This window comes from Coregonus lavaretus, assembly GCF_964263955.1.
Source record: "Coregonus lavaretus genome assembly, chromosome: 11".
Lineage (NCBI taxonomy): Eukaryota > Metazoa > Chordata > Actinopteri > Salmoniformes > Salmonidae > Coregonus > Coregonus lavaretus.
This window is the reverse complement of record NC_139998.1, coordinates 46,446,832-46,518,920: the sequence shown is the minus strand read 5'-3', so window position 1 is coordinate 46,518,920 and position 72,089 is coordinate 46,446,832. Positions and strand designations below refer to the sequence as shown.

The 72,089-nt window shown below is 43.6% G+C and overlaps 3 protein-coding genes across 3 annotated transcripts; 1 reads left to right on the top strand and 2 right to left on the bottom strand.

Moving 5' to 3' along the window:
• Positions 1-7,677: 7,677 nt before the first annotated feature.
• LOC311137562 (stabilizer of axonemal microtubules 5-like) lies at positions 7,678-11,413 on the bottom strand (the record flags this gene model as incomplete). The annotated part of the gene is made up of 8 exons (XM_084172079.1): positions 7,678-7,818; positions 8,483-8,571; positions 8,676-8,865; positions 9,350-9,468; positions 9,805-9,905; positions 10,087-10,181; positions 10,476-10,582; positions 10,921-11,413. 8 exons carry the CDS (start codon positions 11,411-11,413, stop codon positions 7,678-7,680), a joined length of 1,335 nt encoding a protein of 444 aa, XP_084028205.1.
• Positions 11,414-12,664: 1,251 nt separating this feature from the next.
• LOC311137702 (ubiquitin-ribosomal protein eL40 fusion protein) lies at positions 12,665-14,188 on the top strand. Its single transcript, XM_084172251.1, has 5 exons — positions 12,665-12,698; positions 13,164-13,275; positions 13,418-13,504; positions 13,628-13,730; positions 14,031-14,188. The coding sequence occupies exons 2-5, from the start codon at positions 13,173-13,175 to the stop codon at positions 14,122-14,124; spliced, it is 387 nt and encodes a 128-aa protein (XP_084028377.1). The 5' UTR covers positions 12,665-12,698; positions 13,164-13,172; the 3' UTR covers positions 14,125-14,188.
• Positions 14,189-24,875: 10,687 nt separating this feature from the next.
• Positions 24,876-67,610, bottom strand: LOC311137775 (homer protein homolog 3-like; the record flags this gene model as incomplete). Its single annotated transcript, XM_084172360.1, has 7 exons — positions 24,876-25,330; positions 25,544-25,624; positions 28,827-28,940; positions 41,145-41,301; positions 53,003-53,139; positions 67,308-67,415; positions 67,509-67,610. The coding sequence occupies 7 exons, from the start codon at positions 67,608-67,610 to the stop codon at positions 25,145-25,147; spliced, it is 885 nt and encodes a 294-aa protein (XP_084028486.1). The 3' UTR covers positions 24,876-25,144.
• Between the last annotated feature and the right edge of the window lie 4,479 nt (positions 67,611-72,089).

Here is a 72,089-nt window from a genome sequence, read left to right as displayed (position 1 = left end):
ATTCCTCCATGCAGATCTCCTCTAGAGCAGTGATGTTTTGGGGCTGTCGCTGGGCAACACAGACTTTCAACTCCCTCCAAAGATTTTCTATGGGGTTGAGATCTGGAGACTGGCTAGGCCACTCCAGGACCTTGAAATGCTTCTTACGAAGCCACTCCTTCGTTGCCCGGGCGGTGTGTTTGGGATCATTGTCATGCTGAAAGACCCAGCCACGTTTCATCTTCAATGCCCTTGCTGATGGAAGGAGGTTTTCACTCAAAATCTCACGATACATGGCCCCATTCATTCTTTCCCTTACACGGATCAGTCGTCCTGGTCCCTTTGCAGAAAAACAGCCCCAAAACATGATGTTTCCACCTCCATGCTTCACAGTAGGAATGGTGTTCTTTGGATGCAACTCAGCATTCTTTGTCCTCCAAACACGACGAGTTGAGTTTTTACCAAAAAGTTCTATTTTGGTTTCATCTGACCATATGACATTCTCCCAATCCTCTTCTGGATCATCCAAATGCACTCTAGCAAACTTCAGACGTGCCTGGACATGTACTGGCTTAAGCAGGGGGACACGTCTGGCACTGCAGGATTTGAGTCCCTGGCGGCGTAGTGTGTTACTGATGGTAGGCTTTGTTACTTTGGTCCCAGCTCTCTGCAGGTCATTCACTAGGTCCCCTCGTGTGGTTCTGGGATTTTTGCTCACCGTTCTTGTGATCATTTTGACCCCACGGGGTGAGATCTTGCGTGGAGCCCCAGATCGAGGGAGATTATCAGTGGTCTTGTATGTCTTCCATTTCCTAATAATTGCTCCCACAGTTGATTTCTTCAAACCAAGCTGCTTTCCTATTGCAGATTCAGTCTCCCCAGCCTGGTGCAGGTCTACAATTTTGTTTCTGGTGTCCTTTGACAGCTCTTTGGTCTTGGCCATAGTGGAGTTTGGAGTGTGACTGTTTGAGGTTGTGGACAGGTGTCTTTTATACTGATAACAAGTTCAAACAGGTGCCATTAATACAGGTAACGAGTGGAGGACAGAGGAGCCTCTTAAAGAAGAAGTTACAGGTCTGTGAGAGCCAGAAATCTTGCTTGTTTGTAGGTGACCAAATACTTATTTTCCACCATAATTTGCAAATAAATTCTTAAAAAATCCTACAATGTGATTTTCTGGATTTTTTTTCCTCAATTTGTCTGTCATAGTTGACGTGTACCTACATGCCTCGCTCATCTTTTTAAGTGGGAGAACTTGCACAATTGGTGACTGACTAAATACTTTTTTTCCCCACTGTAAATCTCTCTCGGACAACGTGACTTATCAATATATTCGTCTGTATTTTCTCTCAGATTTGAACATACTCATTAGCATAAAAGTAGACATCATGCAAAACTACACATCCCTGCAAGCTCCTGCACATCATCTCTAGCTGACACCTTTGCTAACAGGTAGTGTCAATTTAAAACTTGCACAAGACAGTTCACAGAATTGTCAATTTAAAGAAATGTTGCCAATTTATTCATTACTACATTTAGTTAACATTAGATAGTTAATCCAGAGATTCTTACCTTTGCCTCGATTTGGCAGTCTCGTCCAGATCATCATGGCATTTGTAGTTCTTTATGATAGCCACATTAGCAGCTAATTAGCATTACATTCTTTCATGGGTAAATACAGGCAAATATATTGATAAAAGTCACCTTGTCCTAGAGAGATTTACACGGTTATCAAAACGTGTCACGGATCCCCCCGGTACTGCTGCTCATTCTGTTCACCAGCTCCGGAGGTCTACATCACCGGCTTTCTAGGCGTCACTGACCTGGATCATTACCACCAACCCCGGACTGTCTTGTCTCATTACGCACCCCTGGTTCCCATTTCCCCTGATTAGGATGTGTATATACAGCTGCGGAAAAATTAAGAGACCACTGCAAAATTATCAGTTTCTCTGGTTTTACTATTTATAGGTATGTGTTTGGGTAAAGATTACATTTTTGTTTTATTCTATAAACTACTGACAACATTTCTCCCAAATTCCAAATAAAAAATATTGTTATTTAGAGCATTTATTTGCAGAAAATGACAACTGGTCAAAATAACAAAAAAGATGCAGTGTTGTCAGACCTCGAATAATGCAAAGAATGCCCTGATTTTCAATCACAGCTTTCATGTGTCTTGGCATGCTCTCCACCAGTCTTTCACATTGATGTTGGGTGACTTCATGCCACTCCTGGCGCAGAAACTCAAGCAGCTCAGCTTTGTTTGATGGCTTGTGACCATCCATCTTCCTCTTGATCACATTCCAGAAGTTTCAATGGGGTTCAGGTCTGGAGATTGGGCTGGCCATGACAGGGTCTTGATCTGGTGGTCCTCCATCCACACCTTTATTGACCTGGCTGTGTGGCATGGCGCATTGTCCTGCTGGAAAAACCAATCCTCAGAGTTGGGGAAAAATGTCAGAGCAAAAGGAAACAAGTTTTCTTCCAGGACAACCTTGTACGTGGCTTGATTCATGCATCCTTCACAAAGACAAATCTGCCCGATTCCAGCCTTGCTAAAGCACCCCCAGATCATCACCGATCCTCCACCAAATTTCACAGTGGGTGCGAGACACTGTGGCTTGTAGGCCTCTCTAGGTCTCCGTCTAACCATTAGACGACCAGGTGTTGGGCAAAGCTGAAAATTGGACTCATCAGAGAAGATGACCTTACTCCAGTCCTCTACGGTCCAATCCTTATGGTATTTTGCAAACCTCAGCCTGGCTCTTCTTTGCTTCTCATTGATGAAGGGCTTTTTTCTAGCTTTGCACAACTTCAGCCCTGCCCCTAGGAGCCTGTTTCGAACCGTCCTCGCCGTGCATTTCACCCCAGCTGCCGTTTGCCATTCTTTTTGTAGGTCACTTGATGTCATCCTACGGTTGTTGAGTGACATTCGAATGAGTTGGCGGTCATCCCGGTCAGTAGAGAGTCGTTTTCGCCCTCTGCCGGTCTGTAGCTTTGTTGTCCCCAATGTCTGCTGCTTGACCTTGTTCTTATGAACCGCCGTCTTTGAAATTTTAAGGATGGAAGCAACCTGACGCTCACGGTATCCTTCTGCCAGTAAAGCCAGAATTGAACCCTTCTTTTCCTCACTCAAAACTTTCCTTTTCAACTCTTTTGCCATGGTCAATAGTTATTTTTTGATTCATATTACTTTTGAGGTACTATTAGCACTGTTTTTGCCATCCAGCTGGTCCTATTGCAAGAGGATAGTGATGACCACAGCAGTGTTTTTTATACTTTTCCTCGTTAAATAAGATTTGGTTCATGTGATCACCTAATCAGTACCTAATTCAGTAGAATGAGGTGTGCCTGTGTTGGAATTCAACAGACACTGGAATGGAATGGCTGTCATACATGTAGAGATGCTGATTTAAGAAAAATTTGCAGTGGTCTCTTAATTTTTTCCACAGTTGTATGTGCCCTCTGTTCCCCATTGTCCTTGTTGATTATTGTCCCATGTCCGTTGGTCTCGTGAGTACAGTGGATTGTGCTCTTGTTATTACGGGTCTCGTCCCGTGTATTGTTTAAAGGTTTTACACCTCGCTCTTTTGTTTGGGTTACATCCCTGTGTTATATATACATATATGTTTGTTTTGGGCTTGGTCCTCGTCGTTTTTCATGACGTACCTTGTGTTGGGTGGGGTAATAAAAAACCTAATGCGTATTCCTGCGCCTGTCTTCTAGTCATTATACTACGTGACAGAATAATCGACCCAGCAAAATGGAGACAGCGGGAAAGGCTGAGCTGGCGACCATCGTAGAGACAGTCCAGCATCAGGAGGACTGTCTCTCCAGACTCGGCAGCGCCATGGACAGCGTGCTGGCAACCATCCTGCCTTTGGAGAGGAATGTGCTTCGATGGAGCGGCAGCGAGATGCAAGGGATTCCTTCTGCAATGCGACTTGTACCTCGCTCGCTACTCTGAGGCTGTCTCCGGGAGAGACAGGGTTGCCACAGTCATCTCGGCACTGACCGGAAGGGCACTGGACTGGGGTGCCGCGGTCTGGGAAACAGGTGGACCCGAGGTTGATTCCTACGAGCGCTTCACCCTCCTCTTCCGCTTGGTGTTTGATCATCCTGTGAAGGGCCGAGAGGGGGTGAGCGTCTACTCCGACTACGCCAGGGATCTAGGACCGCCTCGGAGTTCGCAGGTGGGCTCTGCACGTTTGCCCGAGGCAGAGAGTAGGAGAAGGAGGAATCTGGGCCTCCCCAACCTGCCCTCTATCCACTAATAGGCGAGGAGGAGACAAGCCAGGGAATTCCCCTGCTCCAACCCAAGTAGGATGCAAGATCTTCTCTCCTTTTCTGTCAACTCAACCAGTGTGTTTTTCCATTAAATTCCATGAATACCCTAGCCCCTCACTCTCGTTAGCTCTGATTGATTCCGGAGCTGCCGGGAATCTTTTAGATAGCGCACTGGCCACTGCATTACACATTCCTTTGGTTCCCCTACAGTCACCCATTCCTGTTCGAGTCCTGGATAATCGTCCAATAGTCGGTTAGGACATCTACTCTGTTTACAGACAGATTATTTCACTTATAATTCCCTGTATCACAATTCCAGTGGGTCAGAAGTTTACATAGACTAAGTTGACTGTGCCTTTAAACAGCTTGGAGAATTCCAGAAAATGATGTCATGGCTTTAGAAGCTTCTGATAGGCTAATTGACATCATTTGAATCAATTGGAGGTGTACCTGTGGATGTATTTCAAGGCCTACCTTCAAACTCAGTGCGTCTTTGCTTGACATCATGGGAAAATCAAAATAAATCAGCCAAGACCTCAGAAAAAAAATTGTAGACCTCCACAAGTCTGGTTCATCCTTGGGAGCAATTTCCAAACGCCTGAAGGTACCATGTTCATCTGTACAAACAATAGTACGCAAGTATAAACACCATGGGACCACGCAGCCGTCATACCGCTCAGGAAGGAGATGCATTCTGTCTCCTAGAGATGAACGTACTTTGGTGCGAAAAGTGCAAATCAATCCCAGAACAACAGCAAATGACATTGTGAAGATGCTGGAGGAAACAGGTCAAAAGTATCTACAGTGGGGAAAAAAAGTATTTAGTCAGCCACCAATTGTGCAAGTTCTCCCACTTAAAAAGATGAGAGAGGCCTGTAATTTTCATCATAGGTACATGTCAACTATGACAGACAAAATGAGAAAAAAAAATCCAGAAAATCACATTGTAGGACTTTTTATGAATTTATTTGCAAATTATGGTGGAAAATAAGTATTTGGTCAATAACAAAAGTTTCTCAATACTTTGTTATATACCCCTTGTTGGTAATGACACAGGTCAAACGTTTTCTGTAAGTCTTCACAAGGTTTTCACACACTGTTGCTGGTATTTTGGCCCATTCCGCCATGCAGATCTCCTCTAGAGCAGTGATGTTTTGGGGCTGTCGCTGGGCAACACGGACTTTCAACTCCCTCCAAAGATTTTCTATGGGGTTGAGATCTGGAGACTGGCTAGGCCACTCCAGGACCTTGAAATGCTTCTTACGAAGCCACTCCTTCGTTGCCCGGGCAGTGTGTTTGGGATCACTGTCATGCTAAAAGACCCAGCCACGTTTCATCTTCAATGCCCTTGCTGATGGAAGGAGGTTTTCACTCAAAATCTCACGATACATGGCCCAATTCATTCTTTCCTTTACACGGATCAGTCGTCCTGGTCCCTTTGCAGAAAAACAGCCCCAAAGCATGAAGTTTCCACCCCATGCTTCACAGTAGGTATGGTGTTCTTTGGATGCAACTCAGCATTCTTTGTCCTCCAAACACAATGAGTTGAGTTTTTACCAAAAAGTTATATTTTGGTTTCATCTGACCATATGACATTCTCCCAATCCTCTTCTGGATCATCCAAATGCACTCTAGCAAACTTCAGACGGGCTTGGACATGTACTGGCTTAAGCAGGGGGACACGTCTGGCAATGCAGGATTTGAGTCCCTGGCGGAGTAGTGTGTTACTGATGGTAGGCTTTGTTACTTTGGTCCCAGCTCTCTGCAGGTCATTCACTAGGTCCCCCCGTGTGGTTCTGGGATTTTTGCTCACCGTTCTTGTGATCATTTTGACCCCACGGGGTGAGATCTTGCGTGGAGCCCCAGATCGAGGGAGATTATCAGTGGTCTTGTATGTCTTCCATTTCATAATAATTGCTCCCACAGTTGATTTCTTCAAACCAAGCTGCTTACCTATTGCAGATTCAGTCTTCCCAGCCTGGTGCAGGTCTACAATTTTGTTTCTGGTGTCCTTTGACAGCTCTTTGGTCTTGACCATAGTGGAGTTTGGAGTGTGACTGTTTGAGGTTGTGGACAGGTGTCTTTTATACTGATAACAAGTTCAAACAGGTGCCATTAATACAGGTAACGAGTGGAGGACAGAGGAGCCTCTTAAAGAAGAAGTTACAGGTCTGTGAGAGCCAGAAATCTTGCTTGTTTGTAGGTGACCAAATACTTATTTTCCACCATAATTTGCAAATAAATTCATTAAAAATCCTACAATGTGATTTTCTGGATTTTTTTTCCTCAATTTGTCTATCATAGTTGACGTGTACCTATGATGAAAATGACAGGCTTCTCTCATCTTTTTAAGTGGGAGAACTTGCACAATTGGTGGCTGACTAAATACATTTTTTCCCCACTGTATATCCACAGTAAAACGAGTCCTATATCGACATAACCTGAAAGGCCGCTCAGCAAGGAAGAAGCCACTGCTCCAAAACCGCCATAAAAAAGCCAGACTACGGTTTGCAACTGCACATGGGGACAAAGATTGTACTCTTTCGAGAAATGTCCTCTGGTCTGATGAAACAAAAATAGAACTGTTTGGCCATAATGACCATCGTTATGTTTGGAGGAAAAAGGGGGATGCTTGCAAACCGAAGAACACCATCCCAACCGTGAAGCACGGGGTGGCAGCATCATGCTGTGGGGGTGCTTTGTTTCAGGAGGGACTGGTGCACTTCACAAAATAGATGGCATCATGAGGAAGGAAAATTATATATTGAAGCAACATCTCAAGACATCAGTCAGGAAGTTAAAGCTTGGTCGCAAATGAGTCTTCCAAATGGACAATGACCCCAAGCATACTTCCAAAGTTGTGGCAAAATGGCTTAAGGACAACAAAGTCAAGGTATTGGAGTGGCCATCACAAAGCCCTGACCTCAATCCTATAGAAAATGTGTGGGCAGAACTGAAAAAACGTGTGCGAGCAAGGAGGCCTACAAACCTGACTCAGTTACACCAGCTCTGTCAGGAGGAATGGGCCAAAATTCACCCAACATATTGTGGGAAGCTTGTGGAAGGCTACCCGAAACTTTGAACCAAGTTAAACAATTTAAAGGCAATGCTACCAAATACTAATTGAGTGTATGTAAACTTCTGACCCACTGGGAATGTGATGAAATAAATAAAAGCTGAAACAAATCACTCTCTACTATTATTCTGACATTTCACATTCTTAAAATAAAGTGGTGATCCTAACTGACCTAAAACAGGGAATTTTTACCAGGATTAAATGTCAGGAATTGTGAAAAACTGTGTTTAAATGTATTTGGCTAAGGTGTATGTAAACTTCCGACTTCAACTGTATAGAGTAAATGCTTTATTTGTGAAAGTGAGGTATGATAAGGCAGCTCTGTGGTCTCTTTAGAAAGGCATGTGGCTAATGTGTTGTCTAGGTGGATTGTCCAGGCAGGTCCTGGAGAGATGCTTGGGCCCAAAAGCCTCCTTATGGGTCGTGCTGAAGTGTTGCTCATTGTATGGAGCGGTGATGTGGCTGAATTTAATCTAGAGAGAGAGAGAGAGCGAGAGAGAGGGAGAGAGAGAGAGAGAGAGAGAGAGAGAGAGAGAAAGAGACTTGCTGATGGGTGCACACAAAAGGGGCAAAGAGCTTGTGTGTGTACATGAACCAGTTTCTTGGGAACAACCGGTTCTCTGAGGACGTATTAGTTATTCTGAGATGTTTGTATTGTTTGAGCACTGATAGCGGCAACAAATCTCCAGGCAGAATTTGAAAAAGATTACACATTACGCTGTGTGTGTCTAGGGAACATAAAGTGAAATGTGTACATAATAAGCCTGAAGAAAGGTCAGTTTGACCCTCAAATGCTTGTTGGAAAATGCATAATTGACAATACTGGCCTCTAGTGTTCATTTATACAACCATAATTGACTAGAAACTTTGCTCATCTCTCAGCAGTATTGGTTTTAAATTCCAATGGCACAGGAACTTCTGCACCAGTGAATTATAATGCTGACTGTTACTTAAGTTACTTAACTATATACGTAGGGTTGCAAAATTCCGGGAACTTTCAATAAATTCCAGAAATCCTGGTTGGAGGATTTCGGATTTCCTGCTTATTCCCTCCTGATTCCGGGAATCTTCCAACTGTGATTTTGGGAAAACCAGGGAATTTATTGAACGTTCCCAGAATCTTGCAACTCTATATACCTGACGAAGTTGTCTTGGGCTAAGTTCCTGTCTCCTGGAGTTTAGTGGGAGGAAGTCCCTTTGAACAGTAGTCAAGGCTGGTCCAGGCTCTGAGGAGTATACCATAAATCTCATTGACAAAAAAAATCCATTAATATGGAATGGAACTCAACTGACTGGGATATCTGAGGATGTTTTGGTTTCTCTCTCTCACCTTGGCCGGCTAGCACGTGGCCAGAGGGATGGGTGTGCGACCTAGCTCGATTTATGTCCCTCTTGGGGTAGTCTTCCTGGGCTGCGGTGCTGTAGAACAGGCCTCCCAGACTGGGTCTGCCCAACTCCACATTGCTCCTGGTCCTCACGTTGGCTCCACTGAAATGCACCGGCTGCTCTCTGTGGTTCTGCTGCGGAGGGGAGGGAAATCCAACCAGGCCGGTTAGGAAGTAGCCAGAAATGCAAGTCAAAATAAAGGTGAAGTTGGAACAATGGGGCTGCCCAAGGTTGCAGGCCACTCCCATGCAAATTAAAATTATTAATGTGGGAACACCCATAAAATATGAATGTTGGTTCAGCCTACTATATATTTTGCCCAAGAGTACATTTTACATACTAGGTAGGAAGTGAGAGAACGCAAGGCATGGAAAAGACATGGGAAATGCATAAAAGTACTGCAGGACAACAAGGCCTACATGTAATTACACTATTATCACACCTACCATCAACTTATGTTTTAATTCCCATAAAACCTGTGCTCTTTTGCATCATAACATTCCTGCATGGCAAGGTACTATACGGATGTCCTCGATCCATTTAAAGGCCAGGAAGCCAGTGATACACTTTGCTCAAATCTGGCCTGTAGATGGGTAAATAGGAGGATTTGGGTTTCACCTCAGAGAAGAAAAAGCCATTGGTTGTGGCCATCATCCTCAGTCGGTTGCGCCCAGGATCAGTGTCCCCTCTGGGGATTGAGCTGAGAGTCTTGTTCCTTTGCATCAGTAGAACAGGGGCTGGGAAACAGGCCCAATACAGGGAGTTAGCCAAGCAGGAGAATGAGAACACTGTAGCACATTCATGAGCGAAGCAATACATCGTTATGTCTGTGGGCTGTTTCAGTAGCATTTGCTAAAAATTGCAATCGAAAAGAAAATATCCAATCCCGCAATTTGTTTTGCAATAGAATATATGAATACATTATATCAACAAGAGCTAGCTGTTTTGACACAATTCAGTCAGTGAGATAGAAGTCAAAATAGATAATAATCAATCAAATCCATAGGGTTAACAGTGCAGTATGTTATATCATTGACCAACAGAGTATTAATGAATAACCTTGGCTTACACACCTGACTTGGCCTCACGAAACGCATCAGCCATAGTAGATGTCCATTTGTTTTCAGACAAATCCCCAAGATTGACCTTCAAACGTTCCTTCACATTGACTGGACTGGGTCAATGAAAGGTTGATACATTAGACATATCAAAACATGTTTAAAAACATTGCTTATTATGATTTGGACAGGCATTTGCTATTATAACAGGAAAACATGGCACGTTTTCTAAATACAAGATGATGGAGCATTTAAGAGGTGATGTGAATTTTGGCATGCTTACAGTAAGTCACATACCTAGGGTTGCCGGGGTGGCTAAAGGACACATCCTGGGTGGTTTCAGTTTCCAGAATCTTCTGTGGGTCTCCCATTGTCACTGAGGAGTGGAATTGCTGAACCGGAGAAGGAAAAGTACAGTACACCCTCAGCAAAATTTCATTAACATCTTATCAAAGGCCTTAGCAAAGACATGGTGTGGCTTTGTTGTGGCTTTGTACTCCACAGGGAGCAATGAATATTAAGTAAGATAATTATCAAAGGCCAGTTTAGCGCTCATAGCTAGTCTATTTAATGACCATTCATAGAAAATATTCACATGATTCCATTATTCACATACAGCTACTGTACAGAAAACAGAGAATTTCCCAGTAGCCTAACTATTCCAGGATATCAATGGCTATTGATACCTTCTCCACAGGTTGAGGTGGGCTGTGCCATTGTCCCTGGAATGCATTTTTGTAGTGGGAGTCAAAGTGGTGGGCATCCCTGTCCCATTTAAAGGTGGGTTCTCGCTCTGAATCACACAGGCATTGACAATGTCACAATCTGACTCAAGGTTACACTTTTTTTTTAAACAGAGCTACTCTTTTAAACGTACAGTCAGTGTAATGGTATACTGAAGCACCACACCCGGCATAAAGGTTCATCCAAAACAAGTGTGTGCCCCCGTTCTTAAAAGCTATATGCCAGGCTTCCATATGCCAGGCAGTGAATGACAAACATTGTAGATAGACTACATAGGCATGCATAGGCCTAACCTATTTCACTAATCCAAAAAGAGAATGACATCACAGATATAGTATACATGCATCTACTTTTAGACAATAACCTAGATTTGATAGAGCCACTGACCTAGGTGTTTGACCTTGGCTTTGACAATGGGCGACACGTTGTATTCTGTGAACAAGGCTTTATGAGTGGTCACAGGAAGCTTCTCCTCCAGCTGTTTCTTCTTGATGGCCATGACTGGCCGGATGGGTTTGGTGTGGGATGAGGCCAGGTGCTGGAAGCCCTCTGCCTGGGTGGTGAGGAAGTTGAGCTGCCTGGGGTCTTTATGCATCTGGAAGTTGGTGCACAGCTTAGTCCAAGCAGGGGTGCGGCTGAGGGGGATCCGTGGGTGGTGGGGATATGACTTGACCGCTTCCGTCAGATACTCCTTGATCCAATGCAGGTCTTTGTGCTCGACCTGGGCAGGGGTGGGGCGAGAGATGGCGAATCTCTTGGGAAGGGTGGCGAAGGAGTTGAAGTCCGTCTGGAAGGTGGTCTTAAATGCCTCGTCAAGGCCATTGCCACTGTCGCCGCCCCAAAACGGAATGTGTGAGGACTGAAGGAAGTCCTTTCCCATCAAGGGGGCTTGAATCAATGTGCTTACAGCCATAGCACTTCTTGGACTGTTATTACTTCTTTCTGTGTTGTCTTTTTCTTACATCAATGTTCCTTTCCTGTTATGGTTCTCTTTCTTTTTTTTAGAAGTGTGGAAAGAGAATGCAGTGGTCTCACCGTGGAAACCAAGATAACACAAATAATGAAGATGTCACAATACTATGAGAACTGAGAGCAAAATTCCCCATTCTTTTCTTTATCATTCTATAAACTTTTTTTGTGTGGATAATACGAATCTCTGTCCTATGTAGCCAATCACATACATAACATGACATTACTTATTCACCTATCACTGTACATGCATTATGACAGCCCCGAGTGATGAAGTTGACATTTTCTGTTAATTAGGAATGGAATGAAGATGTGAATGAACAGAAATGACCATGAACAGGAATGAGAATATTCATTATCTGCTACTATGTGTTTATTTGTTTATAGCAAAGTGACGCTTATAGGACGCAATGAAAGTGACTTACCCATTCCAAAGTGAAGAGTATCAGCTGAATAGTGGTAGCTACACGTTTCCCTGCATCAAGTGTCTTTTATGCATAATTTAGCATTTCCGTGGATAACCTTACAATATCAATTTGCCTTGTCTCACATTCACGTATAAACACAGTTTGCATGGCAATGCATGCAATTAGTAAGATGTTGTTTTTAAACTTATCACCATGGTGCCAAAATAACAAGCAAATAGTTACTGTGGGAGCAGCTTTAATGGTGTTAATGTTTCACTGTGGCATATTTTCAGCCATTACAGTGAACCTGTCCTCCCCATTTCTCCCTATACTGATACATTCATACATACATTTATCCATAGGCTATCAATAGCAGTATTTCTAGCAGAAAATATACAAAACAGCCATTGACAATAGATTGTTCTTATAAACACATCCTAAAATAATGCACACCTGAGACAGGTATGGTTATAGAAATGACCTCTTCAGAACAGTTCACTCAGTCACACCAGCAGGTGGCAGTAAAATTCAATTATCTAAACACCTGGTCCAAATTAGTGATTGATTGTGTTCGTTTGAGAATACAATTGAGTAATAAGAGTAGTATATTGCAACTTTGTATAATCATAAATATAATTTTGCCCACATTTTGGAGCTGTTAGTAGAGTTAGGATTAATTAAACAGATTTGTGCCAAAAACAACAACTGGTGCGATACAGAAGAGGATATGATGTAAAATAACTTCCGCCTTGTACAGCCTCTTTTCGTTGAGGTTCAGCTAGCGGCCGGGTGGGTGCATGGTTTTGTCCATAACAATTTTAATGAAATTTACTAGAAGACGCATGTATTATGTCGTAGAAATACACCATTGTTCCTCCGCTACCATATAAGTCTCTAAATAGCCTTTTGGTTATCACATGTGAGACGTGTAAAGTGTAAATATGAGTATTGAAATATAACGAGTTCCAGCATGTGGTAAAGAGGCCTTGCTGGAAGCACCGGCTTGGCCGTAGCTGTTGGCTAGTTAATTAGCTTGCCACTAGCAAGATTGTTGGCCGCTCATTCTAAATGGCAATGTGACTAGCTGTCTCAGCTAATCTTCAAAGACGTAATACTTTTTAATGACTGAGTATATATATTTCTTTTACATGCGCCAGGGATTGGCTGACTTGGCTAGCTAGTATGCTAAGCACATAAAAATAAAATAATTAGCTAGCTACTGCCACTAACTCGCACCATATTTTCTCCCAACAGCCTGCCAAGATGCAGATTTTCGTGAAGACGTTGACGGGGAAAACCATCACCCTTGAGGTTGAGCCCAGCGATACTATTGAAAATGTCAAGGCCAAGATCCAGGATAAGGAAGGTATAGTATGGTGTTCTAAGTTTCATTTTGGCATACTATATTATGGATGTTTTAAATACTTAGGGTAGGTGGCTTTGATACTAGCTGTGTGCTGTGGTGATTTCATTATAGTGGATCATATCAATATGCCGTTTATTCTCAGGTATTCCTCCTGATCAGCAGCGTCTGATCTTCGCTGGCAAACAACTTGAGGATGGTCGCACCTTGTCAGACTACAACATCCAGAAAGGTAAGAGATTAGGAGTTGACAGTGGGCGCATGTAATGTTGCTCATAGTTAAGAATCAACCCTATGCGAAAACATACCTGTGAACTTTGCATTAACTATCTACTATGATGGTGTTACCCTCCAGAGTCCACCCTGCATCTTGTGCTGCGTCTTCGCGGAGGCATTATCGAGCCATCTCTGAGACAGCTGGCCCAGAAGTACAACTGTGACAAAATGATCTGCCGCAAGTAAGTAGAGCTGAGTACAGTTGCATTAATGGTGGTAATGAATGGTTTTTACAATTTAGGTTGGAGCCTTTCTTTGCACTGTTTTTAGTTTCCTTTTACAGTAAGAAACATTAATCCACATTTGAGATTGAGGTGACAAACGCAACATGCTTCAGAGCAACTGCAGGAATGTTGCTGTGTACATAGTAAAACTTAAGTAGACTGTATAGTGAGGAAGAAAGAGTGCTAGGGTAGTGGCTATGACCGCTGGACCAGTCTTGGCCACACATTTTGCACAGTTCTGATCGTGTGTTGTTGCAGGTGCTATGCTCGCCTCCATCCTCGTGCTGTCAACTGCCGCAAGAAGAAGTGCGGACACACCAACAATCTGCGCCCCAAGAAGAAGCTGAAGTAAACAGTTGGCTTGGTGCTTTCTGTGGAACATATGCACAACTGTTAAATAAACATCCAAAAATGTACTTTGGCTGGCCTTATTTGTCTTGATGTTAATCAATTTTTTTTTAAAGATAAATAATTTAAAGATTAGTGCCTGGCTTCAATCAGATCAAGTGTTGGCCGACATCCGCATTGCAGATGTTTTGGAGGTGTAACTAAGCTGCCATATCGGTGAGCGGCTGCTCTTGTCACAAACCACTCCCTTATTATCCCTACTGCGTAAGAAGTTAAACAGCGCCAGAAAGTGTAGGCTCTATCGATATAAGACATGAATGTCAGAACACTGATAGGCATAAATCCCTTGATCAAAATTAACAAACATGCATCTGTCTAATTTGAGTGTTTGAACTTATAATGCGGCTGCATGCGATTTGTTGTATTATAGTCAGGTCTCGTTGCATCCAATGGCAGTGTGCAATAACCGAACACAACGAGCTGCTTGTGGATTTGAGCGGTCTAAAAGCCAATTTATGCTTGATCTGGACATGTAGTCCGAGAGCTCCGTATGGAGGGTGTGACGTGCTTGTGGAGGCCAAATCGAGCTCCATTCTGCATTGCCGTGCGCCTCCCCAATTTTGTAACAATGCGGAGGACTCCGTATAGCTCCGCATTGACCTATTGGTTGACGGTAGGTGAGGGCGGTACATCACTTCCTTGACAACAAACATGGAGAACTTTGACAAAAGGCTATCAGAACAAGTTCATAAATAACATCTTTTATGATGCTTCCTGTAGGGATTTAAAATGCACCAAAATGAGTTTGAACTCCTGAGAATGCAAATAGTCTGGGTAGAAATTTGATTAGATGTTCAGGAGTCTTATGACTTGGGGGTAGAAGCTGTTTAGAAGCCTCTTGGACCTAGTCTCGTCGTTGTCGGTGATCAAGCCTACCTCTGTTGTGTCATCGGCAAACTTAATGATGGTGTTGGGAGTAATGCCTGGCCATGCAGTCATGAGTGAACAGGGAGGACAGGAGGGGACAGCAGGCACTGCTGAGGGGCCCCAGTGTTGAGGATCAGCGTGGCAGATGTGTTGTTACCTACCCCTACCACCTGGGGGCGGCCCGTCAGGAAGTCCAGGATCCAGTTGCAGAGGGAGGTGTTTAGTCCCAGGGTCCTTAGCTTAGTGATGAGCTTTGAGGGCACTATGGTGTTGAACGCTGAGCTGTAGTCAATGAATAGCATTCTCACATAGGTGTTCCTTTTGTCCAGGTGGGAAAGGGCAGTGTGGAGCACAATAGAGATTGCATCATCTGTAGATCTGTTGGGGCGGTATGCAAATTGGAGTGGGTCTAGGGTTTCTGGGATAATGGTGTTGATGTGAGCCATGGCCAGCCTTTCAAAGCACTTCATGGCTACAGATGTGAGTGCTACGGGTCGGTAGTAATTTAGGCAGGTTACCTTAGTGTTATTGGGCACAGGGACTATGGTGGTCTGCTTGAAACATGTTGGTATTACAGACTCCGACAGGGAGAGGTTGAAAATGTCAGTGAAGACACTTGCCAGTTGGTCAGCGCATGCTCAGAGTACACGTCCTGGTAATCCGTCTGGACCTGCGGCCTTGTGAATGTTGACCTGTTGAAAGATCTTTCTCACATAAGGCTACGGAGAACGTGATCACACAGTCGTCCGGAACAGCTGATGCTCTCATGCATGTTTCAGTGTTACTTGCCTCGAAGCGAGCATTGATCCAGAGCATGCCAACATGCTCAACCAGTGACATGTCTGGTGAGAATGCAGGCCATGGAAGAACTGACATTTTCAGCTTCCAGGAATTATGTACAGATCCTTGAGACATGGGGCCATGCATTATCATGCTGAAACATGAGGTGGTGGCGGCGGATGAATGGCACGACAATGGGCCTCAGGATCAAGTCACGGTATCTCTGTGCATTTAAATTGCCATCAATAAAATGCAATTGTGTTCATTGTCTGTAGCTTATGGCTGCCCATCCCAGAACCACACCGCCACCATGGGTCACTCTGTTCACAACGTTGACATCAGCAGTCAGGTCAAGACCCTGGTGAGGACGACGAGCACGCAGATTAGCTTCCCCGAGACGGTATCTGACAGTTTGTGCAGACCCACAGTTTTATCAGCTGTCTGGGTTGCTGGTCTCAGATGATCCCGCAGGTGAACAAACCTGGTGTGGAGGTCCTGGGCTGGCGAGGTTACACGTGGTCTGCAGTTGAGGCCAGTTGGACGTACTGCCAAATTCTCTAAAATGACATTGGAGGCGGCTTATGGTAGAGAAATTAACATGAAATACTCTGGCAACAGCTCTGGTGGACATGCCTGCAGTCAGCATGACAATTGCACACTCCCCTCAAAACATCTGTGGCATTGTGTTGTGTGACAACTGCACATTTTAGAGTGGCCTTTTATTGTCCCCAGCATACCTGTGTAATGATCATGCTGTTTAATCAGCGTCTTGATATGCCACACCTGTCAGGTGGATGGATTATCTTGGCAAAGGATAAATGCTCACTAACAGGGATGTAAACAAATTTGTGCACAAAATTTGAGAGAAATATGCTTTTTGTGTGTATGGAAAATTTCTGGGATCTTTTATTTCAGCTCATGAAACCAACACTTTACATGTTGCGTTTATATTTTTGTTCAGTGTAGTTTAACTAATGCGGTTGATTGACTATGATATGAACATGTATTGGGGTTGACATCCGTACAAGCATTATACTCCGATTTTTACCTCAACATAGTGTGAAATACACATATAAACAATAGCCTAAATGTAGGGTAATTTTGCTGTGGGAATTAGAGAGAACCGGGATGGAAATACAGTTGGGAAAATGGTGCAATCTTGGCTGAGCCATGTCAAGTACCGGGAAACGGACTCCAATATCTCAAAAGAGGTAAGGTATTTTCGTTTAGCCAGTTACTTGTAATTAGCTGGATGGCTATCGAGATTAGCCCTGAATCACTAAAAGGCTGTACATGGTCAATCCATTTACTGCGCTGTGGCCTCCGCAGAATTCAGAGCATTCATACTTTTTGCACTTCAGGGAGCTGTCATATGCATCCAATAAATTAGTCTGCACCGCACCACTGGTAGTGAGTCATGGCTAATCACTATAGCCATCCAGCTAATTACAAGCAACTGGCTAAACGAAAAGACCTTACCTCTTCTGATATGTTGGAGTCCGTTTCCCGGTGCTTGACATAGCTCAGCCAAGATAACGTGAAGTAGAAAGAGTACACCGTTTTCCCACCTGCATCTCCATCCCGAATCTCTCTATTGCCCCCAGCAAAATTAGCCTAGACTTAGGCTATTGTTTGTGTATTTCACACTATGTTGAGGTAAAAATCTGAGTATAATGCTTGTATGGATGTCAACACCAATACATGTTCATTTCATCGTCATCAATCCGGTGGCTTTACAGTATTTAATGCAATGCGCCTCTGCAGAAGTCAGAGCATTACATTAACATTTACGTCATTTAGCAGACGCTCTTATCCAGAGCGACTTACAAAATTGGTGCATTCACCTTATAGCCAGTGGGATAACCACTTTACAATGTGTTTTTTTTTGGGGGGGGGGGGGCTATCCCAGGTATTCCTTAAAGAGGTGGGGTTTCAAATGTCTCCGGAAGGTGGTGAGTGACTCCGCTGTCCTGGCGTCGTGAGGGATCTTGTTCCACCATTGGGGTGCCAGAGCAGCGAACAGTTTTGACTGGCCTGAGCGGGAGCTGTGCTTCCGCAGAGGTAGGGGAGCCAGCAGGCCAGAGGTGGATGAACGCAATGCCCTCGTTTGGGTGTAGGGATTGATCAGAGCCTGAAGGTACGGAGGTGCCGTTCCCCTCACAGCTCCGTAGGCAAGCACCATGGTCTTGTAGCAGATGCGAGCTTCAACTGGAAGCCAGTGGAGTGTGCGGAGGAGCGGGGTGACGTGAGAGAACTTGGGAAGGTTGAACACCAGACGGGCTGCGGCATTCTGGATGAGTTGTAGGGGTTTAATGGCACAGGCAGGGAGCCCAGCCAACAGCGAGTTGCAGTAATCCAGACGGGAGATGACAAGTGCCTGGATTAGGACCTGTGCCGCTTCCTGTGTAAGGCAGGGTCGTACTCTCCGAATGTTGTAGAGCATGAACCTACAGGATCGGGTCACCGCCTTGATGTTAGCGGAGAACGACAGGGTGTTGTCCAGGGTCACGCCAAGGCTCTTCGCACTCTGGGAGGAGGACACAACGGAGTTGTCAACCGTGATGGCGAGATCATGGAACGGGCAGTCCTTCCCCGGGAGGAAGAGCAGCTCCGTCTTGCCAAGGTTCAGCTTGAGGTGGTGATCCGTCATCCATACTGATATGTCTGCCAGACATGCAGAGATGCGATTCGCCACCTGGTTATCAGAAGGGGGAAAGGAGAAGATTAGTTGTGTGTCGTCTGCATAGCAATGATAGGAGAGGCCATGTGAGGATATGACAGAGCCAAGTGACTTGGTGTATAGCGAGAATAGGAGAGGGCCTAGAACTGAGTCATGGGGGACACCAGTGGTGAGAGCACGTGGTGCGGAGACAGCTTCTCGCCACGCCACTTGGTAGGAGCGACCAGTCAGGTAGGACGCAATCCAAGAGTGAGCCGCGCCGGAGATGCCCAGCTCGGAGAGGGTGGAGAGGAGGATCTGATGGTTCACAGTATCAAAGGCAGCAGACAGGTCTAGAAGGACAAGAGCAGAGGAGAGAGAGTTAGCTTTAGCAGTGCGGAAAGCCTCCGTGACACAGAGAAGAGCAGTCTCAGTTGAATGACCAGTCTTGAAACCTGACTGGTTTGGATCAAGAAGGTCATTCTGAGAGAGATAGCAAGAGAGTTGGCTAAAGACGGCACGCTCAATAGTTTTGGAGAGAAAAGAAAGAAGGGATACTGGTCTGTAGTTGTTGACATCAGAGGGATCGAGTGTTGGTTTTTTGAGAAGGGGTGCAACTCTCGCTCTCTTGAAGACGGAAGGGACATAGCCAGCGGTCAAGGATGAGTTGATCAGCGAGGTGAGGTAAGGGAGAAGGTCACCGGAGATGGTCTGGAGAAGAGAGGAGGGGATAGGGTCAAGCGGGCAGGTTGTTGGGCGGCCGGCCGTCACAAGTCGCAAGATTTTATCTGGTGAGAGAGGGGAGAAAGAAGTCAAAGCATAGGGTAGGGCAGTGTGAGCAGGACCAGCAGTGTCATTTGACTTAACAAACGAGGATCGGATGTCGTCAACCTTCTCTTCAAAATGCTTGACGAAGTCATCCACAGAGAGGGAGGAGGGGGGGAGGGGGAGGAGGATTCAGCAGGGAGGAGAAGGTGGCAAAGAGCTTCCTAGGGTTAGAGGCAGATGCTTGGAATTTAGAGTGGTAGAAAGTAGCCTTAGCAGCAGAAACAGATGAAGAAAATGTAGAGAGGAGGGAGTGAAAAGATGCCAGGTCCGCAGGGAGTCTAGTTTTCCTCCATTTCCGCTCGGCTGCCCGGAGCCCTGTTCTGTGAGCTCGCAATGATTCATCAAGCCACGGAGCAGGAGGGGAGGACCGAGCCGGCCGGGAGGATAGGGGACATAGAGAGTCAAAGGATGCAGAAAGGGAGGAGAGGAGGGTTGAGGAGGCAGAATCAGGAGATTGGAGGGAGAAGGATTGAGCAGAGGGAAGAGATGATAGGATGGAAGAGGAGAGAGTAGCGGGAGAGAGAGAGCGAAGGTTGCGACAGCGCATTACCATCTGAGTAGGGGCAGAGTGAGTAGTGTTGGAGGAGAGCGAGAGAGAAAAGGATACAAAGTAGTGGTCGGAGATATGGAGGGGAGATGCTGTTATAGTAGAATAACAGCATGTAGTAAAGATGAGGTCAAGCGTATTGCCTGCCTTGTGAGTAGGGGGGGACGGTGAGAGGGTGAGGTCAAAAGAGGAGAGGAGTGGAAAGGAGGCAGAGAGAAATGAGTCAAAGGTAGACGTAGGGGGGTTGAAGTCCCCCAGAACTGTGAGGGGTGAGCCATCCTCAGGAAAGGAACTTATCAAGGCGTCAAGCTCATTGATGAACTCTCCAAGGGAACCTGGAGGGCGATAAATGACAAGGATGTTAAGCTTAAATGGGCTAGTGACTGTGACAGCATGGAATTCAAATGAGGAGATAGACAGATGGGTCAGGGGAAAAATAGAGAATGTCCACTTGGGAGAGATGAAGATTCCTGTGCCACCACCCCGCTGACCAGATGCTCTCGGGGTATGCGAGAACACATGGTCAGACGAGGAGAGAGCAGTAGGAGTAGCAGTGTTTTCAGTGGTAATCCATGTTTCCGTCAGCACCAAGAAGTCGAGGGACTGGAGGGTAGCATAGGCTTCTTGTGCTTCTCAGAGTTGTTGTCAAGGAAGTTAATTTGTGTTTATACAGGACCTCCCGACCCCACCTACCGTCAACCAATCATGTCAATCGTGTAATTTTTACAATATTTGTAAGGCGCACGGCTATGTGGTATGGAGCTCGATTTGGCCTGCGCAAGCCTCCACATTTGCGTCAAACCACCGTAGCGAGCATAAATTGGCAGTCGAAACAGTTTGCAGGTATATTATGATGAAATTAACATTTTGGACTTTGGCAGGGGTTTTCGGCTGTTCGTGCACACCATTTCTTTTTTCTTGAGGCAAGTCTTAAATTGGGTAGCCGAAGTATACGCCCCTTCGTCAGTGATTGGTCAACAGTACTACTCCTAGTAGGAGTGGGAACATAAAGTCACAGATATAACAATTAGAACATATTTGATTAAGTGTTGCCATTCAACTAGTGTATGCAAATTTTTTCACCTTTACTGCACCAAACTGCTTAGCCAGATGCGGACAATTTTGAGGAAGTGTTTCTGGCTATGTTGCTATGGTGGCTCAAAAGGGAGAACAGTAATATTGCAATTTTTTCTTGTTTTTCAAGCTCAGGTCTTTAGGGAGTATGCGAGCACAGACGTTCGCTTCATCTAGCCGAGTTCTGCTAGGAGAAAACCAAACCTACATATGCGGACGCCTTACAGTTCCACCTCAGATACAGCCAAAACAAAGCCACAGATAAAACATTGCGACAAATATTTCACTGGATGTTTTAATGTGAAGCATCCACTTGGCGTTTCCACTCACTACCAAATACTAAAATGTAAATATGGTAGTGAGAGGAAGCCCACTGGTGGGCAGTGGGAGAAGATTGAGAGAGGTGGATTTTGGCCGACATTCTGCACATTTTATCATCAATGAAACATTTGATCTCAATACAGTTCTTATGTCCCAAAACTAGCATCTATTATGAACAGAGTCGACTACGGTTTGTAGACTTTATCCTTTGCAAAAGTTTTTTTTAAATCGCGTTGTTTAGGAGTGCAAAGACGGATTGAGTTATTGCACGTGTGCACTTCAGAGTAGGCGTTCCCCTAACGGAAATATGCAGATGATGCTAGAATGCGCCAATAGGATCTCGCTAGCTCGTGCTTGGCTCGGCTCTGCCCCCCTCCTTGCTTGTTCTGCCCACTATGGCTCATTTGTTCCCATTAGACCGTAGCCTCTCGTTTCCATCTTGGTTTAGTTATAAAAAATATTTGACAAATCTATGCGAATGACAATCTGATTAAATCTAGCCGGAAATGTTCTTGGGACAGCCTGTTGAATTTATGTTGACTCGACCAGAGAAACTTTTTGTTTATTCAAGTCAGGCCTTCATCAGGGCATGGACAGCTATGAAAACATTGATTAACAGACCAATCAAACAGCTAGACAATTCAAGGTGACTCGCATACTTGCATGAAACAATTCATTGAACCAGCCCCAAAGGAAACCAACAAGCTGACAAAGGCACAATGCTTTTGTGCTTGATGATCTTGGGTGCAGTAGACAGGATTTTTATGAGTTAAGAGATTGAAAAACAGGGCTTATGTTCAAAACTAAATGGAACATCTCTCCCAAATGAAAGACAAATTACTGGCAAGTCAAATATTTAGACCCCTAAGCTAAGGGAAATTCATAAAAAACAATCTGTTAAATGACTAAATGTGCCTCCATGGCAGTCAGTGCTTGACTTGGACTGAAATAGGTTTGGGTACTCATTGTCAGTGCCGGTACTGTTTATATTTAGGTGCAGGAGCTCCACAATACTTCTGAGCTAATATTCTATAAGAGGTGCAGGAGCTTGTAGTGTCGAGAACAATGCTGTGATGACAAGAAATTCGCTGACACTGTTCTTGATTATAATGGTTTATTACATCTTTACTTTCAGCGTCAATTTACAGATTTCTGCAGAAAATCCGGAGAACAACTGACCCAATCTCTAATATGTTGTTTTCTCCCCGTCCTTTGTCCCAACCATAGTATATATATCCTATGTAACCTGATATGGGTGGTTTTCCCTACAGACCAATCCCTGGCCTCCACATAACAGACTTCCTCTAACACACCATTTGCAAACATCAGCAAAGTCATAAATTGTTTAGACACTACAAGCTCTAGCAGAAGAAAATGTAGGTGCTGGTACTCAGCTCCGGTGAGCTCCTGCCCAAGTCAAGCAAAGCACTGGTGTCAGTCCATTTTTAAAAAGAAGATATCTGTAGTTCATTGTTAGTTGGCTACTACAATTAATCAAATACATAGCATTGAAAAATAGAACCACATTTCTGATAAGTTTAATGTTGAACTTTATACAAATATTTTAGTTCCACAATATTGTCAGGTGAATATTATAAACATGGGTTCCTCCTATGCTTAAAGTAAAGTAAAATCAGGCAAGTGTGATTCGTAAGGCCCTGTTTTAATACTGAAAAAATTAATTGTTGATTACTTTCTTTCCTCGTGAAATTATAGGAAAATACAACAAATATACACCACTTTTCACCTATCCAATTATGTGACAGTGATTACTTCAAGGGGAAAAAAAGTGATAATTTGTACAGTACTTGAACATGCTCAAACACTGGATGAATTGAGAAATCAGGTTGCTGAGGTATTAGTGGTGGTCAATAAAGCCCCGTTTCCAATGGCACTTAAAATTAGGGCTACCGTAGCCCAGTGTCACAACTGGTGCCAACTCGATTAGAATTCAGGCTGGTGACGCCGCTACTATGCAACCACCAGCTGATCACTGCTGGATGCTGACACCACGTTTAGCTAGCTTGTCTGGGCTTGTTGCTGTTAGCTAGCACATGGAAAAGCAGTACTACAGTAGTCAGACATGACACGTATTACCACCATAGCTGGATCCTTCATTCATTTTTTGCACTACACAATAAACTTTAATGAGAACAGTCAGCCCTCAAATGCTAGCGACCTAACTTTACCTAGCAAATCAGAATTGAAACAAGCTAGCTAGTAGCTAGCAGGTTTGCTTGGTTAGCTAGCTAGCTAATAGCCAATGCCATTGTAAGCAAGGTAGGAATTAAGCTAGCTAGCCTGTTATGCTAGCGACGACGCTAACCATTTAGCTAGCTAGCGTTAGCAAGCTAAATACATGGCTGAGTCTGGCTGGCACTGGCAGGAGTATGGGGTAACGCTAGTTACAGCATGGTGAGCGTGAATAAAATTATTCAACATCTTGCTAGCTAGCTAGCAACATTAGCGAAGCCAGCTGCACAGTCACATATTGGCTACCTAGCAACATGGCATCATTTCTAATTTCTGGAGGCAGAGGAAACGCAATTCGAGCTAGCCCCGTTGCCAATGGAAAACGGGGTTTAAGTACCTCGTGTATATTAAGAAGAGGATAAGAACACCACTTCAGATCCTACGCTCAATTTTAATGACAGAATAATTACACAGGCAATTCAAGACAAAGTTATTATAATTTTTTCATTATCTAAAATGTATTGTGCGGTCCAGTCCAGGTAGTACAGAACGCGTGTGCTTCGTCCAGCTACGTGGGTAAGAAAAGTTAGTGCATCTTTGGTACTGCATGTTGTATTGTTACTCCAGTTGGATGAAAACATTGTATGGCCACTGTTTTCTCCAGAAGGTTAGAGATGGGCTAGTAAAAATGTAAAACGAACATGTTCCAAGTACACAGAGCAGGTGAAACTTTCCGATTATCCTCACACATCAATTGTTGGATTAAAATTGATAGTCAGTCACACTTCTAGGTAGTCAATGTGCATTTGAAGCAAAATGAGAAATCACATTGTTCAACAGAATACAATTGCAGTTTGTATAAATGAACAAGAATATGCTTTGGTGATGCTACATTACCTACAGAGTACTTGTCAAAAAATAGTATTGCTAATTCAACACTGATTTAACCTTATTTGTACTTAATACCAAGAAAAAATGCCTCAAAGTCTAGGTCAGAAGAAAATCTCTTGGTGTGTATCAGTGAAAGTTCAGATACCAAGTTAGCTATATGTATTGAATCAAGTACAGGACATATTTACTAATAACACTACTTGTGCTTTTAAATCTATTTGTAAACGATTGCACTTTGGGTAATGCGCATAACTCACATTACTGTACTTGGCATGGTTCTTTGCTGAGCTCATGCAGTTTTGGTGATAAGTCCTCTGCAGCTGAGCATTCTGCAGTAACGTCTCTGTAGGATCACCAAATCATTATTATGGCAACTGTTGATGTGATACAATAGAAGTAAACCTATTCATTAATTCATAATACTGACAAACGTAAACAATAATTAGGCACCTACATTTTTAAGTGCAAGCCCAGATTCAATTAAACTATATTTGAAGTTTAAGAACCTCTATAAGAGCAGGTTGACAGAATCATAACCTAATGAAATTTACATGAAAATGGTGTAAAGGTCAACAGAACAATTCTCTTCAGCAACGTTTAAATAGAAAACCTGACCCTGTGGGTTATGCTCCCAGCCTCCCACCTAACAATAGAACTGGTTCTTATGTACGGCTGCAACAGGTGGAGCCAAGATTCTACTCTCATTCACTGCAGTTATGTGATTGAGCAAACATTGTTCTGAAAGAGCTAGCTTAATTTTCCTTCCTTGTCCATCACCCTAAAAAATTATGTCATTGTGGTGTGCTATTTGTTGATGAGCTTGGCCAAGCTCTGTCGCAGGTCGTTCAGGTCGTAGATCTTGACGTCGAGAACGTCGACGACCCGCTGAACCTCACTCTCCGCCCGTTCCCGCTCCTCCAGAGAGGAAGCTAGAGTCTGCTCAGCGCTCTCCACCCGTTGCTCCAGTTCTGTGTTCCGTGTCTCCAGATCCTAGAAGGTCCACAAATGACAGAGGACTACAGATCAATTTATGTTAAAATGGTCAGTGTCATACCAATTTGTTTTTCCCCCAACCCTGCTTTTTTGCATACCCTTTGTAAACTCTCACCGAGCCCCTTAAGCGGTTGAGAATCACTGGTGTTCAGGATTCACTAGTGTGGAGAAGCCAAAAATGCATGTTCTACCCCAATTAACCAAACTCACCTGAAGTCTCTGAACAGCCTCTTCCCTCTCTTTTTCCAACTCATGGATATCTGATTTCTTGCTCTGTAGATTGTGGATTTCCTAAAAAAGACAACAAATACAGTAATCCTTTGGTATTTTATCAGGATACCCATTAGCTGTTCAGAAAGCAGCAGCTACTCTTCCTGGGGTCCACAAGGGACTCTTTATTACTAGGCGGCAGGTAGCCTAGCGTTTAGAGCGTTGGGCCAGTAACCGAAAGATAGCTGTCAAATAATCTTGTGTAGCCTGGCTTGTTTTGACAAACTTTGGGACATTTTACTGTTACTGAAATTTCCGTCATGGACTCCAGTACAAAGTGACCTTGTATGAGTTATCCTTGCTGAAGTTTTGCTTGTTTAGACTGTAAGAGAATGTGGAGGTTTGAGATAGCACTACAACGCCACAAGGAAACTGAACCATTTAGATGCAGTGCCTTCAGAAAGTATTCAACCCCCTTCACGAGTGTCACGAATCTACACACAATATCCCATAATGTCGAGGTGGAATTTAGTTGTAGATAAAAAAAAACTAATTAATAGAAAATGAAAAGCTGATAAAAAAATGTAAAAAGTCAAGTATTAAACCCCTTTGTTATGGCAAGCCTAAATAAGTTCAGGATTAAACATTTGCTTAACAAATCATGTAATAATCTGCATGTACTCTGTGTGCAATAATAGTGGTTAACATGATTTTTGCACTACATGGCCGAAAGTATGTGGACACCTGCTCGTCGAACATCTCATTCCAAAATCATGGGCATTAATATGGAGTTGGTCCCCACTTTGCCTACACTCTTCTGGGAAGGCTTTCCACTAGATGTTGGAACGGGGACTGTTCCAACATCTGCAGGGACCTCACTTAGCCATGAGCATTAGTGAGGTCGGGCACTGATGTTGGGCGATCAGGCCTGGCTTGCAGTCTGCATTCCAATTCATCCCAAAGGTGTTCGATGGAGTTGAGGTCAGGGCGCTATGCAGGCCAGTCAAGTTCTTCCACACCGATCTCGACAAACCATTTGTGCTGACGTTGTTTCCAGAGGCAGTTTGGAACTCGGTAGTGAGTGTTGCAACCGAGGACAGACGATTTTTATGCACTACGCACTTCAGCGTTCTGTGAGCTTGTGTGGCCTACCACTTCCCAGACGTTTCCACTTCGCCTAGACGTTTCCACTTCACAATAACAGCACTTACAGTTGACCGGGGCAGCTCTAGCATTTCAGAAAACTATGACGGTGCCACGTTGAAAGTCACTGAGCTCTTTAGTAAGGCCATTCTAATGCCAATTACATTTTACATTTACATTTTAGTCATTTAGCAGACGCTCTTATCCAGAGTGAGTGCATACATTATTTTTTTTATTTTGCAAACACCATGCTCTACCAACTGAGCTACATCCCTGCCGGCCATTCCCTCCCCTACCCTACCCTGGACGACGCTGAGGCAATTGTGCGCCGCCCCATGGGTCGCCCGGTCGCGGCCGGCATACGACAGAGCCTGAATTCGAACCAGGATCTCTAGTGGCACAGCTAGCACTGCAATGCAGTTCCTTAGACCACTGCGCCACTCGGGAGGCCAATGTATGCCTATGGAGATTACATGGCTGTGTGCCCAATTGTATACACCTGTCAGCAACGCGTGTGGCTGAACTATCCGACTCCACTAATTTGAAGGGGTTTCCACATACTTTTGGCCATGTAGTGTATGTTGAATAGACCAGGGAGGTTTTCCAATGCCTCGCAAAGAAGGGCACCTATTGGTTGATGGGTAAAAATAAATAAAAGCAGACACTAAATATCAATTTGAGCATGGTAAAATTATTAATTAGGCTTCGGATGGTGTATCAATACACCCAGTCAATACAAAGATACAGGCATCCTTCCTAACTCAGTTGCCGGAGAGGACGGAAACCACTCAGGGATTTCACCATGAGGCCCATAGTACTTTTTAAACAGTTACAGAGTTTAATGGCTGTGATAAGAGAAACTTGAGAATGGATCAACAGCATGGTAGTTACTCCACAATACTAACCTAAATGAGAGAGTGAAAAGAAGGAAGCCTGTACAGAATACAAATATTCCAAAACATGCATCCTGTTTGCAACAAGGCACTAAAGTAATATTGCAAAGAATGTGGCAAAGAGATAAACTTTTTTTTCCTGGATAAAAGGCATTATGTTTGGGGCAAATCCAACACATTACTGAGTACCATTCTTCATATTTTCAAGCTTGTGGTGGCTACATCATATTATGAGTATGCTTGTCATCAGCAAGGACTAGGGAGTTTTTTTTAGGATACAAATAAATGGAATAGAGCTGAGCACAGGCAAAATCCTAGAGGATAACCTGGTTCAGTCTGCTTTCCAACAGACACTGGCAGACAAATTCACCTTTCAGCAGGACAATAATTTAAAACAAACAGCCAAATCTACACTGTTCTTGAGTGGCCTAGTTACAGTTCTGACTTAAATTGGCTTGAAAATCTATGGCAAGACTTGAAAATGGCTGCAATGATCAACAACCAACTTGACAGAGCTTGAAGAATAAAAAAAAGGGGCAAATATGTACAATCCAGGTATGCAAAGCTCTTAGACTTACCCAAAAAGACTCACAGCTGTAATTGCTGCCAAAGCTGTTTCTAACATGTTTAAATCAAGATAGTGTTTTATTTTTCAATATTATTTTACAATAAAATTCTTCTTCCACTTTGACAAGTATATATAGATCGTTGACAATAAAACAATTTAAATCCCACTTTGTAATGCAACAAAATGTGGAAAAGTCAAGGGGGTTGAATACTTTCCGAAGGCACTGTAAATGTGATGCCCTATTTTCAGAATGTTTTGGGCATTGTCATTATTCATAGCATTCTTGAGCAGTAGACCAAGTTTGCAGCTGCTCCGAAATAATACTGTACTTTCTCAAAACCGAATAAACCTGATTGTTTGGATGACTGACAGTTTTCCCATAATGCAGCCGGGATTCATTTAATCCATCCAATATAGATACACGTAAAGCAATTTCCTTTGAACAAGAGGTGGGATTTAGAGTATGCAAAATACCTCTACCAAGGCTTTCTGCTTCCAGATGGGAAGTGTTTTAAAAAAAACTCAAGAACAACTGGTTTCTTGAGATTCTCAAGCAAAAACCTTAGTTTATACCTCACTAGTTTCTTTCAACGGCACTTTCTAGAGAGCATAGAAGGCTGGCACCTCAAGGCTAGCAGTACCTGGTTGCCTAGAAGAGCGTCTGAGCCCCGGGCCTTACCTCGACTTTTGCTTTGAGCAAGGCTTCCAGCTCCTCCAAGGACTGGGTCAGCTCATCCCTCGTCTCAGACCCACTGGGACCAGGCTGTCCGCTCTGAGCCTCCAGCTCTGCCACCTGCAAACACACAACAACAGAGAGACAGAGGGATAGTAAGAGGGAGAGAATAACACTAAATAAGGAGTTTTTCAATCCTAGATTACATGCAATGACAGTGGATGGTTGAACATCATTTCCTTTCGGCTGTCAGCTATGACGTGTTAAAGGACCACAATAACACAGAATACATCACTATGGAGACATTTTATTAATTGCCAGAAGAGTTTTAAATTAAGGTTTGCGGATGTAGACATTAATTTGACCTACTTGTATGTGTTTAGCATAGAAATTGACTCAAAGGTCTGAATTCCACATATGCTCATGTAGTGAGTTGTGATTAAAAGAGAGGACAAATCGTTTACCCCTTGATGTCATAACTCCACAACCATAAAAAAACTAAAAACATTTGCCCCAATTATCTTCAATTGAACACCAGACAGGAACATGGTTAGAATCTGACTTGTTTATTGAAAACGGACTAGAATGTTCATGGGTTTGTGCTCAGCTTTCGCAATAACATCTCTTCCTTTGCATCTCCTCTGCATATTCAAAATGGCCCTTTAAGATTCCATATCATGCCATCCATCGTAGCTCGAGAAAGCTGCTGTAGGAGTATGTGTCTCCTGAGTGGCGCAGTGGTCTAAGGCACTGCATAGCAGTGCTAGCTGTGCCACTAGAGATCCTGGTTCGAATCCAGGCTCTGTCGCAGCCGGCCGCGACCGGGAGACTCATGGGCGGCGCACAATTGGCCTAGCGTTGTCCAGGGTAGGGGAGGGAATGGCCGGCAGGGATGTAGCTCAGTTGATAGAGCATGGCGTTTGCAACGCCAGGGTTGTGGGTTCGATTCCCACGGGGGACCAGTATGAAAAAATGAAATATATGTATTCACTAACTGTAAGTCGCTCTGGATAAGAGCGTCTGCTAAATGACTAAAATGTAAATGAGTATCTCACATTCCTATAGGACCCAACTCCAGCCTATCAAATCCATGTGACAGCAACTCCCAGAGGGAATGATGTTACTGCTTGTACACAACTGCCCTCATACCACCGCTGACAACATACAAAACAGACCTACTGATAAGATCTCTAAAACAGCTATCAAATTTCCTTGCAGGAAAATGAATAGGAGCCCTCACCCACCTAGATAAGAGGAATACCTATGTGAGAATGCTGTTAATCGACTACAGCTCAGCGTTCAACACCATTGTGCCCTCCAAGCTCGTCACCAATCTTAGGACTCTGGGTCTGAACACCTCCCTCTGCAACTGGATCCTGGACTTCCTGACGGGCCGACCCCAGGTGGTGAAGGTAGGCAACATCACCTCCCCACGCTGACCCTCAACACAGAGGTGTGTGCTTAGTCCCCTTCTGTACTCCCTGTTCACCCACGACTGCATGGCCACACACGACTCCAACAAGTTTGCTGATGACACAACGGTGGTAGGCCTGATCACTGGCAACGATGAGTCAGCCTACAGGGAGGAGGTCAGAGACCTGGCAGTGTGATGCCAGAATAATAACCTCTCCCTTAACGTCAGTAAGACCAAGGAGCTGATTGTGGAATACAGGAGGGGGGAGCACGCCCCCATCCACATCGACGGGGCTGCAGTGGAGCAGGTCAATAGCTTCCAGTTCCTCTGTCTCCAAATCACTAAAGACTTAAAATGGTCCAAACACACGCGCACAGTCGTAAAGAAGGCACTACAGTGCCTCTTCCCCCTCAGGAGGTTGAAAAGGTTTGGCATGGGTAGGGCTGTTGCGGTGACCGTATTACTGCCACACCGGCGGTCACGAGTCATGAATTCCCACATGTACATATTACCTCAACTACCTCAACTAGCCGATGTCCCCGCACATTGACTCTGCACCGGTACCCCCCTATATATAGCCTCCCTACTGTTATTTTATTTTACTTCTGCTCTTTTTTTCTCGACACTTTTTTTTGTTTGTTGTTTTATTTTACTTTTTTATTAAAAAATAAATGCATTGTTGGTTAAGGGCTGTAAGTAATCATTTCACGGTAATGTCTACACCTGTTGTATTCGGCGCATGTGGCCAATAACATTTAATGTGATTTGATGAAGGCAGTCAAATTCCACGTGACCATTTAGGCTTCTCCAAGCTCTGATGCTGCTGATGGTCATTAGTAGCCTACCAAACTTGCTAACTGCCTGGTACTCAGCACTCTATTGTCCCTCTAATCACTCTGACATCAATGCAAATGTCAGACTGAGTAGGCCTAGCTTTCTATAGGCTAGGCCTACTATATTTATTTTTCAACTTTCCTAATATTAAGCACATTGCTTATTTACAACAGGTGTATAGCCTACCTGGCTGGCATGAAAATAAACCACAGGGAAAAGCGTCCTCCATTTGCTATTTAAGGGCATAGATTACATGTATTTTTTCCCGCTGCCCCTGTTTCGAGACAGGTGCATGGTAATGATCCATTCTAAATCAAAACAAATTTCACACATATATTATTTAGTATATGTAAAGACAAGATTAAATCAAGAATAGTCTGATGGGTGACAATATTAGCCTAGCACTTGTGAATGATGCCCAGCATAAGAAACAATGCCTTTTTGTTTCTTTTTCTAATCATAGTCGCACACCTCATGTAGCCTAGCCCATAGGCCTATATGTTTTTAAAAAGGTTTGTATCACAACTAAAGTGGGCAAATAACTTCTTCAAATTAAGCACATTCATCCGCTTTACAAGGGGTGTAGAGCCTAACTGGCATACATAAGCAGCGCATGAGTTTCAAGTTTGGAGAAGATAATTTTCACCATAAAAAAGCACCTTTAAAATAAAAGCATTACATGCATAATTGCATTTGCAGTCACTTTTGATGATGGTGTTTTCCACTAATGGACATTCACGCTTATAGCCTACTACCATGTGCGCCTTATAATGTGAAGAAATAGCCTAATAGTTTATCAACATTTTAAGCTAAACGTTCTGATCTGTTGCGTCAGCCACATTGCGTAAAAACTAGGGCTGTCAAATGATTAAAATTTTTAATCAAATTAATCAGAATTTTCAGTGGATTAATCATGATTAATCACTATTTGCAATTACACCTGAATCCTAACCATTTTTTTTCTGAAATGCATACCAAAAGATAAATAACAGGACACAGATACATAATTTTCATATTATGTCTGTTTATTAACACAGCCAAATAATGGTGTTTTAAATCAAGCTGAAACATACTACACACCATAATATTTGTCTTTGGCTGTGGCTCTTGACGGTGGCTTATAGAATGAGTCTTGAGACGCCACTTGCAAAACATCAAGGAAACCTGAGTCTTCTACAATGCTAATGGGTCTACAATCCTTTGCAATCCATTTTGCTATTGTGTTGGTCAAATTATCTGAGGTTGATTTTGTTAATTGCCTGCAAACATTCAGCGTGGTCTGGCGCAAACCACTTGCTGAATCTGACGGCCCAGCAAACGCATGTTTGGCGTTGACATGGTACTTCAAGCTTGAACAGCTCCGGTGAAATTGAAACTCCTTCTTACAAATCTTGCAAATAACCTTGTACTTGTTAACTGTACCATCATCATTCTTTTTATATTTGAATCCGTCAATAGGCCCACTTTGCTCACCTTGCTCCATCTCGCCTCTAGCTCCCAACCACTTTCCTGACCTGAATAATTTGTCACACTGCGCATGCGTGAAATGCGTTAAAAAAATTGACGTAATTAACAGCAAACAACTAATTAACGTCGTTAACGCGCTATTTTTGACAGCCCTAGTAAAAACGTTTTTGGGATGCTAGTGGTTGTATTCATTTGGGATCTATCGCATTCCACAACTGTCCCAGACTATGTTTGGAATATTTATTTCTCGCACAGAATAGAATAGGTCAACCTTTGTACTATGGGGGATAGTAGATTGACATAGGCTAGTGCTTTTGCTGTTCGTTAGGCCTACTCATCTTGTTGGCTGACGAAAAGTTAATGTAGACAATTCTTCCAATATCTTCAATATGCACCTCAGAATTGGATAAGGACGCGCGCAGTTGCGTCCCCGATGTGTCTGTCTTTACTTGTAGCCTGTGAGAAAGACCCGATCACGTGATGGAGCGCGCAGCACTCAGGGAGAAGGGCACAACGACCACTGGCCGCAAAAGGCATGGATTTCTTTAGGATGCATTACGGCCACACAAAGGGGATGCCGCCGTGAAATTCTAGGTATTATCAAGTGCTTGTCAAATTGTGAATGAGTGACTGATGTAGTGTGTACAGCCTGCGCAAAAAACAAAGCAGAGCTCATGCCTTTCAAGCAACTTTTTTCAAATCATCATTGGAGTCGCATCATGCAGCCTTACAATGTATTAAAAATCTAAACACATTGCCCAACGTTTGTAGAACAACTAAAGTTACATAACTCTAAATTAAGCATATAGGAATACCTATTTCTTTGTTAACCGCTCAACACAGAATAGCCACATGTTCGCACTCCCTCAAATCGTTTGGAGAAAATATCCTTTCTATTTTATTCAGCTTTGTTCAATTGTATTCTCCATACTATAAAATAATGCCAAGCAAATCTTGTCTGCTAAATAAACTAGTGTAGCCCACAGCCATTTGGCATAGCCAGATCAGGACCAAACATAAGGACAACTCAGAGTATGGTATTCTGTTATTCTGAAATAGACTACATTTTCTTCATATCTTGCTTCTTTAGACCTTTCTAAAGTAAATAATGGATGTATTGTGAAGGTGTAGACTACATTACATGGATTTATTAGACTTTTTTAAATGTAGATGTTCCAAAAGGTCAGTATCAGTGGCTTGTAGGCTGTGTGTGGAAGCCAGGAGATGGTAAATGTGTTTGTTACTTAACGGTCAATTACAGTGAGACCGACAGTTATTTGCTTGACAATCACTGGCTGACGAAATTTCGTGACCGCCACAGCCCTAGGCATCAAATCCTCAAAAAGTTCTACAGCTGTACTATTGAGGGCATTTTTACTGGCTGCATCACTGCCTGTTATGGCAATAGCACCACCCTCGATCGCATGGCGCTACAGAGGGTTGTGCGTACAGCCCAGTACATCACTTGGGCCAAGCTCCCTGCCATCCAGGACATCTACAGTGGGGAGAACAAGTATTTGATACACTGCCGATTTTGCAGGTTGTCCTACTTACAAAGCATGTAGAGGTCTGTAATTTTGATCATAGGTACACTTCAACTGTGCGAGACAGAAAAAATCCAGAAAATCACATTGTATGATTTTTAAGTAATTAATTTGCATTTTATTGCATGACATAAGTATTTGATCACCTACCAACCAGTAAGAATTCTGGCTCTCACAGACCTGTTAGTTTTTCTTTAAGAAGCCCTCCTGTTCTCCACTCATTACCTGTATTAACTGCACCTGTTTGAACTCGTTACCTGTATAAAAGACACCTGTCCACACACTCAATCAAACAGACTCCAACCTCTCTACAATGGCCAAGACCAGAGAGCTGTGTAATCATCAGGGATACAATTGTAGACCTGCACAAGGCTGTGATGGGCTACAGGACAATAGGCAAGCAGCTTGGTGAGAAGGAAACAACTGTTGGCGCAATTATTAGAAAATGGAAGTTCAAGATGACGGTCAATCACCCTCGGTCTGCGGCTCCATGCAAGATCTCACCTCGTGGGGCATCAATGATCATGAGGAAGGTAAGGGAAAAGCCCAGAACTACACGGCAGGACCTGGTCAATGACCTGAAGAGAGCTGGGACCACAGTCTCAAAGAAAACCATTAGTAACACACTACGCCGTCATGGATTAAAATCCTGCAACGCACACAAGGTCCCCCTGCTCAAGCCAGCGTATGTCCAGGCCCGTCTGAAGTTTGCCAATGACCATCTGGATGATCCAGAGGAGGAATGGGAGAAGGTCATGTGGTCTGATGAGACAAAAATATAGCTTTTTGGTCTAAACTCCACTCGCCGTGTTTGGAGGAAGAAGAAGGATGAGTACAACCCCAAGAACACCATCCCAACCGTGAAGCATGGAGGTGGAAACACAATTCTTTGGGGATGCTTTTCTGCAAAGGGGACAGGACAACTGCACCGTATTGAGGGGAGGATGGATGGGGCCATGTATCGCGAGATCTTGGCCAACAACCTCCTTCCCTCAGTAAGAGCATTGAAGATGGGTCGTGGCTGGGTCTTCCAGCATGACAACGACCCGAAACACACAGCCAGGGCAACTAAGGAGTGGCTCCGTAAGAAGCATCTCAAGGTCCTGGAGTGGCCTAGCCAGTCTCCAGACCTGAACCCAATAGAAAATCTTTGGAGGGAGCTGAAAGTCCGTATTGCCCAGCGACAGCCCCGAAACCTGAAGGATCTGGAAAAGGTCTGTATGGAGGAGTGGGCCAAAATCCCTGCTGCAGTGTGTGCAAACCTGGTCAAGACCTACAGGAAACATATTATCTCTGTAATTGCAAACCAAGGTTTCTGTACCAAATATTAAGTTCTGCTTTTCTGATGTATCAAATACTTATGTCATGCAATAAAATGCAAATTAATTACTTAAAAATCATACAATGTGATTTTCTTGATTTTTGTTTTAGATTCCGTCTCTCACAGTTGAAGTGTACCTATGATAAAAATTACAGACCTCTACGTGCTTTGTAAGTAGGAAAACCTGCAAAATCGGCAGTGTATCAAATACTTGTTCTCGCCACTGTATATCAGGCGGTGTGGTAGGAAGGCCTGGAAAATTTTTAAAGATATAGGGGTAAGGTGGCAGTTTCCAACCAGAATCCAACCACCCAAGCCATAGACTATTCTCTCCGCTTCCACACGGCAAGAGGTACCGGTGCATCAAGTCTGACACCAACAGGCTCTTGAACAACTTCTGTCCCAAAGCCATAAGACTAATAAGTAGCTAACAAAATAGCTACACGGACTATCTGAGTTAACCCACTCACAAATAATATACACATACATTTATACTGACTCTACACACACCCACTCACATACAAGCTGCTGTTACTCTGTTTATCTTATATCCTGTTGCCTAGTCACCTTTCCCCTATACATACAGTGGGGAAAAAAAGTATTTAGTCAGCCACCAATTGTGCATGTTCTCCCACTTAAAAAGATGAGAGAGGCCTGTAATTTTCATCATAGGTACACGTCAACTATGACAGACAAAATGAGGAAAAAAAATCCAGAAAATCACATTGTAGGATTTTTTATGAATTTATTTGCAAATTATGGTGGAAAATAAGTATTTGGTCAATAACAAAAGTTTCTCAATACTTTGTTATATACCCTTTGTTGGCAATGACACAGGTAAAACGTTTTATGTAAGTCTTCACAAGGTTTTCACACACTGTTGCTGGTATTTTGGCCCATTCCTCCATGCAGATCTCCTCTAGAGTAGTGATGTTTTGGGACTTTCAACTCCCTCCAAAGATTTTCTATGGGGTTGAGATCTGGAGACTAGCTAGGCCACTCCAGGACCTTGAAATGCTTCTTACGAAGCCACTCCTTCGTTGCCCGGGCGGTGTGTTTGGGATCATTGTCATGCTGAAAGACCCAGCCACGTTTCATCTTCAATGCCCTTGCTGATGGAAGGAGGTTTTCACTCAAAATCTCACGATACATGGCCCCATTCATTCTTTCCTTTACACGGATCAGTCGTCCTGGTCCCTTTGCAGAAAAACAGCCCCAAAGCATGATGTTTCCACCCCCATGCTTCACAGTAGGTATGGTGTTCTTTGGATGCAACTCAGCATTATTTGTCCTCCAAACACGATGAGTTGAGTTTTTACCAAAAATTTATATTTTGGTTTCATCTGACCATATGACATTCTCCCAATGATCTTCTGGATCATCCAAATGCACTCTAGCAAACTTCAGACGGGCCTGGACATGTACTGCCTTAAGCAGGGGGAAACGTCTTGCACTGCAGGATTTGAGTCCCTAGCGGCGTAGTGTGTTACTGATGGTAGGCTTTGTTACTTTGGTCCCAGCTCTCTGCAGGTCATTCACTAGGTCCCCCCGTGTGGCTCTGGGATATTTGCTCACCGTTCTTGTGATCATTTTGACCCCACGGGGTGAGATCTTGCGTGGAGCCCCAGATCGAGGGAGATTATCAGTGGTCTTGTATGTCTTCCATTTCCTAATAATTGCTCCCACAGTTGATTTCTTCAAACCAAGCTGCTTACCTATTGCAGATTCAGTCTTCCCAGCCTGGTGCAGGTCTACAATTTTGTTTCTGGTGTCCTTTGACAGCTCTTTGGTCTTGGCCATAGTGGAGTTTGGAGTGTGACTGTTTGATGTTGTGGACAGGTGTCTTTTATACTGATAACAAGTTCAAACAGGTGCCATTCATACAGGTAACGAGTGGAGGACAGAGGAGCCTCTTAAAGAAGAAGTTACAGGTCTGTGAGAGCCAGAAATCTTGCTTGTTTGTAGGTGACCAAATACTTATTTTCCACCATAATTTGCAAATAAATTCATTAAAAATCCTACAATGTGATTTTCTGGAATTTTTTTTCTCAATTTGTCTGTCATAGTTGACGTGTACCTATGATGAAAATTACAGGCCTCTCTCATCTTTTTAAGTGGGAGAACTTGCACAATTGGTGGCTGACTAAATACTTTTTTTCCCCACTGTATCTACCTCCATCACTCCAGTATTCCTGCACATTGTAAATATGGTATTGGAATTGACCCTGTATATAGTATGCTTGCTTACTTACTTATTGTGTTCTTCATATTTCTTGTGTGTTTTTTTTCTAGTATTACATTGTTTTTGTATTTTTGTATTTCGAGTTTGCAAGAAAGGCATTTCACTGTACTTGTGCATGTGACATTGAAACAAGTAACGAATACATTATGGTAAAATGAGCAGAAAAGATGGCTAATGTTAGCATTATGAGAGAACCAACAGATGGGCTTTTAAAACAGTGTGTGCTCTACCATCTCTTGATATGGTTTGTCTTTACAGAAGACTTCCTCGCCTTCGCTCCTACCACATCTCAGCTACTGTCTACAGAAGTGCAAGGCAAGACATGAGAGAGCAGGCGGGGGACCAGAGCATCCCTGCAGTGTCAGAGATAACCCCGAAAATAAACCACCAGAGCCCTCATTTAACAAAACTAGTCTACTGCTTCGAGAGCCTGGAAAGGAAAGGGCTTTCTTTGAATGGTGACATGGTAGAAAATCCTAGCCAATTGCGTCCCTGCTCTTCCTCTCTGGTGTTTTGTATTTTCCTCCCTAACTAAGGCAAGGGGGAAGTAGGGTGTCCTGTCCTAAAACTGCCTTCCCGCCCTGCCAAGCACTGGAGAAATGGTCTACTTCCAACCACCTGGTTGACTTTGTTACAAAAGGCGATAACCTTCACTTTGTTGGACTGAGATGGATGTTGTTCTCCTCAGTGCCTGGAGCTAAAATAGGACTGTTGACAGCCATTTCTTCCAAGCAGATTTGTTGCGGTGGTACTTTAAATCTGCCACATGAAAATACCTCATTAAGCTTGACCAAGGGCACATCTCTTTTTTTAAATTAAGTTTAAGTTATGCAAAACACATTTCACCCTCTGATTATCGAGGCACGTCAACAGTGATATCCCCCGAAAGGAATAAACATTGTATCAAACCAATGGTATCCGCAGCTCTGAATGAGCTGCATTTACCAAATTTCAGTATGGTCCTCTGATATAACCCAGGTTTAAAGAGTGACTGCCCCTACAAAGCAACTTTTCGTTTTGAAAACGGCCTGTGGCATCGATATGAGTCAGAAACATTTTATTATAGTGTCAAACATTGACTACAAAGTGTAAATAGGTTAATTTGTAATAAAGTCAGTCTCGTCCAAAACGGAGATTTGCGAGATGATAGGAAAAAAATTGGATGCCATGGAATGAAGGGTACTGTAACAGTTTTCCTTGGGTTGGGTTCATTTAAATCCTGCCCACATGCCCAGAGCTGTAATCATCAATTCGCCCATGGTCAATTTGGTTTGACATTTGACATCCCTATGGGGCTAGTTAGGGACCATCAGTAAATTACACAATGTACAGTTGAAGTCGGAAGTTTACATACACCTTAGCCAAATACATTTAAACTCAATTTTTCACAATTCCTGACATTTTAATCCTAGTAAAAATTCCCTGTCTTAGGTCAGTTAGGATCACCACTTTATTTTAAGAATGTGCAATGTCAGAATAATAGTAGAGAGAAATAATGATTTATTTAAGCTTTTCTTTCTTTCATCACATTCCCAGTGGGTCAGAAGTTTACATACACTCAATTAGTATTTGGTAGCATTGCCTTTAAATTGTTTAACTTGGGTCGAACGTTTCGGGTAGCCTTCCACAAGCTTCCCACAATAAGTTGGGTGAATTTTGGCCCATTCCTCCTGACAGAGCTGGTGTAACGGAGTCAGGTTTGTAGGCCTCCTTGCGCGCACACGCTTTTTCAGTTCTGCCCACACATTTTCTATAGGATTGAGGTCAGGGCTTTGTGATGGCCACTCCAATACGTTGACTTTGTTGTCCTTAAGCCATTTTGCCACAACTTTGGAAGTATGCTTGTGGTCATTGTCCATTTGGAAGACACATTTGCGACCAAGCTTTACCTTCCTGACTGATGTCTTGAGATGTTGCTTCAATATATCCACATAATTTTCCTTCCTCAGGATGCCATTTATTTTGTGAAGTGCACAAGTCCCTCCTGCAGCAAAGCACCCCCACAGCATGATGCTGCCACCCCCATGCTTCATGGTTGTGTCACGGTCGTTGATGAACGGGTCAGACCAAGGCGCAGCGTGAAATGCATACATGTTTATTAAACTGTATAAACATACAAAACAACAAAAGGCAACGAAACGTGACGTCGGAAGGCTATACACGAACAAGATCCCACAACCCAGGCAGGAAAACTGGCTGCCTAAGTATGATCCCCAATCAGAGACAACAAGCGACAGCTGCCTCTGATTGGGAATCACACCCGGCCAAACATAGACATACAAAACCTAGATCTAAACATAGATCTACCACCACATAGAACTCAACATGCACACCCTGACCAAACTAACTAGAGTTCTGTAGGACAGGGCGTGACAGGTTGGGATGGTGTTCTTCAGCTTGCCTTTTTCCTCCAAACATAACGATGGTCATTATGGCCAAACAGTTCTATTTTTGTTTCATCAGACCAGAGGACATTTCTCCAAAAAGTATGCTGAGCGGCCTTTCAGGTTATGTCGATATAGAACTTGTTTTACTGTGGATATAGATACTTTTGTACCCGTTTCCTCCAGCATCTTCACAAGGTCCTTTGCTGTTGTTCTGGGATTGATTTGCACTTTTCGCACCAGAGTATGTTCATCTCTAGGAGACAGAACACGTCTCCTTCCTGAGCGGTATAACGGCTGCTTGGGCCCATGGTGTTTATACTTGCATACTATTGTTTGTACAGATGAACGTGGTACCTTCAGGCGTTTGGAAATTGCTCCCAAGGATGAACCAGACTTGTGGATGTCTACCATTTTTTTTTTTGGAGGTCTTGGCTGATTTCTTTTGATTTTCCCATGATGTCAAGCAAAGAGGCACTGTGTTTGAAGGTAGGCCTTGAAATACATCCACAGGTAAACCTCCAATTGACTCAAATGATGTCAATTAGCCTATCAGAAGCTTCTAAAGCCATGGAATTTTCCAAGCTGTTTAAAAGGCACAGTCATACAGGGAATTATAAGTGAAATAATCTGTCTGTAAACAATTGTTGGAAAAATTACTTGTGTCATGCACAAAGTAGATGTCCTAACTGACTTGCCAAAACTATATTTTGTTAACAAGAAATTTGTGGAGTGGTTGAAAAACGAGTTTTAATGACTCCAACCTAAGTGCATGTTAACTTCCGACTTCAACTGTACATGGGACAATATTTTAATTGAGCATACACCTCCATAGACTGTTGTTAGTTGCTTGTGTGACAATTTTACCATTCTTGTTTACTTATACTATATATACAATACTTATTTCCCTCATTAAAATGCAAATCAATTTATAACATTCTTGACATGCGTTTTTCTGGATTTTGTTGTTGTTATTCTGTCTCTCACTGTTCAAATAAACCTACCATTAAAATTATAGACTGATCATGTCTTTGTCCGTGGGCAAACGTACAAAATCAGCAGGGGATCAAATACTTTTTTCCCTCACTGTAGCACTGGTTTGTCGCCATAGCGCTTACCTGATCTCGGAGCCTCTCAGTCTCCTCCTGATACTCAGCCAGCTGTTTCTTCCACTCCACCACACCAGTGTTAGCCTCGTGAAGTGCCGCCACTAGCTTAGCGTTGCTATCCTGCAGGGTGAACAGCTCTGCCTCCAGGTTAATCTCACATATGGACCTGTAGGAAAAACCAATCAGAAGATAAGTGCACCATGATTAGACAAATCAGGTCATAGTCAGGTTCAATGTACTGCTCACCAAGTGATATATAGAGCTAAAGGCTAGAGCTGCCGCTTTCAAGGAGCGGGACACTAATCCGGATGCTTATAAGAAATTCTGCTACGCCCTCAGACGAACCATCAAACAGGCAAAGCGTCAATACAGGATTAAGATTGAATCCTACTACACCGGCTCTGACGCTCGTCGGATGTGGCAGGGCTTGTAAACTATTACGGACTACAAAGGGAAACCCAGCCACGAGCTGCCCAGTGACGCAAGCCTACCAGACGAGCTAAATGCCTTGCCTATGCCTTGCCTATGCTCGCTTCAAGGCAAGCAACACTGAAGCATGCTTGAGAGCACCAGCTGTTCCTGACGACTGTGTGATCACGCTCTCGGTAGCCGATGTGAGCAAGACCTTTAAACAGGTCAACATTCACAAAGCCGCGGGGCCAGACGGATTACCAGGACGTGTTCCCAAAGCATGCGCAGACCAACTGGCAGGTGTCTTCACTGACATTTTCAACCTCTCCCTGACCGAGTCTGTAATACCTACATGTTTCAAGCAGACCACCATAGTCCCTGTGCCCAAGGAAGCGAAGGTAACCTTCCTAAATGACTACCGCCCGTAGCACTCACGTCGGTATCCATAAAGTGCTTTGAAAAGCTGGTCATGGCTCACATCAACACCATCATCCCGGAAACCTTAGACCCACTCCAATTCACATACTGCCCCAACAGATCCACAGATGACGCAATCTCAATCGCACTCCACACTGCCCTTTCCCACCTGGACAAAAGGAACACCTATGTGAGAATACTGTTCATTGACTACAGCTCAGTGTTCAACACCATAGTGCCCCCAAAGCTCTAGGGCCCCTCAGGAGTGCGTGCTTAGTCCCCTCCTGTTCACCCACGACTGCGTGGCCAAACAAGACACCAACACCATCATTAAGTTTGCTGACGACACAACAGTGGTAGGCCTGATCACCGACAACGATGAGACAGCCTATAGGGAGGAGGTCAGAGACCTGGCAGAGTGGTGCCAGGACAACAACCTCTCCCTCAATGTGAGTAAGACAAAGGAGCTGATCGTGGACCACAGGAAAAGGAGGGCTGAACTGGCCCCCATTACCCTTGACGGGGCTGTAGTGGAGCGGGTCGAGAGTTTCAAGTTCCTTGGTGTCCACCTCACCAACAAACTATCATGGTCCAAACACACCAAGACAGTCATGAAGAGGGCACAACAAAACATTTTCCCCCTCAGGAGACTGAAAAGATTTGGCATGGGTCCCCAGATCCTCAAAAAGTTATACAGCTTGTTATGCACTCCTCTCGGAAGAGGGAACGCAACACCCTGCTACAACTCAACTCTCCGTGCCGTGAAAGAGGTATGGGACTGTAGGTGTGAGTAAGGATGACAAAAGGCAGAGAATACCGTTAACAGGGAATGTATTCCTTCGCACGGTAAGTTTGGGGAAAAGGGGCTGGACGGAACCAAAGCAAAGAAAGTAAATATCAAAGCCCCCTCTCCTACCTTACCTGCCTACCCACTACTTACTTAACTAGCACCACCTGGTGCACTAACCAAAATACAAGGGATGGTCCGCCCAGGTCTGTCCTAGTGTGCATAGACAGTTAACTTCTACGGGTAATGTATGCCCGCGGGCCTCTTGCCTAAGCACTCCCTAGGTGCCTTCCCCTTCCCCCCTTGGGAACAAATGAAACAAAATAGCAAACTGGTTCACAACAAAACCTGAGAAAAAAAACTAACTCAGGACATTAAAGAAACTCTCTGAGCAACAAACTAACACAAAACATTACAATTGGTTCTCACAGCAACAACTACACAGTACATACCAAATGTTTTAGCAACAACCAACATGCTATAACTCTCAGCCATTCTGGTTTCCCCCCCCCCCCCCCTTCTGAGCAACTGGTGCTTATATAGCTTCATAAGGAGTTGGTAATTGGAGACAGCTGCGTCCTGGCGAGGGCGCGGCGTCAGCTCTCCAATCATCAATGTTCATCGACCAATCAGCTGCTTGTTGGGGAATTTCAGGAACCCATTTCCTGAAATACATGCATGGAAATACACAAACCACAACACAGAAACTGGGGAACGTAACACGCCCACCACAAAAAATGCAAACATACAGTTTGCAATAACAAAAACCAACGCATCCCCAGTTATTAAACCCGTGATAGGGCGTCGGCAACCACGTTTGCCGAGCCCTTCACATAGGCTATCTGTACATTATATCCTTGTACAATCAGAGCCCACCGCATAAGGCGGCGGTTCTGATTGTACATTTGCTTCAAGAACACCAACGGATTATGGTCCGTGAAGACCATTACAGGCAAGGCACTGGAGCCCACATATACCTCAAAGAACTGTAAGGCTAGCAATAAAGCCAGCGTCTCCTGTTCAATTGTGGAGTACCTTGACTGACACGAGTTGAACTTACGGGAGAAGAAACTGACGGGTCGATCCACTCCATCTTCATCTTCCTGCAAGAGAACCGCACCCACCCCCACTATACTTGCATCTACCTCCAACTTAAAAGGTTTGTCAAAGTTGGGGGCGGCAAGCACTGGGGCACTACAAAGTAGCGCTTTAGCGGACTCAAAAGCATAGTTACAGTCCTGGGACCACATAAATGGTACCTTAGGACTAAGCAGAGATGTAAGGGGAGCTACTACCGTCGAGAAATTCTTACAGAATGCACGATAGTACCCTACCATCCCCAGGAATCTGCGCAACTGGCGGCGAGTCGTGGGAGCAGGATAAGCAACAATTGCTTCCACTTTGCCAGTTACTGGGCGCACTTGACCTCGTCCCACTTGTTTCCCTAAGTAAGTCACAGTAGCCTTCCCAAACTCACACTTGGCCAAATTGAGGGTTAAAGAAGCATTCTCCTTAGTTTTAGCTTCCTCAATGGACATTACCGAAGTAAAACACTTGCGAAGACTTGTGTCTCTCTTTTGACATTCAATCACCTTCTCAGGGGTGACAGACAAAAGAATGTCATGTAATTGGGGCGCGATTTCACTTTCCCCTGCCTTAGTTTTTACGGGAGTAAAAACTGTCGGCAATGCAGAAGGAATACTCGGTGCATTGTCTTCTACCTCAACCTTCTAAAAAATTGAACTAGCCAAATCCACCACATCTCCTAGCTTGCGAGATTGTGCCCTCGTTAACACACAAGCTGGAAAAACATGTGGAAATGCTTGAACCAGCTTATCATCTGCAATTCTGATTTCTGGGTTGTCTACTACCTCTAACACAGGAGGGACGTTACCACCAGCAATATCATTCCCTAGTAACAATGTAACTCCTTTTACTGGCAGTGTAGACACTACACCAACACGGAAACATCCTGATACCAAGTCTGACACTAAGTGGACCCAGTGTAATGGTACAGGTACTGTTGTTGTCTCGATCCCTTTTAATATGACATGCGAGCCACAATACGTTTCAGGAGACCAGGGTAAAGCATCAGTAAACATTACTGACTGCGCCGCCCCGGTGTCTCGTAAGATTTGAATGGGCTTTTGATCAGCTTGTTCTCCAGTTAAGGAAACACAACCGGCAAATATAAACGGAGCATAGACAGGATCCGGTTTCTCAAATGCTGAATCAATAACTCGGTCCAACGGACGAGCCAAAGACTTGACTAAACCCATACTTTTCATTTTTGGGAAGGTGACAGGGACTGTTTTGGTTTATTTTTCAAAACCGGGCAGTCCACAATCACATTACCCTTTTGGTGACAGCAAAAACATTCACGGTTTTCATGAAAAGGCTTAGGGTTGTCAGAGGAAAAGCGACCTGAACGAGGCACTGATGATGTAATCGTTCAGTCTTCAAAACGAGGCGCACCAAAGACAGTCTTGTGTGTCAAAGCGTACTCATCTGCTAACACTGCTGCCTGGGCCAATGTCACCACTTTCTGTTCATTTAAATGAACTACAATTCTATCAGGGAGGTTGCTTTTAAAATCCTCTAACAGCATCAACTCCCGAATATCAGCAAAGGTGTTAGCTTTGCTGGCTGAACACCAGCGATTAAACAGAGACTTTGTCCCTTGCAAACTCAACAAAAGTACGGTGAGATGTTTTTTTGTGGTTCCTGAAGCGCTGTCTATAAGCTTCAGGCACCAACTCATAAGCCCGCAACACGGTAGTTTTAACTGTATCATACTGTAAACTGTCTTCCAGGGAGAGAGCAGCTACTACTTCCTGGGCTTTCCCAGACAATTTACATTGTAACAGGAGCGGCCAAACCTCGGGTGGCCAATGTAGTGCAGCGGCCACACGCTCAAAAGCAAAGAAATAGGAATCAACTTCCGACTCTCGGAATGGAGGGACTAACGCTATATTTTTACTTACATCAAAGTGGGCTTGATGATAAGCAGTTTGTGGAGTCGCACTGAAGCCAGCGTCTAGCTCCAGTTGTCCGATTCTCACCTCCTTTTCCTTTTCAATTTCAATTTTCTTAATTTCAAGTTCAAACCGCATCTGTCTCTCTTTATCTTTTTGCTCCATTTCTAACTGGGCCGGCCTCACCTTTAGCCTAGCGGTCCCGCTTGAACGACCTGAAGCAGAAGATAAAGGATTGAATCGGGGAAATGTAAAGGGGGTACGAGCAACCCCTTCCTCCGTCCTGTCCTCCGACTTGGCATCAGAAGGTCTACCCGTCTCCTCTCCTGAAGCCTCCCGCTCCTTATCTTGAAATGAGAGAATTCGCTCTCTCACTAAACCCTCCCTGACTAGCACCAAAAGCTCCGCCTTTAGGGCTTTCTCAGGGATAACAATTCCATAATGGTTAGCAATAGCGAAAATATCTATTTTCCGAAACCTCACCAAACTATCAACAGAGGGCGCTTCAATGAACTTGGAGATGGCTGAGGCAGCCATCTTGTATACAGCAGCCTCCTGAATGCATACAAACTAAACAAGTCACCCAAACTCATAACCCACCATCACACCTCAATCACAACTCAGAGAGCTCAGTGCAGCAGGGTCTGGTGGGTTTAATGAAATCCCGGACGAGCCCCCATTTATGTTACGCACTCCTCTCGGAAGAGGGAACGTAACACAGCTGCTCCATTGAGAGCAACCTGATCCTGCAACCGGTTGCATCACTGCCTGGTATGGCAACTGCTCGGCATCAGACCGTAAGGCGCTACAGAGGGTAGTGCGTACGGCCCAGTACATCACTGGGGCCAAGCTTCCTTCCATCCAGGACCTACAGTGAGGGAAAAAAGTATTTGATCCCCTGCTGATTTTTTACGTTTGCCCACTGACAAAGAAATGATCAGTCTATAATTCTAATGGTAGGTTTATTTGAACAGTGAGAGACAGAATAACAACAAAACAATCCAGAAAAACGCATGTCAAAATGTTATAAATTGATTTGCATTTTAATGAGGGAAGTAAGTATTTGACCCCCTCTCAATCAGAAAGATTTCTGGCTCCCAGGTGTGTTTTATACAGGTAACGAGCTGAGATTAGGAGCACACTCTTAAAGGGAGTGCTCCTAATCTCAGCTTGTTACCAGTATAAAATATACTTGTCAACAGAAGCAATCAATCAATCAGATTCAAAAATCTCCACCATGGCCAAGACCAAAGAGCTCTCCAAGAATGTCAGGCACAAGATTGTAGACCTACACAAGGCTGGAATGGGCTACAAGACCATCGCCAAGCAGCTTGGTGAGAAGGTGACAACAGTTGGTGCGATTATTCGCAAATGGAAGAAACACAAAATAACTGTCAGTCTCCCTAGGCCTGGGGCTCCACGCAAGATCTCACTCCGTGGAGTTGCAATGATCATGAGAATGGTGAGAAATCAGCCCAGAACTACACGGAAGGATCTTGTCAATGATCTCAAGGCAGCTGGGACCATAGTCACCAAGAAAACAATTGGTAACACACTACGCTGTGAAGGACTGAAATCCTGCAGCGCCATAAAGGTCCCCCTGCTCAAAAAAGCACATATACAGGCCCGTCTGAAGTTTGCCAATGAACATCTGAATGATTCAGAGGAGAACTGGGTGAAAGTGTTGTGGTCAGATGAGACCAAAATCGAGCTCTTTGGCATCAACTCAACTCGCCGTGTTTGGAGGAGGAGGTATGCTGCCTCTGACCCCAAGAACACCATCCCCACCGTCAAACATGGAGGTGGAAACATTATGCTTTGGGGGTGTTTTTCTGCTAAGGGGACAGGACAACTTCACTGCATCAAAGGGACGATGGACGTGGCCATGTACCGTCAAATCTTGGGTGAGAACCTCCTTCCCTCAGCCAGGGCATTGAAAATGGGTCGTGGATGGGTATTCCAGCATGACAATGACCCAAAACACACGGCCAAGGCAACAAAGGAGTGGCTCAAGAAGAGGCACATTAAGGTCCTGGAGTGGCCTAGCCAGTCTCCAGACCTTAATCCCATAGAAAATCTGTGGAGGGAGCTGAAGGTTCGAGTTGCCAAACGTCAGCCTCGAAGCCTTAATGACTTGGAGAAGATCTGCAAAGAGGAGTGGGACAAAATCCCTCCTGAGATGTGTGCAAACGTGGTGGCCAACTACAAGAAAAGTCTGACCTCTGTGATTGCCAATAAGGGTTTTGCTACCAAGTACTAAGTCATGTTTTGCAGAGGGGCCAAATACTTATTTCCCTCATAAAAATGCAAATCAATTTCTAACATTTTTGACATGCGTTTTTCTGGATTTTTGTTAAGTTATTCTGTCTCTCAATGTTAAAATAAACCTACCATTAAAATTATAGACAGATCATGTCTTTGTCAGTGGGCAAACGTACAAAATCAGCAGGGGATCAAATACTTTTTTCCCTCACTGTATATACTAGGCGGTGTCAGAGTAAGGCCCAAAATTGTCGAAGACCCCAGTCACCCAAGTCATAGACTGTTCTCTCTGCTACCGCACGGCAAGCGGTACCGGAGCGCCAAGTCTAGGACCAAAATGCTCCTTAACAGCTTCTATCCCCAAGCCATAAGACTGCTGAATGGCCACCCGGACTATTTACATTGACAAATGCCGCCCCCCCCCCCCCAACAACAAAAAAATCCAGAAAAATGCATGTAAAAAATGTTATCAATTAATTTGCATTTTAATGCGGGAAATAAGTATTTGACCCCTCTGCAAAACATGACTTAGTACTTGGTGGCAAAACCCTTGTTGGCAATCACAGAGGTCAGACGTTTCTTGTAGTTGGCCACCAGGTTTGCACACATCTCAGGAGGGATTTTGTCCCACTCCTCTTTGCAGATCTTCTCCAAGTCATTAAGGTTTCGAGGCTGACGTTTGGCAACTCCCTCCACAGATTTTCTATGGGATTAAGGTCTGGAGACTGGCTCGGCCACTCCAGGACCTTAATGTGATTATTCTTGAGCCACTCCTTTGTTGCCTTGGCCATGTGTTTTGGGTCATTGTCATGCTGGAATACCCATCCACGACCTATTTTCAATGCCCTGGCTGAGGGAAGGAGGTTCTCACCCAAGATTTGACGGTACATGGCCCCGTCCATCGTCCCTTTGATGCAGTGAAGTTGTCCTGTCCCCTTAGCAGAAAAACACCCCCAAAGCATAATGTTTCCACCTCCATGTTTGACTGTGGGGATGGTGTTCTTGGGGTCATAGGCAGCATTCCTCCTCCTCCAAACACGGCGAGTTGAGTTGATGGCAAAGAGCTCGATTTTGGTCTCATCTGTCCACAACACTTTCACCCAGTTCTCCTCTGAATCATTCAGATGTTCATTGGCAAACTTCAGACGGGCCTGTATATGTGCTTTCTTGAGCAGGGGAACTTGCGGGCGCTGCAGGATTTCAGTCCTTCACGGCGTAGTGTGTTACCAATTGTTTTCTTGGTGACTATGGTCCCAGCTGCCTTGAGATCATTGACAAGATCCTCCCGTGTAGTTCTGGGCACCATTCTCATGATCATTGCAACTCCACGGAGTGAGATCTTGCGTGGAGCCCCAGGCCTAGGGAGACTGACAGCCTTGTGTAGGTCTACAATCTTGTTCCTGACATCCTTGGAGAGCTCTTTGGTCTTGGCCATGGTGGAGAGTTTGGAATCTGATTGATTGATTGCTTCTGTGGACAGGTGTCTTTTATACAGGTAACAAGCTGAGATTAGGAGCACTCCCTTTAAGAGTGTGCTCCTAATCTCAGCTCGTTACCTGTATAAAAGACACCTGGGAGCCAGAAATCTTTCTGATTGAGAGGGGGTCAAATACTTATTTCCCTCATTAAAATGCAAATCAATTTATAACATAACATTTTTGACATGCGTTTTTCTGGATTTTTTTGTTGTTATTCTGTATCTCACTGTTCAAATAAACCTACCATTAAAATTATAGACTGATCATGTCTTTGTCAGTGGGCAAACGTACAAAATCAGCAGGGGATCAAATACTTTTTTCCCCTCACTGTACATGTACAAATTACCTCGACTAACCTGTACCCCCGCATATTGACTCGGTACCGGTACCCCCTGTATATAGTCTCGTTATTGTTATTTTATTGTGTTACTTTTTATGTTTTGAAATTTTGTTTTACTTTAGTTTATTTAGTAAATATTAAAACTCTTTCTTGAACTGCATTGTTGGTTAAGGGCTTGTAAGTAAGCATTTCACGGTAAGGTCTACACCTGTTCTATTCGGCGCATGTGACAAATAAAATGTGATTTGATTTTGATTCAGGGGCTTTAGCATGCCTGAATGTGGGACTATTAGATTTCATTAGATTGAATGGACAAGAGCTTTCAAATAACATGAGTGAGATGGGAAAGTTACACCAGTCTTCTAAGACCACCATCTATGGCCACAGGCAAAAACACACTCCATACCATTTCTAACCGCCTGCCAACCAACTCACCATAGCAACAGACACAAAAAAACATATAAACCTCACTACATGCAAGAAAACGACAAGGAGGGGCTGTCAGAGAACATGGGGTGTCAAATTGTGTGCTTGGGCGGGATGGAGGGCAGACTGGTGTCTGAATGGCTCTGTGGTAGAGCCTCATTAATGACCTTGTTTTAAGTACACATGACTCAGCCTCATACAGTAGTCAGTGGAATCCTGTCAGTGGGTTCATCCTCCCACTCACAACAACCTCCACAATAGGAGAAACTGTACTGCCTTGGGCCATGACTTGATTTAGCTAGTACATTTCCACAGCTAAAACATGGCCCATTCTGTACATCCTATAGCCTATATAGAAGTTATTATCTAATAGTTTGCTTAAAGCAGTAATCTGCTTTTCTCCTGCCATGCATGCTCCTCCCTTATGTAGCGGTGAGTTCAATTAATTAACTTAACGAGCGCAGCATGTGTGTGTGGCGTTCCAGTCACTTAGGCACCATATACTGTATATATCCGATGTTCTAAAAAGGCTTTACATCTGCCATTGTGATCACATTTATGCTTTTGCATCACAAGTCACTGAACTTTTATCGTCATTTGACACATTAGCGCAAACGCTTCCCCAGAAATCAGATGGGGAACGCACACTATGCCTGGCGACACAATGTGATATCTGCTCAGTGACTCACTAGGCAACCAAACAGTTGCATGACAACACAAGACAGTGAGAGACAATAGGCTACATTTACATTTTATCTTTAATAAAATGTTACATTCTGGCACCAGCTAATATGGGTTTAAAGGTGATTTGAAGACACCAATGTGCTTGCACAGAGATAGTGGCGCATTATTACTATTTGGATAAAGATAGTGTGTACAGTATGCTTTTGTCATTCATATACAGTGGGGGAAAAAAGTATTTAGTCAGCCACCAATTGTGCAAGTTCTCCAACTTAAAAAGATGAGAGGCCTGTAATTTTCATCATAGGTACACGTCAACTATGCAGACAAATTGAGAGAGAAAAAATCCAGAAAATCACATTGTAGGATTTTTAATGAATTTATTTGCAAATTATGGTGGAAAATAAGTATTTGGTCACCTACAAACAAGCAAGATTTCTGGCTCTCACAGACCTGTACCTTCTTCTTTAAGAGGCTCCTCTGTCCTCCACTCGTTACCTGTATTAATGGCACCTGTTTGAACTTGTTATCAGTACAAAAGACACCTGTCCACAACCTCAAACCGTCACACTCCAAACTCCACTATGGCCAAGACCAAAGAGCTGTCAAAGGACACCAGAAACAAAATTGTAGACCTGCACCAGGCTGGGAAGACTGAATCTGCAATAGGTAAGCAGCTTGGTTTGAAGAAATCAACTGTGGGAGCAATTATTAGGAAATGGAAGACATACAAGACCACTGATAATCTCCCTCGATCTGGGGCTCCACGCAAGATCTCACCTCGTGGGGTCAAAATGATCACAAGAACGGTGAGCAAAAATCCCAGAACCGCACGGGGGGACCTAGTGAATGACCTGCAGAGAGCTGGGACCAAAGTAACAAAGCCTACCATCAGTAACACACTACGCCGCCAGGGACTCAAATCCTGCAGTGAAAGACGTGTCCCCCTGCTTAAGCCAGTACATGTCCAGGCCCGTCTGAAGTTTGCTAGAGTGCATTTGGATGATCCAGAAGAGGATTGGGAGAATGTCATATGGTCAGATGAAACCAAAATAGAACTTTTTGGTAAAAACTCGTCTTGTTTGGAGGACAAAGAATGCTGAGTTGCATCCAAAGAACACCATACCTACTGTGAAGCATGGGGGTGGAAACATCATGCTTTGGGGCTGTTTTTCTGCAAAGGGACCAGGACGACTGATCCGTGTAAAGGAAAGAATGAATGGGGCCATGTATGAAAACCTCCTTCCATCAGCAAGGGCATTGAAGATGAAACGTGGCTGGGTCTTTCAGCATGACAATGATCCCAAACACACCGCCCGGGCAACGAAGGAGTGGCTTCGTAAGAAGCATTTCAAGGTCCTGGAGTGGCCTAGCCAGTCTCCAGATCTCAACCCCATAGGAAATCTTTGGATGGAGTTGAAAGTCCGTGTTGCCCAGCGGCAGCCCCAAAACATCACTGCTCTAGAGGAGATCTGCATGGAGGAATGGGCCAAAATACCAGCAACAGTGTGTGAAAACCTTGTGAAGACTTACAGAAAACGTTTGACCTGTGTCATTGCCAACAAAGGGTATATAACAAAGTATTGAGAAACTTTTGTTATTGACCAAATACTTATTTTCCACCATAATTTGCAAATAAATTCATTAAAAATCCTACAATGTGATTTTCTGGATTTTTTTTTCTAATTTTGTCTGTCATAGTTCACGTGTACCTATGATGAAAATTACAGGCCTCTCTCATCGTTTTAAGTGGGAGAACTTGCACAATTGGTGGCTGACTAAATACTTTTTTTCCCCACTGTACAAGACATGGGAAGTCTACAGTATATTTATTTAACCTTTATTTATCCAGGAAGTCACATTGTAGTCAGAATACCTCTTTCCCAAGGGGGACCTGGGGAAAATCTCAATTGCATACTTCTCCTGTCCTCTCTCCTGGGTTTTGAGAAGGAAGTGAGGAGAGAGGACGCGAGGAGAATTAAATTTAGATTCTCCCCTGGCCACCGTATAGAATGAGCACGGTGGCACAATGGAAGTATACCTGACTAAGAGCTGTTTGGATCTCATTGGGCCCTGTTTCATAACATTACCCTTCAGACAGCATCTTCTTGATGCGCTCCTTCTCTGACGTCAGCTGCTCCATGTCGGCGCTCTTGCTGCGGAACAGCTTGTCCTCGGGCCCGTTGACAGTCAGCAGCGGCGGCGAGTGGCGGTCCTCTGACAGCTCCTGGGGTGCAACCGGGACATGGTTAGTGACAGGACGGATGTGTCATCAAAATGGGTCACCTGTCAACTCCAGTCCTACTGCATGTCCAACTCTTCTTTGTTGCCTTGCCCACAACTACTCTACATTATGAAGGGTAGGTTGGCCAAATCAGCCTCATGAAGAGCTACTGGGTATGCAGGTCTTTGCTCAAGCCCTACTATCTATCTAACACATCTGATTCTACCAATCATCGGCTCATTAAGACCTTGATTATCTTAATCAGGTGTGTTTCAGCAGGGCCAGAGAAAAAGCCTGCGTACCTCAGGAGGATCCTGTGTGGCTCAGTTGCTAAAGCATGGCGCTTGCAATGCCAGGATTGTGGGTTCGATTCCCATGGGGGACCAGTACGAAAAAACTGTATGAAAATGTATTGACTCAGTACTGTAAGTCGCTCTGGATAAGAGCGTCCGCTAAATGACTCAAATGTAAATGTAAGGAGGGTTGGCCACCCTTGATATAGGGCATCACAGAGTTAACAGGCCTAAGGATTGGTTTAAAGAAACCAGGTCTCACTTGAATATGTTTTTTTATAAAAATGTAACCGCTCTATTAAAGTAGTGAATTGAACAAGTGATGTGTCCATCTCCTGTGTCTTTCTGAACTAACACAGACAGCACATAGAGTTATCAGAGAGAGATCTCCCTATCTTTATCTTGTAAGTTGGTGCACCTGTTAGGGTAATTAAGAAACCATAAATGCTTAAAATAAAGACGGAGCATATCCTATAGTGTTCCCATTCAAATCCAATAATTTGTTGTAATCTGAAATGGGAGAGAAGGTGGAAAGCTTCAAGTTCCTTGGCGTACACATCACTGACAAACTGAAATGGTCCACCCACGCAGACAGTGTGGTCAAGAAGACGCAACACAGCCTCTTCAACCTCAGGAGGCTGAAGAAATGTGGCTTAGCACCTAAAACCCTCACAAACTTTTACAGATGCACAATTGAGAGCATCATGTCGGGCTGTATCACCGCCTGGTACGGCAACTGCACCGCCCGCAACCGCATGGCTCTCCAGGGTGTGGTACGGTCTGCCGAACGCATTACCGGGGGCAAACTACCCGCCCTCCAAGACACCTACAGCACCCGATGTCACAGGAAGGCCAAAAAGATCAACCACCCGAGCCACTGCCTGTTCACCCCACTATCATCCAAAAGGCGAGGTCAGTACAGGTGCATCAAAGCTGGGACCGAGAGAATGAAAAACAGCTTCTATCTCAAGGCCATCAGACTTAAATAGCCATCACTAGAACATTAGAGGCTGCTGCTGCCTATTGAAATCACTGGCCACTTTAAGAAATGGAACACTAGTCACTTTAATAATGTTTACATATCTTGCACTACTCATCTCATATGTATATACTGCATTCTATTCTATAATATTCTACTGTATCTTAGTCCATGCCGCTCTGTCATTGCTAGTCCATATATGTATATATTCTTAAATTCCATTCCTTACTAGATTTGTGTGTATAGGTTATATGTTGTGAAACTGTTAGATATTACTTGTTAGATATTACTGCATTGTCGGAGCATCTGCTAAACACGTGTATGTGACAAATAAAATTTGATTTTATTTGATTTCACACTGCATATATTTGTCATAACTACTCCCCTGCCAGTTGGGGTATGACTGGATCTAAACCCACATTGAAATTCAGGTGTAGTATAATGTGACAGATAAAGGGTAGCTCAGCGTTTGTGATGTGAGCAGATATGTATTGTTCTCGAGGGAGATTGAAACCTAACCCCTCGTTAGCACAATAAAATGGCAGCAAGAAGATGAAAGGGTGTCGTAGCCGGCCGTGACCGGGAGACCCATGGGGCGGCGCACAATTGGCCCAGCGTCGTCCAGGGTAGGGGAGGGAATGGCCGGCAGGGATGTAGCTCAGTTGGTAGAGCATGGCGTTTGCAACGCCAGGGTTGTGGGTTCGATTCCCACGGGGGGCCAGTATAAAAAAATAATGTATGCACTCACTAACTGTAAGTCACTCTGGATAAGAGCGTCTGCTAAATGACTAAAGTAAGTAAAGTAAGTATACTGTACATTCAAACACCTCATCCAAACGACAGGGTGGCAGCAGAACTCTATCTGCCAAAATTAATTAGGTCATTCTCAGCCATCATATCTGTGGCACAGGTTCAAAGTTGAACAGCCAACTGCGTGGAGCCACTCAGCTGCTAAACGCTTTACTTTGTAGACCATGGAGCAGCATATGGCTCTTTTCTTTTAACGTGATTTAAATTCAAAGGAACATTCGCAGAGTTACAATGCTTCCTTTCATTTGCTTGCCAGTGTATATTGGAAGACAATTCTATGTAATTTACATGAACAAAGCAGAGTTTACATGAGGATTGCTTTGTTCTACTACAGATCTCACATTTTGCAACAGAAGAGCTAAATGTGATATGACTAAACAGACTGAGAAACGTCTAGCCCATTGAAGTTAGCTTTTTTCTAAGTAGACCAGCTCTCATGTCTCTTTTTGTGTTGGCAAAAATTAACTATGGCTTAATTACACTCAAGTTTGTGAAACCATTTTCCTCAACATAGGCTGAGGAACAAAATCCAACCAGCTCCGAGCTCCCCCCCACAAAAACACACAGAGATAAATTGGTTCAAGTCCATCTCTCTCTGTTTTTTTCTCTGTGGCCAGATAGAAAACCAAACTACTGCTCGACAAGCGCGGAGTGCTTCTGTGAGGCATTACACCCCTGCACTCAGAAAAGCTTGTATTATTAAATTTGTCTCAGAGTCGGCCTGTCTGTATTCCCCACAGTGTTCCATTTCTACAGCCTAGCCACTCTCTCACTATCCTTACTGTATCCAGTATATGGATAAAAAATGCACAGGGCCAGCATTCAAACGGAGCTGGCGCTAGCTAGGTCCAAAAGAGAAGAGCAAGAAATCAAAGCTAAGACAACTCCACACATCAAAGTATACGGCTAGGGAGCACAGATCTCTAAATGATTCATACTGTGGATCATGTTTCGGTAATAATGGATTACAAATGTCCAATACTTTTCCCTCATCATCGACTAATGCATTCCAATTGGAGCAAGTGCAACCATAAGACAGTGATACATCCTTATTTTTAAAAAGGTCCAATGCAGCCGTTTTTATCTCAATATCAAATCATTTTTGGGTAACAATGAAGTATCTTACTGTAATTGTTTTCAATTAAAAATAGATGCTTAGAAAATAGCAATTTCTCAAACAAGATTTTTGCTAGGACTGTCTGGGAGTGGTCTGAGTGGGGAGGGGAAGACTGAAAACGATCTGTTATTGGCAGAGAGGTTTGGAACCCTCATTCTTATTGGTCTATTAACTAATGGTGACGTCACCAGGCAGGCCAAAACTACATCCCACCACAACAGGCTGAAATTTCAGGTGGTCTTTTTAAACAGCTCTTAAACAAAAAAAGGGCATTATCATCATTTTCACAATTTCACATTATTATTCCAACCTCATAGTGTGGAAGTATAGGTATATAAAACACAGGAAAAATCAAATTTTTGACTGCACTGGAACTTTTAAAAAATGATTTAAAAGAAGGATAGCTAATTAGGGTTGGTGTTCAAAGGATGATATCTCAAGTGGAGTCTTTTCCCTTTAAATGTACAGACAGATCCTACAGTGAGGGAAAAAAGTATTTGATCCCCTGCTGATTTTGTACGTTTGCCCACTGACAAAGAAATGATCAGTCTATAATTTTAATGGTAGGTTTATTTGAACAGTGAGAGACAGAATAACAAAAAAAAAATCAAGAAAAACGCATGTCAAAAATTGTATAAATTGATTTGCATTTTAATGAGGGAAATAAGTATTTGACCCCCTCTCAATCAGAAAGATTTCTGGCTCCCAGGTGTCTTTTATACAGGTAACGAGCTGAGATTAGGAGCACACTCTTAAAGGGAGTGCTCCTAAACTCAGCTTGTTACCTGTATAAAAGACACCTGTCCACAGAAGCAATCAATCAATCAGATTCCAAACTCTCCACCATGGCCAAGACCAAAGAGCTCTCCAAGGATGTCAGGAACAAGATTGTAGACCTACACAAGGCTGAAATGGGCTACAAGACCATCGCCAAGCAGCTTGGTGAGAAGGTGACAGCAGTTGGTGCGATTATTCGCAAATGGAAGAAACACAAAATAACTGTCAATCTCCCTCGGCCTGGGGCTCCATGCAAGATCTCATCTCGTGGAGTTGCAATGATCATGAGAACGGTGAGGAATCAGCCTAGAACTACACGGGAGGATCTTGTCAATGATCTCAAGGCAGCTGGGACCATAGTCACCAAGAAAACAATTGGTAACACACTACGCCGTGAAGGACTGAAATCCTGTAGCGCCCGCATGGTCCCCCTGCTCAAGAAAGCACATATACAGTGGGGGGAAAAAGTATTTAGTCAGCCACCAATTGTTCATGTTCTCCCACTTAAAAAGATGAGAGAGGCCGGTAATTTTCATCATAGGTACACGTCAACTATGACAGACAAAATGAGTTTTTTTCTCTCCAGAAAATCACATTGTAGGATTTTTTATGAATTTATTTGCAAATTATGGTGGAAAATAAGTATTTGGTCAATAACAAAAGTTTCTCAATACTTTGTTATATACCCTTTGTTGGCAATGACACAGGTCAAATGTTTTCTGTAAGTCTTCACAAGGTTTTCACACACTGTTGCTGGTATTTTGGCCCATTCCTCCATGCAGATCTCCTCTAGAGCAGTGATGTTTTGGGGCTGTCTCTGGGCAACACGGACTTTCAACTCCCTCCAAAGATTTTCTATGGGGTTGAGATCTGGAGACTGGCTAGGCCACTCCAGGACCTTGAAATGCTTCTTACGAAGCCACTCCTTCGTTGCCCGGGCGGTGTGTTTGGGATCATTGTCATGCTGAAAGACCCAGCCACGTTTCATCTTCAATGCCCTTGCTGATGGAAGGAGGTTTTCACTCAAAATCTCACAATACATGGCCCCATTCATTCTTTCCTTTACACGGATCAGTCGTCCTGGTCCCTTTGCAGAAAAACAGCCCCAAAGCATGATGTTTCCACCCCCATGCTTCACAGTAGGTATGGTGTTCTTTGGATGCAACTCAGCATTCTTTGTCCTCCAAACACGACGAGTTGAGTTTTTACCAAAATGTTCTTTTTTGGTTTCATCTGACCATATGACATTCTCCCAATCCTCTTCTGGATCATCCAAATGCACTCTAGCAAACTTCAGACGGGCCTGGACATGTACTGGCTTAAGCAGGGGGACACGTCTGGCACTGCAGGATTTGAGTCCCTGGCGGCGTAGTGTGTTACTGATGGTAGGCTTTGTTACTTTGGTCCCAGCTCTCTGCAGGTCATTCACTAGGTCCCCCCGTGTGGTTCTGGGATTTTTGTTCACCGTTCTTGTGATCATTTTGACCCCACAGGGTGAGATCTTGTGTGGAGCCCCAGATCGAGGGAGATTATCAGTGGTCTTGTATGTCTTCCATTTCCTAATAATTGCTCCCACAGTTGATTTCTTCAAACCAAGCTGCTTACCTATTGCAGATTCAGACTTCCCAGCCTGGTGCAGGTCTACAATTTTGTTTCTGGTGTCCTTTGACAGCTCTTTGGTCTTGGCCATAGTGGAGTTTGGAGTGTGACTGTTTGAGGTTGTGGACAGGTGTCTTTTATACTGATAACAAGTTCAAACAGGTGCCATTAATACAGGTAACGAGTGGAGGACAGAGGAGCCTCTTAAAGAAGAAGTTACAGGTCTGTGAGAGCCAGAAATCTTGCTTGTTTGTAGGTGACCAAATACTTATTTTCCACCATAATTTGCAAATAAATTCATTAAAAATCCTACAATGTGATTTTCTGGATTTTTTTTTCTCAATTTGTTTGTCATAGTTGACATGTACCTATGATGAAAATTACAGGCCTCTCTCATCTTTTTAAGTGGGAGAACTTGCACAATTGGTGGCTGACTAAATACTTTTTCCCCCACTGTACAGGGCCGTCTGAAGTTTGCCAATGAACATCTGAATGATTCAGAGGAGAACTGGGGGAAAGTGTTGTGGTCAGATGAGACCAAAATCGAGCTCTTTGGCATCAACTCAACTCGCCGTGTTTGGAGGAGGAGGAATGCTGCCTATGACCCCAAGAACACCATCCCCACCGTCAAACATGGAGGTGGAAACATTATGCTTTGGGGGTGTTTTTCTGCTAAGGGGACAGGACAACTTCACCGCATCAAAGGGATGATGGACGGGGCCATGTACCGTCAAATCTTGGGTGAGAACCTCCTTCCCTCAGCCAGGGCATTGAAAATGGGTTGTGGATGGGTATTCCAGCATGACAATGACCAAAAACACACGGCCAAGGCAACAAAGGAGTGGCTCAAGAATAATCACATTAAGGTCCTGGATTGGCCTAGCCAGTCTCCAGACCTTAATCCCATAGAAAATCTGTGGAGGGAGCTGAAGGTTCGAGTTGCCAAACGTCAGCCTCGAAACCTTTATGACTTGGAGAAGATCTGCAAAGAGCAGTGGAACAAAATCCCTCCTGAGATGTGTGCAAACCTGGTGGCCAACTACAAGAAACGTCTGACCTCTGTGATTGCCAATAAGGGTTTTGCCACCAAGTACTAAGTCATGAGGGGTCAAATACTTATTTCCCTCATTAAAATGCAAATCAATTTATAACATTTCTGACATGCGTTTTTCTGAATTTTTTTGTTGTTATTCTGTCTCTCATTGTTCAAATAAACCTACCATTAAAATTATAGACTGATAATTTCTTTGTCAGTGGGCAAACGTACAGAATCAGCAGGGGATCAAATACTTTTTTCCCCCTCACTGTATTTGACCATGGGAAGATATCCTTCCTTCTGTTTCCCTATGCTCTTCAAATCTGCCCTCATCATACTGTAACTGTATTATTGAGAACAATGGCTCATTGAAACACTCAGAGGTTTTCTAGGACAAGAGGCTCTGAACTCCCAAGTCCCATTGAAAATGCATCATGAAGTAGGCCATCTGGGGGACATGATGGGGACAATGCCTTTGGAATAAAGAGCCGTGAGTGTGCTCTCTTTGTCAGTCAGCAGCAGAGAGAAGAGAGGTGTAATAGAAATGACACCCACCTGAGAGATCTGTGAGATCAGCAATCCCATGGTGCATCAGTGGCAGCGTGGCAGAAAGGGGGGTCAGAGAGGTAAGAAGAGAAGAGAGAATAGAGAGATGAGTGTGTTTTCATGAACAGAGCATCAAAAATCTACCTATCAGCAATATTTCAGTGTAAAGCTTGGTTTGCTCCACTGCATACCATTTTATGCAAATAAAATAACAAAGATAGAGTTGCTGGTTATGCTTTATTTCAGTCTGCTATTCACTTGATATGTACATTGTAAAATGGTAGTTACTTTATATTCTGAGAGATTCATTGAAATGAGCACTGCTATATTTAATCAATAAGGCCCGAGGGGGTGTGGTACAGTATATAGCCAATATACCACGGCTAAGGGCGGTTATTAAGCACGATGCAACGCAGAGTGCCTGGATACAGCCCTTAGACGTGGTATATTGGCCATATACCACAAACCCCTGAGGGGCCTTATTGCTATTATAAACTGGTAACCAATGTAATTAGAGCAGTAAAAATAAATGTTTTGTCATACCCGTGGTATACGGTCTGATCTACCACGGCTGTCAGCCCATCAGCATTCAGGGCTCGATTCACCCAGTTTATAATTGGTTTTAGGTAATTACTAATTGTGTTGAATTCTTTGAAGTAAGTACCATGAAGTACCCATTGTTACCACAATCTCTCTAGGGAAATCGATACTAGTGAAATACCATATGGAATAGGGCTCTAGAATAAAGCGTTACCAAGTTACAGGACCATAACAAGGAAGAGGATGGGACAATGAAAACTCAACGCAACAGCTCTAAGGCAAACAGAGAGAGTTGTCATAACTGCAGGCAACAGATATTACGGAGTGTGTTGCCAGTTTAATTACGGAGTGTGGTGCCGTCTGTAGATTACGGAGTGTGTCGCTGCATGTTAGCGGTCAGCCTTGGAAATAAAACGACAAGCCATCCCTTAACTTCACCATTCTAATAACACCTGGATAACACGTAATCCACTGGAGATGTACATACTATACATTTGGATTTCAAACGGCTACGAAATATTAAACCCCTCTCCTTTATAAGCTAAAGATACGGTCCTGTGCCACAGCAAACCCAAGTGCATCACCACTGTTGACTTATTTATCTGAGTCTTTGCAAACCTGTTTTCCTTGCTTTATAGCTCTCATTTTCCTAAACACTTGTCTAATTACAACCCTGAACCAGCTTTATTAATTGATAAGCCCTTGCATCAGAGGCATATTTAGGGCCCGGTCTTCGGTACGCGCCAGCTCTCTTTGTGGGTTCTTAAAAGTGAGTTCATATTAAATATAGATAAGCCTTGTACTCGAGCACACACATCTGCCCTTTCCATATGGCTGCCATCATGTGTGGCACTGTATCACAGGGAAGACACTAGCTCTGGTCATGAATCCCCATGATGCACCTACAGCATGATACAGACTACACATATCAGTAGACTAATGTGGCTTCCTACCTCCTTTCCTTCATCTGCTCTGCCAGAAATGTGAAAGAAGTGGACAGGTGAAAGCTAATTCCCAATAGGGATCAGTCATATTGCGTTCACCTATCCGATATGAAGGAGAGGAGGAAAGGAAGATACTTTACTGTTGAAATGCACCCTACCACATAAGCTCTGCATCAGTGCAGTACAGTTGCCTTTGAGGCTGTGAGAGGAGTGGGAGTACCCATGCTAGTTGTTACTGACAGGGCTCATGGCCATGGGTGTTTGTAAGGATTAGAGTTGAGTGAATTATTACAATGGGAGAGGAAAGGTACCAAAACCTGGAGCATCCACACCGCATCAACCCCTCCAGCGAGAAACGTTTAACAAAGAAAATCAGCTACTAAATAAAATAGTGTCAGTTGATGTTCTGTTCTCTTTTCAACAACCAAGCCATGCCTGTTTATTATTTCAATCACTGCTAAGATTTTCAACACTAAAATGCCGTGTCCGAATACCTGTACCTGCGTTCTAAAAAAATAGGCATTTTGGGTATGCGGAAATGGAACATTTTACAGCATGTGAAATTTCAAAAATGTAGTATGCTTTAAAAGGGCAATTCCGCCACTTTTCAAACTCATATTCATTATCTCCAGCACCAAACAAGTGTGTACATACAGTATGTGAAAACAGCGTGTTTCTATGATCTGTGGTTAAAAAGATAGGGTAAAAAAAATGCTTCTCTGTGACATCACAGGTTATGATTAAAAGTTGCTGTTTTTTACGGTGATTTTCAAAACCTGCAATGAGTTCCTTGCCAGAGGGAGGGTATTTTCTTGCTTCCCACATCACCGCGAATCTCATAGTGTTTGAAAATCACTGTTTTTTAAATCTAACTTTTGATGATGTCATAGGGTAGAACTTTTTTACTTGATATTTTTTTCTACAAAATGTAGAAATGCGCCTTTTTCACATACACTACATGCTCGTCGAACATCTCATTCCAAAATCATGGGCATTAATATGGAGTTGGTCCCCCCTTTGCTGCTATAACAGCCTCCACTCTTCTGGGAAGGCTTTCCACAAGCTTTTGGAACATTGACACGGGGACTTGCTTCCATTCAGCCACAACAGCATTAGTGAGGTCGGGCACTGATGTTGGTCAATTAGGCCTGGCTCGCAGTCGGCATTCCAATTAATCCCAAAGGTGTTTGATGGGGCTGAGGTCAGGGCTCTGTGCAGGCCAGTCAAGTTCTTCCACACCGATCTCGACAAACCATTTCTGTATGGACCTCACTTTGTGCACAGGGGCATTGTCATGCTGAAAAAGGAAAGGGCCTTCCCCAAACTGTTGCCACAAAGTTGGAACCACAGAATCGTCTAGAATGTCATTGAATGCTCTAGCGTTAAGATTTCCCTTCACTGGAACTAAAGGCCTAGCCCGAACCATGAAAAACAGCCCCAGACCATTATTCCTCCTCTAGCAAACTTTACAGTTGTCACTATGCATTTGGACAGGTAGGGTTCTCCTAGCATCCGCCAAACCCAGTTTTGTCCGTCGGACTGCCAGATGGTGAAGCGTGATTCATCACTCCAGAGAACGCGTTTCCACTGCTCCAGAGTCCAATGGCAGCGAGCTTTACACCACTCCAGCCAATGCTTGGCATTGCGCATGGTGATCTTAGGTTTGTGTGCGGCTGCTCGGCCATGGAAACCCAGTTCATGAAGCTCCCAACTAACAGTTCTTGTCCAGAGGCAGTTTGTAACGCGGTAGTGAGTGTTGCAACCGAGGACAGACGATTTTTACGCACTACAGCACTCGGCGGTACCGTTCTGTGAGCTTGCTTGTGTGGCCTACCTCTTCGCGGCTGAGCCGTTGTTGCTCCTAGATGTTTCCACTTCACAATAACAGCACTTACAGTTGACCGGGGGAGAAGGTCTAGCAGTGCAGAATTTTGACGAACTGACTTGTTGGATAGGTGTCACCCTATGACGATGCCACGTTGAAAGTCACTGAGCTATTCAGCACGGGCCATTCTACTGCCAATGTTTATCTATGGAGATTACATTGCTGTGTGCTCGATTATAGACACCTGTCAGCAACAGTTGTGGCTGAACTAGTCGAATCCACACATTTTTCATGTATGTAGACACCGGTATTGTGCTGGAGATAATGAAAATTAAGTTGAAAAGTGGTGGAATTACTCTTTAAATGCCAGGAAGTCATACTGACTTCCACTTCATTTAGTAGAATTCGCTGCACACTATTGAGGAAGAGACTCATCTTTCGAGACCCACATGTGTTTGACAACAGCTGATAATCAGCTGAGGGGACGCACTGTACCAAAATAAACGAATGGCAGGAATCAACGCAATAACGCATTAGATGAGGCATTCTCAGTAGGATGAGCATAGTATCATTTAAAAAGATATATAAGATAGACCACAGCCTGTCGTTTCCAATGGGAACAAATTAGTCATAGTGGGCAGGACAAGAAAGGAGGTGGGCAGAGCCAAGCACGAGCTAGCAAGATCCTATTGGCACGTTCTAGTATACATTTGCATATTTCCGTTAGGGAACGCTTAGTCTGAAGTGTGCGTGTACAATAACTCAATTCGCCTTTGCACTCCTTCTAAACAACGCAAAAAAAAAAAAAAAACTTTGGCAAAGGGTGAAGTCTACAAAACTTTATCCATTCTGTTCAGCACAGATTGTCGTTTTGGGAACAGAAAACTGTATTGAGATCAAATGTTTCATTGATGAGAAAATTTGCAGAATGTCGGCCAAAATCCATCTAGTTCCATCTACTCCCACAGCCGGCCAATGGGCTTCCTCTCACTTCCATATTTGGTAGTGAGTGGAAACACCAGCGGATGCTTCACATTTATATGTCCAGTGAGATATCTGTCTCATTGTTCTATCTGTGATAGTATGTTGATATTTGTTCCTTACTGCATTTGTTTTTACTAAATAGCACATTCTAAATAAATGTAGTATGTAGTATGATTAGTACACAGTATGTCGTTTTAGTAGTAGTAGGTAAGACAGATTTCGGACAGTTATGCCACAGACGTGACAGAACATCTGCCATAACCTTAATGACTGTTAAGTCAATTACCGTCATCCTTCCATGATGTGGTAACATATTAGGACTGCCGTGTCCATGCTTAATGTCAGCAGATATTTCTTACATTAAACAGCACCACTTGTGTTTAATTCATAGAACACAAATCGATACGCACTGTCTTATGTACAAATCAATACAAGAGGTGCTGGAGTGGATTCATTCTGCCTCTGGCTAGTCAGCCATAGCCAGGCTCTGTGTGTGTATGGCTCAAAGTATAGGGATGAGTGCACTCTAAATGGAGGAAAGGAATTGGTCAGTGGACTGTACAAAGAAATGCACTGCGCTCCAGCCAGTTTCCTAGGTGACCCCATTGCAATTACATTATACATTCCCACAGGAGCCAAAGGAATGTTTCCTCCTGGTCTCAACGGACATGGGGGCATAGTTTGTGGAACTAATGTGATAAAAACAGAGAGAAATCAGATCACATAAAAATAAGCATGGCTGTAGGACGCAGGGGCGCAACTTTGGTTTTAGAAGTAGGGGGGACACTCCAAACAGCCTACCCGACCGCTCGGAGGCGTCCGCTTGGTCCTAATGCACACAGTTGCCTCTTTTTGTATCACATTCCAATGCTAAAACTGGGGGGACAAAAATGCAATTTCAGAATGTGAAAGTTGCGCCCCTGGTAAGATGTGCCGTTATAAAACATGAGCCGAGATTATCACAAACAGGTATGGTCTAGGAAAACTATGAGGAAGAATGCATTATCTTTCCTGTTGTATTGTTGGAATTATGTCACATTTAGGAATACCCCTACAATGATGTCTCTGGGGTATTTATTCTATACTGACAATAGAATGCCTTTAAAACCCCTTACACTCGTGGGAATTGTCTTATATGGATAGGGCTGAATTGATAAGAATATTCTTGGAAGATTTGGGGTAGGTGCAACATTACACAAAAAAATGACAAGGGTTTGAGTGAGAGGTCTAGCTGGTGTTTCCAAGTGGCCACACACCTCTCCAAAGTGTGCACAGTTCCTAAGTAATTTCAATGCACTTTTATAACAACAAAAAAAAGAGTCTTCAACTATAAAGTGCTTTTTTTGTTCTCCTAGCTGTGCCGTTGAGGAACTAGAGCAAGCACACTTGTAGTTGTTTTGAACACAGCCCTAAATCTCCGCCTTTACACCATTACTGTTGTTGTTTACGCAATCCAAAACTGGCTCATTATAAATTGCAATCTGGGTCAGGTGGGCATCATCGCTTGTTCTATTGCCAACACGACTAGCTAAATTATCAAATATGACCTTATAGTGTTAGGCTTTCACAAGGCAATTCAGAGAAGAATATCGTAATTTTGGCGCGCATAGAATGGAGTCATGAGCGCATTCAGATGCGTGGCGCGCGGCACATTTTCTTCACAATACAACGAACATTCGCTCATTCTGTTCAGGACAACTCAGTGTATACCGCCATGTCATCTTGTAACTGTACATCAAACATAGTGATCATAAAGGTCTGTAGACAGTACGGACACTGCTTCCTGTTGACTAGCGCTTTTCTGAGGAAAAAAACGGCCTTCTACTCTTGGCAGCTACTCATGTTCAGTGGCTTCTAGTTAGTGGTTTGCAGTGTACACATATGTGCGTGCACACACACACACACACCCTCCCTGCTCTCATGAAATGCATGTTGCTACAACAACGAATAACCAAAATGGCCCTAACAAGTTGATCAAACAATGGATTCCAATTTGCTGAAATAGCCATTAAAATTAATTGGATGAGCGATTGATTCAGGTCGGCTCTGTAACAATGAGCTGTATAACAATTTGATTTCCAAATGCAATTAGTTTGTATTTACATAGCTTGTGTGGTGTATAAATTGTGTCTCCCACTCACACTGGCTCAAACTGTCATTATTGATACAGCAAATCCCTCAAACGTAATCCAGTGATAATATATCCCATATTAACTCCCCATTCCCAAGAAACATAATTCCTTTCAGCACACAAGATGGTACAAGAAAATCTTTAGAGGAGTTAGAAATTATTTTGCAAGGTGTCCATTACTGACCTTAAAAGTTATTACACCCAAAATTATATCACCCAAAGGAGGCTATCTGGTCATTTCAACAGTTAGTGCCGTAGATATCCTAGAAAAAAAAAACCTTTATATATGACTCCGCCCCTCTCACACTTCCCCATGAGGAGGCGGCATTACAGTCACTCCGTTTAAATTGAAAGGAGCCTGTTTCCGCCTACCATCCCCATTTTTCATGCATGAAATCCTTTAATAGAGTTAACCAAATGGGAAAATAATATAATGGACAGAGCATCCATCTAATCCCAAGAGAATCCAATGTGTCTAAAAGAGATAGTGTGTGTGTGTGTGTTAACATTCACATGGCCCTGTGCTTATCTGTCATGCCTCAGCAGTTAGCTTATGGGGCTAATTGAGCAGCTGCAGTTCCAGACCTCACCTGTGGGGCGGCGATATTTAGCGCAGGGTTGATCAGTTCAAATTTCTCCTGGGATTTCTCCCTGGCAAGACGTGCTGCCTCCTTCACTTCCTTGAACTGGTCTGAAAACTACAGAGAAAAGGAAATTAAATTATCAGAACGATTAGTCAACAAGTACATTAGAAATGTGCTCAACAGTCTAAAACACTGGCAGTGACCAACCTGCTGAAGCTGTTGCTCAGTGGCAAAACCCAGGCCGTACACGGTGTTGGCACGGCTGTCAGCCCACTGGCCAAACTTCTGGGATGTTTTGGTGAATGTCATGTTGGGGGTGATGGTGCTGTTGATGATGGCCTGTGATGTATGTCAGAGACCGAGGCATAAATCAACTGTTTATTTCTAATCAACAAAGCAAAACTTCACGCGTCACTGCATGATTCTGCCACCTTGCCTGGGGCCTACTGATAATGAATCCACAGAGAATAAACAAAAAACATTACCAACAGATCAGACAAAGGCATTATTGTGCAAAATGCACTGAATTGCAGACGTTTCAAAAGTTCACAGTTTCCCTCTATAACCAGGTCAACCCTTTCAGTGAGCGAGAACATAAGACATGTTTTGAATTCTCAGTGAATAATCAAAGAAAGTAGACAGAAAGAATACATCCACTCGCTCCAGTACTGTCAGAAACCTTAGCAAAAGACTAATAACATGTGGTTTTGCTCACTACCATTGAAGCATCCTTTGTAGGACAAGTTGTCAGGGGGGCAGGACTATAAATGTTACATGCTCATAAGTCGAAATCAGCCTAGCTCCCATATAAAGAGTGTGTGTGTGTTGGGAAGCAGCCACTGCCCCCAAGTTCGCCACCCTACCCCATCCCGTCGGTCTGCCCTGTACGGAGCACATGTATGGAGATTGCACGCGCCCTGTATCGCATGGCGAGATACGGTCACCGGTCGAGTGTGTGTAGCAAGCTACTTGGTTTAAATATCAACAGTACTACTACTGCCACAGCAGCATAACATTTGATTAACACTTGATAACACTTGATTTACATCATCAATATTCGGTCTTGTTGGCTGATGGCCTAAACGCAGCAGCACTTCATTTATTTCCTTATAGAATCATTGCCGCGGGAAGAGTGCTGGAGGTGCTGCATTACCCCTGATAAATTGAAATTTGCCAAAGTTATAGAATTACTGCCGTCTGTTCAGAAAGAAATGAAATAATTCAGAATAGCCTACACCATGAGTAGGCCTTTCATTTAGCCACAGAGGATCAATAGCTCCTTTTAAAAAATAGCCTAGCTGTGGATTGTTTGTAGCCCAATAACAAGGCACGCACAGCAAATCTGTCAGTGAACAGCATGAAGACAAAACAGGCCTTCGCAATATTTCAAATACAATCTGCGGGAAGGTTGAAAAAACAAATGGCTCCTGCTGGAAAGAGAATAATCTTATTTGTCTGCTGTAGGCTACCAAAATATTTTATCAACTTCCAAATAGGCCTATTGAGCGAACATTGCTTTACAAAGTAAAACAAGAGAGATAGGTTGTTGGTACAAGCGCATCGGCCATCTCTGGCGAGTGAGCTGCGCATTGTTGGGTGAGTCAATGAAACTGGAAAGCATTTTGAGATATGAATTCTGAAAGTCTTTTAAAAAAATTTAGGAGGGGGTGGGGGGTGCCTTTTTGTTGTTGTTGTTGTTGTTGTACCTGCCTCCTTAAAAGGTCTGTGCACGGCACTGGTGCAACTCAGCTGTTCAATCATACTGCAATGAGGACACGTTGCTAAGAGAGAGCCAGCAGGGTTTATATCTCACCTTGGTGCCCCCCACACTGATGATGCGATACACAGTCCGGTTGGCATCATAGAAGAAGGAGACGGTGACTGCATGCTTGCTGGCAGGGAGCCAGTTCCTCTTGGTGGCCGGGTCTATCTGGAAGACGTGTGCTCTGGCACTGAAGATGGGTTGTTCCCTTCGGGGGAAGAAACACACAACAGTATTTAGCATTAGCAACACAAGACTGTCACTCACTGTCATTCCCTTCCAAGACAAGAAGGTAAAATGGAGGACATACACCAGAGGGGTATACTACAAAGCAGGATCAATGAGTTAGTAAGCAAACTTTTTTTTTTAACCCAGAAATAACTATTGATTTTCTGGCTCATTAAGAAAACTAAACTTAGATATGTGTTTTTGGTTGTTGAGTCAATTAGACCGTGCCCATTTCAAGCTTGCTCAGACGTTCCAAAATGGATGATATTTAATTATTTTTGGCAAGCCTCTGGGTATTGTGTGGGTTTAGGTTAGGAGAGAGGCCATATGTTAAACGAACCATCAATGGATTGTGTTTGGATATTACAATGAGATGTTGTGGGTAGATTAAAACGCATTAAAAGAGAACGCAACATTACACAACTAAGAGTTTATACAATGCTATTATATATAATGTACTGTTCTCCCCACAGTTCAATTAGCTAGCTATATTGACTTTAATGAGCACAATGTATACCAAAAATAATCTTTGTACTTTGTTAAAGGAGAAGGGAAAACAAGGGAAAATAGAATAAATGAACAGTTCAGTGCCTTGTTCCCTTTCACTTGGATTCCACTGAAACCAGGATATAAGCATAGTAAATGAAGTCAGGCTGTAGCTGGTATTTTCACCGATGACCCCAATCACAACAACCTGTATGCTTAGCAAAAATAGCCATTTGTAAAACTAGGGTCAGATCTAATTAGATTTAGTGTATAAAAATATCTGAGGAATGGTTCTGACAACAACCAAACATTTTAAATTGAAACAAATCAAAGATTAATGACAAACCAATCTTGATTTCAATCAAGGTTCTCACTAGGCTACTTCTTATTTGTTTTTGACAAGGAGGAATAACTGTTTGGATGATTATCACAACATGGAATTGATCTCCTACTACACCTTTCATCATATCACTGTTTGAGAAAATGACAACTCAAGCTCTGTCCTGCAGCGTAAATACAGTATTCCGCCAGCGTTGTACAACGATCCACCAGTGTTGTACAACACTCTACTAGCCACTGAGTTGCCATGTCGAACCAGCCTTACAGTGTTGTGCACAAGTATCCTAAAGACAAGGTAAATATTGCAATTACATTTTCAATGCAACATGGCACTGCTCCGCAAAGGTCTTAATAAAGCCAGGGTTGTCCGGATAGATTATTGTAAACCTATTCCAGATCATATTCATCCCCCTCCCCCTTTACACATTGGCACACCCTCACTCATGCATGAACTGAATGGCATTTGTGTGTACAGTATTACATGAAACTGATTAATGGAAAAACAAGTGTGTACTGTATAGCTACAGTGGGGAAAAAAGTATTTAGTCAGCCACCAATTGTGCAAGTTCTCCCACTTAAAGAGATGAGAGAGGCCTGTAATTTTCATCATAGGTACACGTCAACTATGACAGACAAAATGAGAAGAAAAAATCCAGAAAATCACATTGTAGGATTTTTTATGAATTTATTTGCAAATTATGGTGGAAAATAAGTATTTGGTCAATAACAAGTTTCTCAATACTTTGTTATATACCCTTTGTTGGCAATGACACAGGTCTTCACAAGGTTTTCACACACTGTTGCTGGTATTTTGGCCTATTCCTCCATGCAGATCTCCTCTAGAGCAGTGATGTTTTGGGGCTGTCGCTGGGCAACACGGACTTTCAACTCCCTCCAAAGATTTTCTATGGGGTTGAGATCTGGAGACTGGCTAGGCCACTCCAGGACCTTGAAATGCTTCTTACGAAGCCACTCCTTCGTTGCCCGGGCGGTGTGTTTGGGATCATTGTCATGCTGAAAGACCCAGCCACGTTTCATCTTCAATGCCCTTGCTGACGGAAGGAGGTTTTCACTCAAAATCTCACGATACATGGCCCCATTCATTCTTTCCTTTACACGGATCAGTCGTCCTGGTCCCTTTGCAGAAAAACAGCCCCAAAGCATGATGTTTCCACCCCCATGCTTCACAGTAGGTATGGTGTTCTTTGGATGCAACTCAGCATTCTTTGTCCTCCAAAACACGACGAGTTGAGTTTTTACCAAAAAGTTATATTTTGGTTTCATCTGACATTCTCCCAATCCTCTTCTGGATCATTCAAATGCACACTAGCAAACTTCAGACGGGCCTGGACATGTACTGGCTTAAGCAGGGGGACACGTCTGGCACTACAGGATTTGAGTCCCTGGCGGCGTAGTGTGTTACTGATGGAAGGCTTTGTTACTTTGGTCCCAGCTCTCTGCAGGTCATTCACTAGGTCCCCCCGTGTGGTTCTGGGATTTTTGCTCACCATTCTTGTGATCATTTTGACCCCACGGGGTGAGATCTTGCGTGGAGCCCCAGATCGAGGGAGATTATCAGTGGTCTTGTATGTCTTCCATTTCCTAATAATTGCTCCCACAGTTGATTTCTTCAAACCAAGCTGCTTACCTATTGCATATTCAGTCTTCCCAGCCTGGTGCAGGTCTACAATTTTGTTTCTGGTGTCCTTTGACAGCTCTTTGGTCTTGGCCATAGTGGAGTTTGGAGTGTGACGGTTTGAGGTTGTGGACAGGTGTCTTTTATACTGATAACAATTTCAAACAGGTGCCATTAATACAGGTAACGAGTGGAGGACAGAGGAGCCTCTTAAAGAAGAAGTTACAGGTCTGTGAGAGCCAGAAATCTTGCTTGTTTGTAGGTGACCAAATACTTATTTTCCACCATAATTTGCAAATAAATTCATTAAAAATCCTACAATGTGATTTTCTGGAGA

Excerpts from the sequence above, each read along its gene's own strand:
- LOC311137702 (XM_084172251.1), top strand. The coding sequence starts at position 13,173 with ATGCAGATTTTCGTGAAGACGTTGACGGGGAAAACCATCACCCTTGAG. Across the intron at positions 13,276-13,417 it reads CAAGATCCAGGATAAGGAAG|GTATTCCTCCTGATCAGCAG; the intron begins GTATAGTATGGT and ends GTTTATTCTCAG. Across the intron at positions 13,505-13,627 it reads AGACTACAACATCCAGAAAG|AGTCCACCCTGCATCTTGTG; the intron begins GTAAGAGATTAG and ends GTTACCCTCCAG.